The sequence below is a fragment of the Ammodytes marinus genome, assembly GCF_949987685.1.
Source record: "Ammodytes marinus genome assembly, chromosome: 19".
In the NCBI taxonomy this organism is placed as follows: domain Eukaryota; kingdom Metazoa; phylum Chordata; class Actinopteri; order Uranoscopiformes; family Ammodytidae; genus Ammodytes; species Ammodytes marinus.
In genome coordinates, this window is record NC_137223.1 from 17,154,892 (window position 1) to 17,226,980 (window position 72,089).

The 72,089-nt window shown below is 42.0% G+C and overlaps 3 protein-coding genes across 3 annotated transcripts in view; 1 reads left to right on the plus strand and 2 right to left on the minus strand.

Annotated features, from left to right (window-relative positions):
- Nucleotides 1-6,440: 6,440 nt before the first annotated feature.
- pak5 (p21 protein (Cdc42/Rac)-activated kinase 5) lies at nucleotides 6,441-40,278 on the plus strand (the record flags this gene model as incomplete). The annotated part of the gene is made up of 11 exons (XM_080048080.1): nucleotides 6,441-6,659; nucleotides 8,405-8,449; nucleotides 28,193-29,032; nucleotides 32,815-33,024; nucleotides 33,412-33,553; nucleotides 33,661-33,815; nucleotides 34,821-34,954; nucleotides 37,674-37,800; nucleotides 38,915-39,040; nucleotides 39,169-39,303; nucleotides 40,123-40,278. The coding sequence occupies exons 1-11, from the start codon at nucleotides 6,456-6,458 to the stop codon at nucleotides 40,276-40,278; spliced, it is 2,274 nt and encodes a 757-aa protein (XP_079904206.1). The 5' UTR covers nucleotides 6,441-6,455.
- Nucleotides 40,279-45,631: 5,353 nt separating this feature from the next.
- On the minus strand, nucleotides 45,632-49,602 carry lamp5 (lysosomal associated membrane protein family member 5; the record flags this gene model as incomplete). The annotated part of the gene is made up of 6 exons (XM_080048421.1): nucleotides 45,632-45,807; nucleotides 46,914-47,102; nucleotides 47,732-47,828; nucleotides 48,251-48,382; nucleotides 48,829-49,007; nucleotides 49,542-49,602. 6 exons carry the CDS (start codon nucleotides 49,600-49,602, stop codon nucleotides 45,632-45,634), a joined length of 834 nt encoding a protein of 277 aa, XP_079904547.1.
- A 3,914-nt stretch (nucleotides 49,603-53,516) lies between these two features.
- plcb4b (phospholipase C, beta 4b) overlaps nucleotides 53,517-72,089 on the minus strand; it is a 69,199-nt gene continuing 50,626 nt past the window's right edge. Inside the window, exons 13-40 of the mRNA XM_080048342.1 lie at nucleotides 71,392-71,500; nucleotides 70,502-70,712; nucleotides 70,186-70,279; nucleotides 69,890-69,969; nucleotides 69,681-69,765; nucleotides 69,499-69,589; nucleotides 69,311-69,406; nucleotides 68,785-68,939; nucleotides 68,503-68,595; nucleotides 68,189-68,354; nucleotides 67,900-67,984; nucleotides 67,327-67,451; nucleotides 66,513-66,564; nucleotides 65,934-66,036; nucleotides 65,631-65,795; nucleotides 63,187-63,391; nucleotides 62,336-62,424; nucleotides 62,008-62,164; nucleotides 61,872-61,921; nucleotides 60,881-60,946; nucleotides 60,215-60,330; nucleotides 59,988-60,063; nucleotides 59,720-59,895; nucleotides 59,463-59,564; nucleotides 59,269-59,326; nucleotides 58,651-58,737; nucleotides 58,119-58,155; nucleotides 53,517-57,502 (exon numbers count right to left, since the gene is read on the minus strand). Of these exons, the coding sequence (XP_079904468.1) occupies nucleotides 57,426-57,502; nucleotides 58,119-58,155; nucleotides 58,651-58,737; nucleotides 59,269-59,326; nucleotides 59,463-59,564; nucleotides 59,720-59,895; nucleotides 59,988-60,063; nucleotides 60,215-60,330; nucleotides 60,881-60,946; nucleotides 61,872-61,921; nucleotides 62,008-62,164; nucleotides 62,336-62,424; nucleotides 63,187-63,391; nucleotides 65,631-65,795; nucleotides 65,934-66,036; nucleotides 66,513-66,564; nucleotides 67,327-67,451; nucleotides 67,900-67,984; nucleotides 68,189-68,354; nucleotides 68,503-68,595; nucleotides 68,785-68,939; nucleotides 69,311-69,406; nucleotides 69,499-69,589; nucleotides 69,681-69,765; nucleotides 69,890-69,969; nucleotides 70,186-70,279; nucleotides 70,502-70,712; nucleotides 71,392-71,500 (3,006 nt within the window). The 3' untranslated portion in view covers nucleotides 53,517-57,425. The remainder of the gene's footprint in view (nucleotides 57,503-58,118; nucleotides 58,156-58,650; nucleotides 58,738-59,268; nucleotides 59,327-59,462; nucleotides 59,565-59,719; nucleotides 59,896-59,987; nucleotides 60,064-60,214; nucleotides 60,331-60,880; nucleotides 60,947-61,871; nucleotides 61,922-62,007; nucleotides 62,165-62,335; nucleotides 62,425-63,186; nucleotides 63,392-65,630; nucleotides 65,796-65,933; nucleotides 66,037-66,512; nucleotides 66,565-67,326; nucleotides 67,452-67,899; nucleotides 67,985-68,188; nucleotides 68,355-68,502; nucleotides 68,596-68,784; nucleotides 68,940-69,310; nucleotides 69,407-69,498; nucleotides 69,590-69,680; nucleotides 69,766-69,889; nucleotides 69,970-70,185; nucleotides 70,280-70,501; nucleotides 70,713-71,391; nucleotides 71,501-72,089) is intronic.

Here is a 72,089-nt window from a genome sequence, read left to right on the forward strand (position 1 = left end):
TGTGTGTGTGTGTCTGTCGTACGCGCACTTAAAAGTGTGTCTTTGGGTGACTTTCTGTGGCTGAGCATCTCAGTGTTTTGTGTGCGCATTATGTTAAGTCCATGGTTTATGTAATGCTTCTTTTAACAGCCACAAATGAATGTGACAGTAAGATTGGAATAAATTACTTACACATAATAAAAGTCTATATACGTATTCATGTGGCAGAAAATTATGCAGTTTTTAGGTATTCAAGCTTCACTCAGCTCTGAAGCGAACATACGTACACCAAACTTGCATATAGACCAAGCCCCAACCACAGCGAGTTCTACCAGCATCCAATGCGGAAGTGACAAAAAATTAAGTTCACCGAGTGGCCACTAAGAGGTGGTACCAAAACAGAGCAATTTCTCATTGACTCCCATGTTAAAGAGGCTGTTCCCACAGCATTATTAGACCTATTTACGGTCTGGTCCAACAAATCATTCTAGTCTGTATGTTTAGGTCATATCTCCATGACAACACTGAGGGGGGTGAATGTTTTACCCGCCCAATGGCCCTCACTATGCCTCGGAGGTATACGTCAGCTAGATGGGTGTATCTCTCTCCCCCCAACGTCATATCAATGCCCTTTTTTGGTAAAAGGAAATGAGGCGGAGTAAAAATCTGAGAAGATGGCGACGCGCATAGGCCAGGACGATTGGATGCAGTTGGAATAACTGAGGTCAGCCCGGATGCTTAATCCATTTTATATACTATCTATGATATAGACACACACAGACACATTACACACACAGTCACAGCTCACTCCGGTCTCACACACCTAGATTAATGGAGGTTCATAATCTCCGCCATATATTACCAGGTGCAATTTCTCATCAGTGACATTGTTACTCTTTGGCGGAATAACCTTCCAGGCATTAGTCTGGAACTTTACAAAGTGCTTTACAATCTGCCCATAAATTACAGCTCAAGAGGTGCTTATGTGGCAGCCCGGAGAAGTTGTGCAGTTAAGTAGTTCCTCTGTCCTATGCGTGGAGGCAATTCCCAGTGGCAAATACACTTCAAGTACATCTCAGTCCTAACCTGTTTAAAATGTTGTGAGAGGGCCGCCGCCAAAAGCTCTGCACAAGCAAGTGCAGAGCTTTTGGCTCTGCATTTATGAATGAAATTGCACCTCCATCTCCTGGCGTATAGGGTTGTGGGCTTTGGTCTGTGTGTTGTTGTTTCTTTAGCAGTTGAGCTTGGCCTAGACGACTTAAGCCCTACTAGCCTTTAATAATCTCATTCTCAAGTCGTACCATCTGGGTCAAAGGGGTTTCCAATCTTCGCTATGGCTTCTTACAAAGACCACATAGAGGATGAAACATGGTGTCCATTGGCTGTTCAGTACACCCTGCCTCCCTTTCACTGTTGCCATTTTTCATTTCAGGACGTCACAAAAGCAGTTTACGATGACACGATTTTGAAATAGTCGCCAGTTGGCTTCATTTTCACAAAAGGTAACCGAATCAGCAGAATCATTTCTACACAACATTTTTTGAGTTTGTCTGCTGACATGATTTCTGTCGTAGTTTTTGTAAGACTAAGGAAACACAGTGGTTAGATGTGCCTTTGAGTCTGTCACTTGAGGGAGGAAAGGAAGTGGGGAAGATTTTGGCTAACGTAAGTATATTCAACAAAGGTTTGCCAGAGCGTTAACGCACCCAAACAAAATAAAGAGTAGAAAAGAGCTGCTAACTGTACTCTAAACTCTGTCATAATTCCTACAGTGAAAAAATATTGTAGTTGTAGGCTCCCTCAGGTCACTCATATCTGTAAAACATGGCACATCCAATGTAACATCATGTAGCTGACATGTATAGGCCTACATCATACATCTGTAGTTATGGCAAAGATACAAACTGATGAGATTAGTTTTTTCTTCCATTATAAAATAAGATAGGCTACTACTAAATTCAGTATAGCCCTGGCTCAATAAGCAACTAGTTCTGAGTGATACTGTGCTGTTTGGACAGGAAACAAACACCAGCTGAGGCAACTTACAGTATTCTTGTATGTATACACATTACACTGGACATATATACTGCTGCTTGTACCACTACTGCTTACAGTCAGACAGCTAGCAGGTAGCAGCCTGAAGCTATTAAAAAAAAAATACTCTTTACAGTTTCTAACACACCATTCAGTTTCACCGTTTGTTTTTCACACAGGGACCTTCATTGCAGGTCTAATGTGAGTTCACAAAAATTATCGCAGGCGACAACAAACAGCCATTGCCAAAGACTCCACAGCTCAAACGTTAGCTGTTTTCTTAATTTGCTTGTGTTTTATCTTTGTGCATGTGTTTTCTTAAGTTGCAGTGCTGTGAGCTCTCAGTGCCACTGTACATTTGGATTTTCTTAAGGCTAGCCTGGTGGAACCCCAACTACAAACTTCACTTATATTTGTTTGTGTGTGTTTGTTTCACATCCTTGGATGAGGCCTTGTGGGATGTGTTTGTACATTGCCATGTAAAACAGGCTTCAGCTACTGCATGTGTCAGCTGATTATTCAGTGCAAGACTGCGATCAGGCCCTGTTGCTTAGTCACTGTGTTCCACTGCAATGACTGCACAGGGCAACTTTGTTTTCACTATTTACAAAATATTAGAGCATATTGTTCCTCATGTTTTCCAGCCTCCTCCTTGGTGTTGTCTTTATTGCCTTTATTTGGGGAATGCCATGTTTTTATTCTACATTAGGCCTAGATGTCAGAAGTTGTACATGCTCTGGAAATAGTAACAAGGTCAAAACACTTGAGTTGATTTGGGTGGTTTAAGTGGAAAGGGTTGCTGACATGTGTGCATTATGTAAGAGATGTGTAGCCCTGCACCAAGGGGAGCAAATTAAGGTAAAGGATAGTGTTAGGTATAGGTTTGTATTTGTTGGTTATCTAAGGGGACCCCTGTGTAGAGTTTAAGTTGTGTTTCATTTGATCAGACCATGTGAAGGATAAGGAGAAAGACAAAGAGCAATCGTGTGTTTCTTCAATATCCTACCTTTTGTGTTAGCCTGTGTTAGTTAAAGGTTCATTAGTGCCAGTTGTTTCCCAAAGCATGCAGCCATATTGTAGCTTTTGTAGTATTTTGTCCCAATTACTGCTAACACTGCCTTTGCAGAGTTGCTTGTTTGCCCTCAACCTTTTTACTAACTACCATCCTTAACTTCTAGTCGTGATCATCCAATTAAAGCGTACATCTGTGTTTGACATAAAGTAATGGTGCATTTATTTGCTGTTTTCCACTCTGAAGTCAGCAAATACATTTCCGTAGAGTAGACCATTCAACTGACTGTCTACTGTATCACAGGTTTCTTGTCTGATAATTATTGGCTGTTAAGTTTCCAAACGCCACTGCCGATGCGATGCTATGTGGCAGCTCAATGGTGACGCTCTGTTGTCTGATATTCACTTCAGCACATGAATGCACCTTGATGTTGTTTTCTTGTGACATCATAATGCATACAAAATGATTTGCTTGGAGTGTACGTATGCATTGCATATTTGTGCTGCTCACAATTGATGTGATACATCTTTACAGCGTAAACCAAGGCATAGTTGTGTAAACAAACATGCCTGCAGGGAAGAGGTTACTCTATATGACCTTAAACCTTTTTCATCCAGTATGGAGCTTTTTCTAAAGGCAGCAGTGTTCCGCAAAAAATAAGCTGTTTTGCTCTAACTGTGCTGCTATTGTATGCATCACAAAATCCTTAAGTCTACTAAGCTACATTTTTGTGTCCCTTACTCTCTCTATATCCTTTCATTTCTCAATCTCTCTTCAAGCCCCCTTCTATGCTTGGGCTTCTGTCCGTATCTTCTGCTCCACCCATATCACATTTTTCTCTCTCTCTCTCTTTCTCTCTCTCTCTCCCATCAATCTATCTCTCCATCTTTCCTGTCTGAGGCCACTTATTTGCCCTGTCTGGGTTTCCTGCAGGGCAGCAAGGGAAATGATTGAGACAGATTTCCATGATTACTTTTCTTCTGTTCAAAGTTGCATTTAGAAAAATACTCTTTGTGACGGCTGTCATTGCATCTGTTCAGGAGGTACGGCCAAGAGAAAAGAGGATCATTTTAACAACAGAAAATGATTCATCACACTGCTCAAGCCAATTTAATGAACCAGCATGTTTTAATGTAATTTTAAATCATCTTTAACTAATTCTCACATTCATGAAGACACATAACATATTTATGTGGTTTACACGGAGAAAGTTTACACTCCAGAAGCGCAATTCCAAACTTGCATTATAAAACAATATCAATAATTATTAACGTGTAACTTAAGCAAGCATCCAGACATTATAACATCAATTACATTTTTATTTATTACAAGTATTGTAATAATAGGGCATACTATCGCTCTACACTAAAATACAAAAGTACACAATCGAATCCTTCCTTGATTTTCAGCTGGTGAGGATGCTGATTTTTTGTATAGTTTTAGCCTCATTCCTTAAGCATTGATTTATGTATGAAGTCATCATGAGCATATTCAAGATCGTTTTTACAGGGCTCTCCTTTTAGCAGCTAGAAACATTACAAATTCAGGTAGAGGTTTCATATACCAGCTCACAGTGTAAGCGTTATATTAGCATTAGCTTACGCTAGCTATAGCAAATAAGATCTTCCAGCAACCGCTGTCATTTCAGGAAACAAAATCCACAGTTGTCAGCTAAATGAGACAATCGACACATTACATCCTCAAATGGGTTTTCAGAGACCTATTAGCTATGGTTTATGCTTATATAGTATACACACATTAGAGTCGGACTGGTATGTCTGGTATGGTGTGGCACAGCAAACATTATCTGTGCAAAAGCCATAACATAGGGGGAGAGAGAAAATACGAAGGGAGAGAGGAAGAAGGATGACATTCTTTTTGTCTGAGGACAATGCCCCCTAGAAGTGGAACAACACAATAGACTCATTCACAGCAACACCAACAACATCAGGACATTTAGTTACTATGACTGAATATCTTCAGCATCCAATGGCAGCAGCATCTGACTGCCACTATGGCTATGTATTGTATCTAAATTGCCATCAAACCTTACATAAGAAAACAATGTACATACTTTTTCATGTTATTCTCTTCGCTTCCCTCAGCGCATCATTTCTTTCTTTGTTATTAATGTTACATAACCAAAGTGGAAACTTTTTTTTTTCCAGCATTATTTTGACATGTTTGCCTTTTCTTCCCATGTTTGTATCCTGAAGCATTGTAAGGCTGAGAGGGATTGCATAGCTGTACAGCACATTATTAAACCTCACCAAACATTCAGCTTAAAACTGAGGTATAACTACCAATCTGTCTGATTTATCTGGGATACTTCAACTGTGCAGCTTGCGGGCATGCCTAGCAAAGCCCTTATTGATTGCACCAGAGGGGATAATGAGTTCAGTTTACCTCCTTACTATTGCCAAATTAAAAATGTGTTCACTTCATACAGATCGTAACATTTTTAAAAATTCCTTCACTCCTAAAGCGATTGGGGTACTGAACACCATGTCCCGCTGATGTGTATACTGCCACTGCTGCCCTGCTTCTTGCCCTGAAGATGTCTGTGTGTAAATGTTGTTGTTGTTGTTGCTTTTGTTGTTGTTGTTGTGTTGTCCTGCTTGTTGTTTTTTGTATGAGACCAAAGACGAATCTCCACACCGTGGACAATAAAGATTTAACTAACTAACTAACTAACATCCAAGTGTTGCTGCACACACACAAAACACACCAAATCTCTGCAAATGTTTGAGCTAAACTTTATCAGCTGCAAAACTGAAAACCACATGCAGTTTAACCTAAAATGTGATTGTTATGTCATTGGGTGCTGCTGATATTAACATACAACTGAACAACTACAACTTTTTTCAACTGGAAAATCACTGGAATAATGAGTGGTATTTTTTACGCACGGCAAACCTATAAACTATAAACCAATAAACTAATTAAATGTCAAAACATGCTCATGATCGGCTGTGTGCAACAAAACATTCAATGCATGCCATATGCTGTAATGCATTTTCTGAGGAAAACTGCACTTTTGATAATGTTATGCAGAAACTTGACTAATAATAACACTGACATCTGCATCCACTCAGTCTGAATTAGTGTCTCACCTCCCATGTACAGTTAGATAAACCATTGAATCATTTAAAAGTGACACTGAGCTTAACAGGCAGTGGAGTGGAGCAAAGATTGAATGAAAACCAAAATTTGCCGAAACCTCTGAAAAACAAAAACGTGCACCGCCCTTCAAAATAAGAGTATTCAGGCTTTAGTCCACAGCACAGACAGTGTGCAGTAATGCGTTTCATCTCTGTATATGTATCATTAAAATCAAACAAGTCAATCAATGCCACACAGTGCCGATACTAAACTGCGGCTATATCTTCTTCTTCTTTGGTTTGGCCCAGGTTTGCCAGGGTTTTCCAGCATGTTTGGCAAGAAGAAGAAACGGCTGGAGATCTCAGCCCCGTCTAACTTCGAGCACCGGGTCCACACGGGCTTTGACGCGCGGGAGCAGAAGTTCACCGGGCTGCCGCAGCAATGGCAGAGCCTGCTGGCGGACACTGCCAACCGGCCCAAGCCCATGGTGGACCCCTCCTACATCACCCCCATCCAGCTGGCACCAATGAAGGTTAGTGAGTGTGAATGGACAGAGCAAGGGCCTCACCTTTTCTAGCATCTTTGTTGACTCTCTTGCTCTCTTCATCCTTTTCCGTCCATGCCTTCACCTCCCTCCACCCCTGCTCTTTCTGTCTATATCAACCTATGCTATTGCCTCTACGTGTCTCTCATTGCCTTCTCACTCTTGTCTGTACAGCTATATCTTTCACTTCAGTGTCTGTCTGTATCTCACCACTCCAGCCTACACACTCTTTTCTTCTGAGGCAAACTCTCCAAGCGCCATCTGGCCACTTCACACTATTCAAAATTGCCCTAATTCATTCAATTATAATAATATCATTGTACATTGTATTTCTTTGAAACTGCACTAAGCAATTTTCTGAGTCAAACTGAGTCAGTTTGCTGACTTCTCTACTTGTGTTACTAATACACTATGTTATAATTTAGGGTTTCATATTTACTGTAAGCGATTTAGGAAACAGCCACTTTATCTCACCTGGAGACATGTTTGTTTTTTCCTGCTTGTGGTCTGTTGCTCCACCCTTTCTCTGCTAAATTCAGTGTGCCTTTATTATGATGTGGCCACATAAGCACATTTCTATACTTTTAACATCCAACTCAGCTCTGTTGGATCCAGCTTTCTTTAGCTCATAGCGTTGGTTCCACAGCTTGTTACAGTCAACTTGTAGTAATGTAGGTTATACTCTTACTCCCTTTACACCAGAACAATTATGCATTACATTCTCCAGTTGGCAAGACAAACCACGACTTCCAGATGATGCTAATGCTGTCTTGTGTCTGCTGCATAAGTATAGGCAAATGTTTGCTCCAATGTTAGCAATGAACACTTGATAGACCCATACACGTTATGCCCCCTGCTGGTTAAAAAAAATTGCTTAATGGAGCTTTAAAGACAGTACCTTAAAACATATATTAAAACATATTTCAATTAAAAGAATGTCAGAATCTCTGAAACCCTAATGCAAACTGATTTCTCATTCTTCCCTCCCCTGTGACTGTGATTGTGTGTCTCCTCTTGTCTCTGAACCTTCCGAGTGTCTCCTCTGATGTGTTGTTGTTCATCAGTTCTTCTTTAACACACCACATTGACACATTTGATCAACTGAAAAAAAAGGGCTGTAGCTAACTATAGTCATTGAACACACCTTACTGTTGAACACACCTTTCTCTGGGTTGTATCAGAACATATGAGGTCTATTTGAAGCCCTTTCTCATGCATACCGGAGGCTTCAGAGGTTGTATTAGGCCTCACAGGTCTTCACATGGGGGCACTTCTTTAAGAAAATGTGGTGTTTTTTCTCTTCCATTGTGCTGTCTGTGGTCCCATCATACTGCATGTGTGACCCACTGCCCTTCAGCTTTGAATTCCTGTGTGTGTTACAACACCTGCTTACACCATTTTTGTTGACCTTGATATTACCTGAAGAACACTTGCCCCCATAGATGTGTCAACCTTAAACTAATTTCTTATATTTTAAGTTGAAAGTTGATATATAAGGCATTGCAGCACTCGCTCGCATTTGAGTACATGTAAAGCGATAAGCACTATTGTGAGCATTAATCATTAAGCTAACCTTTATATTAGTCTCTAAGGAACCACTCACAGGTCCCACTGACAGGAAAATACATGGTCAGACATCCACTCAATTCCTGTAACAGAGAACAGCAATATGCCACAGGAGATATCTCTGAAGAGGGGGAAACAAGAAAATAATTCTCTTGCTCTCTTCACAGATATCTCCCAAGAAAGTCCGGTCATCCGAAACGCCGTTGCCCAAAGTATGACTCTACCTCTTCCCTTCTGTTTTTCAACCCCCAATTTTTTTTTTTTTTACTTTGTTGGTCACTCTCACACAGTGACAACTCCGCTGTTTTTTTCTTCTCTTATTTCTTTTTCTCCACATCTCTCCTCCACTGCCTGCTGCCATGCATTCAGGTGGAGGTGGTGTGTCAGCAGGCGTGGGGGGAGACACACTGAGAATGACTCCACACATGACATAACTACATTGCTAGTCTGCCAAGTCTGTTCTTAGGCCTCATCTCCGCTCTCTTTTTTTTTGTGTTTCATTTCGCATGAGTCTCCCTAGAAAATGACGAGATTAGCTGTAGCGGCATGTTCCCCTTGTTTCTCCCCCATTAATACTAATGATGATGATAATCATGATGATGATGATACGGATGGTGATGATGATGGGTGCTGAGATGTGAAGTGCATGTTGCCATGACAGCTGATTGTGCTCTGCTGTAGGCCGCCACTCTGTGGAAAGCAGGTCATCAAGGGGTTTGCACATGAGAATAAGCCTTTTTAGGATCCAGATCCTCTCCTCTCTCCAACATGACATAGTCTCTCATTTGTAAAAGCACTGATTGTTTTGCAGTTTTTCCTCTTATTTTATAGTTTTTTCAAAATTACAATCTCTACACTTGAAAACATGAATGGTAAAGTGTTTGACCAAGAGCCAAAAAATACAGTAAAATTAAGTTTTGAGAGTTACATTTTTTCCCCCTACCTGTTCATCTCGAACAATGTTCCTGTGGTTTTGGCAGTTTCTGAGTACTTGGGAAAGTTAGAGGGCACCTTCCAACAGCCATACCTTTTTATAGCTCAATGCTAAAATAACTTGTACTAAAGGAAGTGGATAGTAAAATATTTGTCATGCTCCTCTGTATTCTAAGTCATTGCTCCGGGCAACTTTTGAGCCAATGCCTAATTTCAGGGGGTGCTTTATAATAGAAGAGGCTATTCCAATGTTGGAAAAAACAAACAAGTAATCATTGGGATGAAAGCGAATCAGAAGAAACAGAATCCTCGTGTTTAAAACCTTAAACAGATCATCTTTAAAAACATGGATGAACAACATGCTTGCTGGAAAACAGTAGGAATCATTGATCAGCACATGCAAATTTAAAATCAGCCAGCTACCTCTACAGGAAAAACACTCCTTTCTGAAAGGGGTTTTAGTTTAAGTCTTTTAGACAAATTAGAAAGAAAAGATTGATGTTACTTACAGTAGCGTTTCTCGCACTTGGAGTATGCATGCAAAGAATACAAATGAACAAATGTGTGTTTATCTTGTGTGTAAGTGTGCTAGTTTAAAGAAGCAACAGAGGGAAACCATATGAAGCTCGCCCTGGTCCAAAGCTGTTCTGTGCTCACAAATCATCCTCTTGACAAATTTTGACTTTCACATTACTGTTTAGATATTTCAGCAAATTGTTAGTATCAACTTGCTTCTCTCTTCTTTCTAATTGTATTTTGTCAATGAAATGTAAATATGTGTGTATGTGCATGCTTTGTGTGTGTGCTAGTGTGTGTGTGTGTGTGACCCTGACTTCGAAGGTGGGCTGGGTTATTTATAGTGCCTCACATACTAATATACATCCCCCCTGTTTGCCCTGACACTTGATTGACATAAGGCTTCCTCTGCTTGGCAGACTCCTAGCTGTGTCTATTAAGTGTGTGTGTGTGTGTGTGTGTGTGTGTGTGTGTGTGTGTGTGTGTGTGTGTGTGTGTGTGGATTTGTGCGATTGTCAGGGAGCCACAACTATGGATACTTTTATAATATCGGAACAGTTAAGACACACACTCACACTATTGACTGTGTGATTTCAACAAAACAGCATCTGTTGGAAGAAGTGTGTCTATCTTGAGTGTACACGCACTTAAAAGTGTGTCTCTGTGTGACTTTCTGTGGCTGAGCATCTCAGTGTGAGCATGGAAGAAGCAGTCTCCAGTCTAGCAGACCTCCAGTGCTGTATGGAAGGACAGAGTACTGTTAAAAGTCAACATGGTGTGTTTGCCTGTCGGTGTATAATGCACACAAGACAGTTAGAGAGGTGGGCACGGTCGCCATTCTGGGATAACTACTACCTCTGCCCTTTGGCTTGTGCGCTCATTGTTTATTCAAAAGGCGTGTAGCCTTGTTGTCAGACCACTCATCTTAGCCGAGCATTAGTATACTTGCTTAAAGGCTTGACTCTCAGCCCTCAGCACACATGCTAATCCAGGAATACACATATTCATACACAAAGCCCGAACAGCATTTACTGTTTTAAACATTGTGCTGTTAAAGCTTCTACAGTCTTAAACCATAACTATGTCAGTTCATTTTTAAGTCACATTTCTTATTTAGATGCTGACACATATATATAGTGTGTGTGTGTGTGTGTGTGTGTGCGTGCGCAAGTGCGGGTGCAGGAGTGTTGTTTTGTGTTGCAAGGTTATGTGTGTATTAATGTGTTGCGTTCATTAGTCCAAGCAGGAGCAGTGCAGTTGCTATTATTAATAGCAGTCTCATGTTGCACCTTGACTTTGACGCCCTCAAATTGTCGACTGTTATGGAGCTGAGGAGGTAATTGACCATGATGGTTTGTGTGTGTGTGTGTGTGTGTGTGTGTGTGTGTGTGTGTGTGTGTGTGTGTGTGTGTTGAGATTGGGTATGTGTGAGTATCTGCTGGCTTGCACTTCAGTGTTGCACCTTCAAATGCTATCTCCTAAGTCCTATTTTCTCAAGTTCCCTCCACCGTTACCCAATTTAGGGATGTCTGGGTCCTTATATTTCTGTAGGAAAGGTGCTACATGTAAAGAAAGAAGTTTGGTGGAAGCAGATTGTTCTGCTGGTGGATGTGTATATTTCCTGCCTACCTTTAACACTTTGCTACCTCAGTTTACAGGACACCACTTTCCTCTGCTTGTGTCATTTGCATTTTTAGCCACTTTTTTAGCCACAATCCGTTCAACAAAAGATGTATTTGCGACATTACCAATATGGTCAGAGCCTTAATAACCTGACAATAAAACTGTGACAGAATAAAGAGCTCACAGAAGAAGGGGGAAAATGTACCTGTGAATGAACAACAGAATTGTCTAAAAGGGTTTCTGTTAAACAACAGCAGAAAAGTGTACATCCTTTTACACAAGGTCAGAACAGTGGCAGTCTTTGTTAAGTCAGACAGAAATAAAGTATTCTACTTAGTAAACATATGGTAAGTAGTTGTAGCCAATGATCCACCTGGAACATGTCCTTTGTGTGGGTCGGTGTCCCATGACCAAATTTAATTCCTCTCTATTCTAAAACTTACTGTAGAAGAGAGGTGTTCACGGTTGATAAGTCAACCTCTTTCTATAATAAAGACTTAAGGTAAAAATCCACCCCTGGATAAACACATTGTCTGATACATCAATCCACAAAGAGCTGCATATTCCAGGGGTTATCATGCAGTTAAAATGCACTTTTTTTTAACATTTCTCTCTCATCTTCCTCCTCTTTTTGAGTCATCTTGCATTTCCCAAAGTGACTGTCGACAGCCTCCTGAGTAAATGCCTAAACTCCTTGCATTCAGCTGTGGGTTACATGTACTTTAGGGAGGTAGTGTAGGTGGATAGAGCGCTGTGGTATTTTAGGTAGCTGAACATCTCAAACCTGTTATAGCTGCACTAAAAAGATCTCATCCTTACATCACATCTGAAGAAGAAATATTGCGAGCACATGTGCCCAGAATTGAAAGGTACATTTCCAGTCACTGGCGTTTAAAGATGTTACATGTTTTTGGTTGATCTGTTCATTTCCGTTTTGTTTGATGGGTTGTTAGGTTATGTGTCTTTGGAGGCAATACATTTGTGACAGTTTCAGTGATATGAAATAGTCAAAACAATTTTAACAGAAGAAAAGTATTCTTTTAGTGACTTCATTGACGCTAAATCTTCATATTTCGACATTAAGCATTTAGTCTGGATCGGACAGGACCAAGCATGTCCCAATGTGTTTTACAGTTAGACAAAGGAATGGACTGGCACAGTGAGGGTAAAAAACACGTGGTACAATGAACATGATTCACAGGGTGATAACTGGTACAGCAGCGCTACTGTAAATGTCAGTGATGGCAGCCCACCACCTTCCCCCACCTTCTAACCATAGCGGCGCTTTGGTAGGTGACTGAGGAGGAAACTCGATCTCTTTTGGTCTCTCGCAGGAGGGTAGTCTAGTCACTGCAGGGTGCAAAAAGTGGGCCATACTTCACAGTGGACCTTAGGATGCAGCTGCAGTAGGGGAAGAAGAAGAGGCTCTTATTATGGCGGGGGGCCTAGGAGGAGCGGTGGCAGTGAACGGGGCCGGTGCTGAGGGGCAGAGAGACGCTGTTAGGAGGGCCAGGCAGCGCGGCCAGCTGCTTGGAGCCGTGCAGACTGAGGAGACGGCTGCCTTGGCTGCTAAACCCCCGGCTCGGACGCTTCATAAACAGTTACAGGTGCGGTGGTTTTTCTGTTGAGCCAAGGGCTGCACGCTGGTATGCTGGCAATGCAGATCTCTCTCTCCCTCTCTCTCTCTCCGTGCAACAGGTCTCAGTGCTCACTCTGCTTCCAGCCGTTCCCAGCACTTTTTAGTGAAAACATTTTTAGACCAATAAAGTGAAGGTGCTGATGAGATAGTGGCCGGTACATTCAGCATGCATTCTGTGTCGTTTTGTGCTGACACTAAGAGGTCACATATTTGACTGCGTTTAAAACCTGATTCTATTTCGGTTGCTTTTTTTTTTTATAACACTAAACCCTGCTGTGACACGCCATGAGTTATAGCCATTACAGAGTGCAGTGCAGGTTGTTTTCTCATGTTTCCGGAGAGAGAGAGAGAGAGAGGGGCAGGTTTGTGCTCTGAGTGCGGGCATGGCCAGAGTTATTTTTGTAGCTTTGCTGGGTTTGCTGAATGTATATACATATGGAAACCGAGCTTAGAGAGATAGTGTTTCTGATTGAACAGGGTCACCCGCTCCTCGCTTCAGGGGCAGAAATGCAAACCTGTGTCTTAAGCGAAAAAGAGAAGGCGGGCTATTATGGTTCTGACATGTGCACGCAGAGTGTTGCTAATTTGAGGAAGCATTTCATTGCAGTGAGAATAAATGATGTTGGGCGAGCTCCGAGGAAATGGACTGTCCAGACTGAATGAGGTCCAGACAAGTGCTTAGATATCGAGCTGTGGTCTAGAATCTCTCTCATGTCCCCTTAGTCACAAGTTGTAGTGAAACCTTGCAGATTTTTTTCACTTTTGTGCAGACTTTTGAAAGAACATGGAATGAGACAACTGTATTTTATGATGAGGAGTGCCTCCTCCACAACTGTATACGTATATACCCACGCAAATATTATCGTATTTCTTTAATAATTTCTTGGCAAGTTGTAGTGAAGCATTTGTGCTCCAGTCCGTCAAGCCTATTGACTGTGGCACACAATTCACATTCATAATGGACACAAACAAAAATGGATGCTGTGATTTATTCCCGTTTGATTCCGACTTTAATTTGAATTTGACTCAGTACATATTACATTCCATCTCACATTGATCCGGCATTATAATTGGTCAAAGCAGAAATACACTTGAATGAAAATAACTACTGATTGATGTGTGACCCTCACACACACACACACACGCACGCACGCACACAAGCATACAAGCGGACAGAGCATCTGTCTTTCTTGGCACTGGGCTGAAGTGGATGGCATTGATTTAGACCTCTGTCATTCCTCCCTCCTTTGCTTTCATACTTTGTCTTCTCCCGCCGCTGCCAGTCACTGTCACATTCTGCAAACCACCTCTCGCCGAGGCGTCGGAGCCGCGGGTGGCGCGGGTATTTTGGCTTTCATCAAACGTGCTTTGCCAGGGCAGCTCAAAATGTCCTGGCTACCAACCATCCTTCGTGTCTCAATGTGGGCTATTTTTTTGGAAGGACATTTTGACTGTGAATTTTTAATAGGGAAAGATTGTTTGCTGTAAATCTGATTTGAGATGACTGGTGTGTCATACTTGACTTTTCAAAATCCTTCTTGAACACATTGATACTTTGTCACAGAGGGCTGAGTGTAAATGTGTGTGCTTCTATGTGTCCCTTTATAACTCTAATGTAGTCATTTGCATCACATTGAAGTGAATCACTAGCCTGGCTCCGCCCGCCTACCTACTTCCACCCAAATTTAATTTTCCCTTCAGTAGTCAGTCTGGGTCTGTGGTGTGTTCATGGAATTCTGCTCGTCCAGATTTTTGGTTATCCAATCAGCGAACAGAGCGAGTGGCTGAGAACGATGACGTCGAAGTCGCGCTCCAGTTTCAGTTGAATGCTGCGACCAAACGTTATGCGATTGGTTGGCTGATCCAGAGTGGCACTGGGCAGATCCAATAGTTTTAAACTTCAACAGACACCCGCCTCCAAGTGAGTGAACGTTTGCCAAACAGAGCAGTTCCAGACCTTCTGTACAAATGAAATGTAGTACGATCATGGACGTCGATTTGGCTAAACAAGTGGGGGGGACAAACAGGCATTCTGGAGTGCATTTTCAAAAGTGGGGGGGACAATGAGGAAACATCTTTTTTTCTCTTTAGTGCAGGTAATGAACGGTTCTGAAAGACGGCATACCCGCTCACTAATGAATACAATGTATACAAAACACTGATGTCTGACACATTTGATGAAAAAAGCATTTTCAAAAAGCAGCGGACATATGAGCCACTAGCTGCTCCCCGTAGCCCAACCAAACATGACGTAAACAAAGGGAGCTTGGAAAGGTAGTTCCGACTGAGCAATCTGATTGGTCGAAGGCATTTTGACCGTGCTCAAATCGAGCCGAAGCACGGCTGGACTGTCGCACAACAATATTACTCCGCCTCGGTCTCCATGGCAACCTAGCTAGTAGCATAGCCATGATCAGCTTCAATTACTTCTTGATAAACAACCAGTGACGTGCGGTGAGGTCAGTGAGTGGGTAGGCACTGAGTTCTGAAAGCCAGATTTCTCTAAACCTATATATTGTTAAATCAAAAACAATAAACAACAAACAGCCGGCCGATTTCAAATAAGTTCCTCCCTTTCTTTCTTTCTTTCTTTCTCTCCCTCTCTCTCTCTCTCTCTCTCTCTCTCTCTCTCTCTCTCTCTCTCTCTCACTCACTCACTCACTCACTCACTCACTCACTCACTCACTCACTCACTCACTCACTCACACACACACACAGACGGGACGTATATGAAATGTCACGACGGTGACTTCAGGTTTGCCCGTAGCCTACTGTAGTTTGGTCTAAATGATTAAACATCGCATCCATCGACTTAACGGACCCGTCCCTCACACCGAGGGCCGAAAAAACGTAAGGCAACAAGTCAAACCTTCGCCGATTCAAACTACCGGTACTACTTCTATTCAACTTAAAAATAAAAGACAGCATTCATCATTATGTAGGACTACAGCATAACTGATGGCAACTCCACTCCATAAACTTTATCTTAATAGATAAAGTACCAGTAGCATATGTCCCATGGACCTGTCCAGCATCAGAATGTAACCATTTATCCACATTGCAGAGCTTAGGTTTGTCCGTCAGTAACAATGAAAACACAACTGCTCAATTGAATATAAAATGCAGAATGGATTGCACTCGGTATCAATTCATCCAACTTTATTATTAAATAAACCCCAAAAAAGTTTCTGACTCACCAATCTGACTCCCTGGCTGTAGAAATAAGCAAGACGATAGTAATCCAGTGACAGTCTGACTGACAGCACAGCTAGCTAGCATCCTTCCGGTCATGTAGGCTACCTGTCCGTTTGAAATGCTCGAACATTGTTTGTCCCTGTTGCTGCTGTACACCGTCCAAGGCTGGCGCAGGCCTTTCTCTTGCTATTCATTCTGTTCCTTTTTAAATTATAATCCAATTTGTTAAAATTCCTCCAGTCTGAAATATCTGCGGGCACGGCAGCTGCAATGTTGACTTAAAAATCCGCGGGGGTAATGCGACGTGAATGAGCATAGCCAACGTAATGACGTTGGCCTAAGCTGCGTAAATGTCTAGTAATATCTCGATTTTAATTGGTCCATGAATGATATGTAATGTAAAGGCTTATGTGGCATACCATTTACGTAAAAAAGGCACAAAGAATTATGCTTATTTGCGTACATGTTAAATAATACAGAATCAAGTGCGCATGCACGAAAACTTTTTTTTTTCTTGCCGTCCACAATGAATAGGCGCAAAGGCACTGATTCTTTGCCGTACACAATGAATGGGAAACAGCAAAGGCACAATATTTTTCCACGTTTCGCGGATTACATGTAAAGATCGAAATAATTAACAGTAACAGTAATAATACAAATATAAGTTTATTAAATAAAAAAAATATTTTATTTTATTTATTTATTTTGCACACGGCGCCAGTGTAGGCAGTACCCTGACCGCACATCACTGTAAACAACATCGTCATGTATCCATGTGCCGCGACACAAGCTGCTGTTAGTGTCCGCTACATTAACAGTCATTAGTGGGCATAGATAGAGGATGGTAATCCCTACAGTTTACACTTCACAACGGGACACTTATAAAGTCACTCGCCGTTGTCTCTCTGCTGCTGATTGAAATGCATCAGTCTTCTCTGGTGTGCAAACTAGCGGAGACTTCGGAGCATGTTTTCTCTGGTGTGGAAACTAGTGTGTGTGTGTGTGTGAGAGAGAGAGAGAGAGAGAGAGAGAGAGAGAGAGAGAGAGAGAGAGAGAGAGAGAGAGAGAGAGAGAGAGAGAGAGAGAGAGAGAGAGAGAGAGAGAGAGAGACCTTGACGCTGTGTTTTAATACGGCTGGACGCACTCCATGTCCGGCTTAAAAAGTGGGGGGGACAAAATGAGTCTTGACGAAAAGTGGGGGGTACATGTACCCCCCATCCCCCCCGTAATCGACGTCTATGAGTACGATGGTCTGGTAGCACCAGGCTAGTGAATCACTGCATTTGAATATCTCATCATCATCACTGTGGAAAAGCTAGTGTCTTGAAAAAATGAAATGTCATGTCTTTCTTTATACTTGCACTTGGTTTGATATAATTCAATTACTAGACCTGCAGTATCCTCGTGTGGCCACCTAGTAAACTGCAATTCACTGTTCAGCATTTCCTTCAAGTTATACGCTTTATCGTCCATTCATTTATAAATGCTGAAATGCTATGTTATGAGTCTCGAGGCTATTATTAGATCTGTTTAAATGTGATGAGAAAAGTGATGAACAAATCACTTTTCTCAGGAATATATTGTTCTTACAAAGAACAATTCTGTTAATTTTCTTTTGATATATGTAAATGTATTCCTAATTCTTACTCATCATTCTGTTTCAGCTATACATGACTTTGACTACATTATTTCTGTTAAATTAGAATGGCCATGGAACATACATATTACCCCTAGATTGAATGCTGTATTGTGTTTTAGATTAACATTTTGTTAAATACAAGATAAGAAGGATATTTAAGCAGCTGGACTTTGAAGCCTCAGTATCAATCTCTGATCATACTCAATCTGTGACAGAGTCTACAGCCATGCTAGCAGCTCTGTGTACCTGTAGTGCTTTGTGCTTAAAGCTTATGGTGGCTTGCTAACATCTGCTAACATGCTGATGTTGGCCATTTTGTCACAAAGTAAAAAAAACATTACAATTTACAGTAGTACACTCATTCTTATTCATAGTATTGTATGCTCTCAAACCTCTTTTGATAGTGACATGGTTAAGATAAAGGACTGAATGTGTAGGTGTGTGTGTGTTTGTGTGAGTATGTGTGTAGAGAGGACAACAGGATAGCTGTCAAGTGAGTAGGACAAATGTGTAGAAGCTGAGCATTAGGGGCAGTGATGTGATGTAGGGGGCTGTAACTGGCTGACTGGGCTCAGATTAATGAGCATTGCCGAGTAATTTATCTATGCCGGACAGCTGTCTGTTTATCTGGCTCACAGTTGACAAGAAGATAACTGAGGGACATCTAATTGATCCCGTCTCCTCTCCTCTCACCGCCTTTAGATCAGAAAGTTTCCTTGACAGTGACATACTCACTTGGAAACTCCTTAAAGAGGAAGCCTCCACCATAAAACAAAAGAAGCACACACAAAAAGCATTTATTTTCTAAAAAAGTGAGCCAACCATGTTTCAGCCTGAATCTGACAGTGCTTAGAGGGATGGGGGAAAAAAAGAAGGGTGTCTAGGCTGCAGTAATGTGCTTAAGGTTCAGGATTTGGTCTCCATGGACTGTATGTTTGTATTTCATTATGCTTCCGGGCACTAATCCATTTAGCTGGAAATCATCCTCTTGTTCCATGCGTTGCGCACTCATTGGATCCTGGAGCTGGTAGAAAAAGGCCTCTACCCAGCTGAGGTCAAAGGGGACTGGGTCACACGGGTCTGCCAGCTGGGGTGCTGTGGGGGTCGCTGCCATAAATAGTCACCAGCTTGTGTAGGAGCCTCCACAGTCTGCCTTCAATAGAATGAGACACATGAACACACATACAGTACATATACGTTAACTAATGCTATTCAAACTGTTATGCACACACTGATTAGTCCAATTAAAACACCACCATCATCACTGCCTTCCTCTATGTCCGTTCTATGTCTGTATCCAATGTATTGTATCTAAGGGTACAATCAACTGGCAGCAGGTTGCATAGCAGGTACACAAAGAAGTGTAAACATTTCCTGTAAAATGTAACATGATTGATCCTCCAATAAAAAGATTTATAAAAAAGAAAAAAGAAGAAGTGTAAACATGATGAAGCAGGATCTGACAATGAGCAAAGTAATGAGTCTGGTATAATTGGTGTGTTGTTGTTAGGAGGGAAAGTGCGAGGGCCTCTGGTGGGCAGATGAAATATGGCAGTGCAAGGGGGCAGGAGACAGGGAAAGTGGTTGGAGAGGAGAAAGAGTGACAATTATTTTAATTTCCTACCCTTATAATTACCTCAGGACCCCTTAGGTTCATCTTGTGACCAGGGTTGGTATAAGTAAAGCTGCTCAGAGCAAGAGTAAGATAAGTGGCATGCATAGAGGACACAAAGCATTCACTTCTAAATAGTTGGTCACAATTAATAATAGTAAAAATTAGTTCAACTGTGGAATACAAGAATTCTGATGAATTAAAAAATATAAAATATGAATACTATATATATATATATATATATATATACAGTATATACACTCACCGGCCACTTTATTAGGTACACCTGTTCAATGGCTTATAAAAACAAAAAGATAATCAGCCAATCACATGGCAGCAATGTAATGCATTTAGGCATTTAGACGTGGTCAAGACAATGTACTGAAGTCAAACCGAGCATCAGAATGGGGAAGAAAGGGGTTTAGGTGACTTTGAACAAGGCATGGTTGATGGTGCACGGCAGGATGGATCCATACTTTCATGTTGTTTACACCAAATTTTGAACCTGCCATCTGAATGTAGCATCTGAAATCGAGACTCATCAGACCAGGCATGATTTTTCAATCTTCTATTGTCCAATATTGGTGATCCTGTGATTATTGTAGCCTCATTGTCCTGTTTTTAGCTGACAGGAGTGGCACCCGGTGGGGTCTTCTGTTGCTGTAGCCCATCTGCTTCAAGGTTGGTCGTGTTTTGCGTTCAGAGATGGTACTCTGCATACCCTGGTTGTAACGAGTGGTTATTTGAATTACTGTTGGCTTTCTATCATCTCGAACCAGTATGCCCATCATCCACTGACCTCTGACTTCAACAAGGCATTTTACATCCACACAAATGCCGCTCACTGGATATTTTTTCTTTTTCGGACCATTCTCTGTAAACCCTAGAGATGGTTTAGAGTGAAAATCCCAGTAGATCAGCAGATTCTGAAATACTCATACCAGCCCTCCTGGCACCCTCAACATTGCCATGTTCAAAGTAACTTAAACATCCTTTCTTCCCCATTCTGTTGCTCGGTTTCAACCTCAATAAGTTGTCCCATCTAGGTCTACATGCCTAAATGCATTGAGTTGCTGACATGTGATTGGCTGATTAGTTATATGTGTTAACAAGAAAATTAACCGCTGTACCCAATAAAGTGGCCGATCAGTGTATATATATATACATATATTGAGTGGTGTGTAAATAAAGATAATGAATACAATTGTTCTGTTCTCATTCAAATGAGTTTGATCCAATATCATGTATTGATTGTGTTAACATAAGTGTTGGGAATATCTCATCTGGCATGTTACTTTATTTTGAAAAATATTTGGACACAATGAATGCTGGGTATTCTCAGTCATGACAAGGTGTGCATGAAGCTGATGTAACGATTCAGCCCTGACATGTCACCTCAGCATGAAGGCCTGCTATTGGCAATGTTTCATGGCAGTCACTTCATGCAAACTGACATTTTTAACTCATAGGTTGAGGTTTGGGATCATTGTCAGGACCATTTTTTAGAGGTTGAAAACCACTGTATGTATATTGTTTTAAATAAAGTGAAGCAAATCTCCTATTATATTCCTTGTTTAAAATGTTCCGCTAAAAGCAATGGGGTCAATACTTCCCTGTTCTATTCTATTATGCTAACATGCTTGTATATCTATCTATACATATACAAATACACATTTTGCTTTAATCAGCTTTAGCAGAATCATTCTCAAGTCGAGTTTCATTATTATGGATGGTGTGATGGCCTTTACCTTTTCAATGAAAGCCTCGTTGCACAGCCTTTCCTGAGCATGTTGAGGTGATGGTTATTAACTACTGTAACTAACAGGCAGCAGGATGGCCTGAGGAAACAGGTCAGCTCACAGCTTATTAATCATGGAAATGCTCTAAAATCTGCTCCTTGAAAAATCCTGTTCATGTTGAAGAGCCTCGTCTTTAGTTCCACTAATAACATGTCAAGACATCAGCGGAACTGATCCGTGAAATCGTCCGTTAAGTTAAACAGGTGGGTCGACCTGTCAGCGTGTGTACTGATCCGAGGTTCGCATTCGACCGGGGTTTTGAGGTCATTATTCGTTCTAATTAATAACAAAGATCCGAGATGTGTGCCTCAGGCAATCTTATTACCAAAAGCCTGACTATACTCTGTCCCTTAATCAGTGAAATTAACATCCACATCATCATAATTCTGGTTACTCAATTGACAATGCATGTGCATGTCGAGATATGACGTCAGACCAGCAGAGGGTAGCAGACTACAAGCTACTTTACGCTTCTCCCACATCACTACCTTTCTTTATATGTCCATGATCACTACACACTAAACATGATACCTACCTATACCTATACCTGACTGGTAAATCTTGACACTAAAACTGTTTTCATTACTTTAGGTAGACCTCACTTTCTTGAGATGAATTCAAGAATACTGATATCACCTCGGGAATATATATATATATTTTTTAATTAAAATGAATCTCTATTTAAATGAGCACCAGACCCGGGTTCGATTCCCGCCTGCGGTCGTTCTCTGCATGTCACTCCCCTCTCTGCCCCATTTCACCTCTGTCTCTCTGCACTATCAATAAAGCATAAAAATGCCCAAAAAATATCTTTAAAAAAAAACATTTGAAAACACATAATTTAGCTACAATGTCGCACTGAGTGACATATTCTTTCATTATCACTAACAACTGAAATTTATTTTGAGTCCACCTCCTACTTCTTAAAAAAAACACAATTGCTGGAGAGCTGAAAATAGTCCCCAACAAATGCAACATTTGTTTGTGTTTGAGTAATATGTCTCAGTACCATATTTAAACAATATCATTTTGATTATATCCTGCTGTGAGGCTTTCTCTTTGTAGTATCATAGTCTTATTTTTTTTTGTAAAGTTATTTAGTGGGTAGTGGAACATGAATCACATTGGTATAGTTTAACATTGTAGCATCAGCAGTTTGTTGCTTTTACCACTTCCGTCCAGCAGAGGGAGCTACAGGATAAGAACGCCTGAATCTCTCTGCTTACCTGAAACGTGGGAGATTATCTATTGAAATCGGTGTTACGTTTGCTGTGAATTCATGCATTGTCGTTAAAGATACCAGACCCTTGTCTTGTACAGTATCTCCTCCATCACATCACAGGAGGCTGATACAGAACGGTGGCGATGCAGCTAGCCTTTTTTTTTTATCCCTTTGCAAATGATTGATGTTTTGGCTTTGCACAAACAGTATCTTCCCTCTTTGTTTATGCATCACAGCAGCAGTAGTGGCAGTCACTTGATTTGATCCTTCATTAATCAGTACTGTAGGTCATGTTCGGTCCAAAGTGAGACACTCAAAGGAGGAGTGGCGAGGAGTCTCTTTGTCTTACGTCTCAAGGGCTCACTGATGTTATCTTTCTCAGACGACCATGAATAAGGTTCTGTTCACAAGTTGGTCACTGATGCAGAAGGATATTGCACTTCAGGAGCAGCAGTGGCAACAGCATTAGTAGAAGTAGATGTGTTTGCTGACTGTGTGTGTGTGTGTGTGTGTGTGTGTGTGTGTGTGTGTGTGTGTGTGTGTGTGTGTGTGTGTGTGTGTGTGTGTGTGTGTGTGTGTGTGTGTGTGTGTGTGTGTGTGTGTGTGTGTGTGTGTGTGTGTGTGTGTGTGGTTGAGTGTGCATACGTATACCCACGCGTGCTTGTTCTCTGCAGTGTGAGTCGTGACAGAGAGATTCAGAGAGTAGACATAGTGCCTGGGATTTATTTCAAAACCAAGGGAGAGAGAGAGGGAGAATAGTGCAATGGGGATGGATGAAGGGGAATGTTTCTGTCGCACCAAGACTTGTACAATAGTATTGTACAACATGTCAGCAAGCATGTCCAAGTCATACAAAAAAACACCATAATGGTTGTGTTTTGGCAGGATTGAGAGTTGAGAGTGGGTGTGTCGTTGAATAGGCGATGATCTGTAGTGTGTGTGTGTGTGTGTGTGTGTGTGTGTGTGTGTGTGTGTGTGTGTGGTGTGTGTGTGTGTGATGCAGAGAAAGAGACAGTGGAGGTGTTGTAGGTGATGAGCTTTCATGTGTGACTAAAGACTCACAAATGGGAGGAGTTACACATCTGCCCCTGTTGTTATGCATGGGTGTATCTTTCAGGCTATGAACTATATGTATCTCTTTGGTGTGTATGTGTGGGGGTGGGTGGGTGGGAGTGTATATGTGTGTACTTGTAGATACATCTTTGTGAGGATTATTGGACTTTTAGACTTAGTGGAGGAGTGGGGAAATTTTTGGAAAGCGAGGACATTTTGGCCAGTCCTCACTTTAGTAAGTTTAAGGGGCAACGTAATGCTTTTTGTCAATGACGTGTGTGTGTGTGTGTGTGTGTGTGTGTGTGTGTGTGTGTGTGTGTGTGTGTGTGTGTGTGTGTGTGTGTGTGTGTGTGTGTGTGTGTGTGTGTGTGTGTGTGTGTGTGTGTGTGTGTGTGTGTGTGTGTGTGTGTGTGTGTGTCTGTGTGTCTGTGTGGGTGTCTGTATTTATATGACAGTGGTTCTACAGTATGTTTAGACCTTGCACATGCAAGTTGGCATATTCAGTGAAGGACAAACTTTAAAAAGTAGGGACTTTTCACAAACCGAATATTACTTAACCCTTAACCGAACGAGGAAACAGATCAGCATTTATTAATCAATCAACAATTTTGATATTTTCAAGGTGTAGTGTCCAAACACAAACCTTGTATTTCTCATAGTGTGCTGAATATCCTCTTTCTAACGCTTTCAGAGTGGCCCTGACCAACTACCGGTTTGGACCTGACTGACTGCCAGTTAAGACTCAACAAACGTTCTCCAAAATGGAGGGGTTTCAATTAAAACATGTAAACTGGCTTAATTCACCTGGCCAATGCTGAGACGCTGTGCTTTAGAGTGTACAGGAGGGGTCGTTTAGCACGTGGCAGCTTCCCTGAATAAAGGATAGTCCCGGGACCCTGCTAGGCCAGTGAAGCACAGCCTCCAAACCTGGGTTCTAGCAAGGAGTCACAGGAAGGGCAAGCTCATTAATTATCTCTCCCTCTCTTCCTCCCTCCATCCTCCCATCACACCCTCCCTTCATTACCAGCAAGGTTAATCCCCCCTTATCTCCCCAATGAGCCTCGTTTTTCATTTCTACGACACTTCCTCCCACCCTCCCCTCGTCACCCCTTCTCCATCCTTTTTCTATATGTGATTCCTTTTATTCTTCTGTTCAGAGCTTCTGTTTCAGAGTTTCTTTTTCCTGCTTTTTCTTTTGCATCATCCAGCCTAGTGTTGTCCTTCTTCTCTGGTCCCACCACACATGCTCTTTATTTCCTCTTTTCGTCTTTCCCGTGTGTGCCTTCTTCCTCTCCCCCCTTCCCCTCCTCTTTCCCCTCTGTGCTTACCTTGAACAGGCCGTGTTGAGTGGAGAGAGTAGATCTATTACCGCTTATCACTAAAGGACAGGCCAACGCCGCGCGCCTGTGAAATATGGCTGCTGTCACCGCCGCCCAGCCGAACACGAGCCGTGCACAGAGCTGGCGGAGCTGTAAGGACGTGGGGGGGAAAGAGGGGAGGGGGAGAATAGGGGGAGGGGTGGGGGATACGGAAGCCAGTATCAGTGCCCTAATTCAAATTAATGGAAAGATTTTCAGGCTTGATGCCGAACCGTTTGACAGTGATTTGGCACACAATTAACCTTGTCTCGCTCTCCCCTCTGCACTCTCATCACCTCCTCGGTTTTCATCCGCCGCCTCGGTTTTCCCCGGCTCTCTCTCTCTCCATCCCCCGTGCACCTGTCATGCTCCCCCTGACACAGTCCTATTGATTATAAACCAAATGGGGATGATGATGATGTTTTATTAGATAACTGACACCCCCTACTGTTGCACGCCAATTGAATTAACTCCGAATCACCGGCATTCACGTAGCGTAACGCGATGTGATTTGGCCTCATTTTTAGGTCTCACACAAAGCACACCATTCACTTATTCGTTGCACAGTTTAGCGTGAGAATATTTCTCATGACCAATTACCAGCAAAGATTAGTTGTCTCAGTTTTTATTGGTGTCGGTCACCAACGTTTTATTTTCGACATGAGCCGTTATTTCAAATTAAATTTGTAGCTGAACAACATGAAGAGCAGACCCTGTGACTTTTGCGTGACTTACTTGTGATTCTTTACGTCAGCTCGATGCCTGCTCTGTGTACTGCGACATCTGTCCAAAACATGATAGATTTCCACTCACATAGCTGTTTAAAAGGCCATCAGTCCTGCAGCCCCCCCCCCTCTCAGCTAGACTTTACTCAATGCTTTTTATAGGCCATTTCACCTTGGGTTCCAGGTCACGGTACCAAACAGCCTATAGCTCTCAAACAGAGGAGAGCAACTGGAGTGTTAAAGGGGGAGAGAGGAGATGTGCACACACACACACACACACACACACACACACACACACACACACACACACACACACACACAGTAACAAAATAGAGGGGAAAGATGAGGTGTGAAAGAACCGGCCTTATTGATAGTGAAAGGTATGTGCAGAGGCTTTTCTTTGGCCTGAAACAACAGCGTCCAGCTCTTTAGAAACTAGAAAGAAAGTAATTAAGTTGACATAGAGAGAATAAGGTTAGTTACCATAGCAACCCATGATTCATTTCCATTGCTAGCATTTCTGCTCTGTATGACGTGTTATATGGACTTGTTCCCAATCAATCTAATACTTCTGACACTGCCATATCTAGAGCCACGCAGCTAGCCTGAAAAAAATGTTTTGAGTAAAGCTCAGACCTTCCTGGATGGGTGAAAGGGAAAAGAGAGTGTTCCAAATACTAAGTGATAAAACTACGTTTGATGACTGCGGTAGCCTGGCTGAGCAGTCAAATTGATAAATGTCACGAGAGGAAGGGAGTGTGTTTGCAGGTAGCAATTGTGTAGGCGTCTAGATGTATCCCTGTGTCAGCAGCGGAGAGTTGATGATTATCCCAGCTTTTTCTGAGACTCTGCCTCAGCACATGTGACATGGACAAACCACAGCGCAAACAAGTTTGACAGTTATGTGACGGACAGCGCGTCACCAGCCCTGTCAAAGGCTTTCAAAGAACTTGCTGATGTGACATGGTCGGGTGGTGTAAGAGTAAGGTTCAGCAAACGCCTTCAGAGGATGGAAAAACGAACAGCTTAACATGCAAATTATACCATGGGTTTACTATTTTTAGCCATCTAAAGATTAAAACACAAGGGTTACTCAAAAGTAAAAAAAGAGAAGAACATAAAATAAATGTTATTTTTGTTTCATTGATCAGATCTTATTCAGCCTGTCTTTGAAACATAGCAAACATAGACCTCTTAATGAATCATTATTGGTTTGTTGTTGACAGTGAAATGTAAGTCAGCATGACATATCACGTACCACTGTATCCCATGTGCCTCACATTGTGATCAGCGCCGGGTGCATTACATTTCTAGCAATGGCTGCCACAGTGGGAATTGAAAAGCTGTGGATCCCTGGGGAACAGGCATAATGGGTTACACTTGGCTAATTTTGCTGCTTAAATTCTGTTCAGCTTATTCTACTCCATGATTGCTACAGCTCTAACAAACTCATTCATTTTATGATTTTGGAGGGATTTTTGTGCAGGCCTGCAAGAGCCACATAGCATTGACAGGTGGGTGGTACATTTGTTGTGGATAGGGAGCTGAAAACTGACTGAGACCATAAAAACATCAAGGTGCAAATACACTAAACTCCTGAAGTATGACGGGCACTTTCATGATGTACACTAAGCATGTTAATCCATGTGAAAGCAAGGAGAGGAATGGAAAGTAGTGTTGTCAATGCACACAAGTATTTTCTTAAAACAACTGGGATTGTGCAACATATAGGAAAGGATGTAAACTGGATGGATCAAGCGTCCCTGAGTGTCTGGAAAAGTTATAGGCCTTTATAAATGCTATCAATTAATATTAAATATTTTTTGTAGTTGATGTACGGAAAACACCACTGCCTTTGGCCATTACTCACTATTTTCACTGTATGGAGGTGGGGATCATCACAGTCTACACCACACAAAAAAATCACACACACATCATGCATGCGCACAGACTGCAGTTCAGCGAGTAATGTTGTAGCACCAGTTCCCCATGACTCACGACACATCCGTGTAAAGGGCTTAACAAAAGGTAGGAGGGGATAAGCAGCACTCCTGATGTTTAAGCTTCCTTCGCTTTGAAGCAGATGTGAGCATGTGTGTTCGGTCTCTCTCTCTCTCTGTTTATGTACCTCACAAGCGCTAAACCAAATGTCACGACTATTAATGTACCATGATCAGCCCACTGAAAATGAAGCTAATCTGTTGCAAAGGGAAATGGGGCAGAAATGAGCTCCTTCAATCCACCACTGCTGTCCTTTGGTATCACACCATTTATCTCCATGCATTTTTCTCACTGCATCCCAACTCACCACAACTAGTGGTTGTGTAGACTGATGCCTGCTTTTCTTTCAGATGACCAATGCCGGCGTTCATTTATTGCAAGTGATGATTCATTTCATACTTGTCACAAAGCCCTGATATTCATGAATTGAAATTCCAGCCTGAAAATTGTAGAGGTTTTAGTTAACTGAAGTTGATTGAACAGGAATTTCAATTCATCTTATTCATTCAGTTTTCAGCCAGGAATGATTCAACTGAAATTGAATGTACTGCAACCCAAAGTATCAGGGCTGTCTCCATCAAACTCTCTGCAGCAGACTCTGTTGTATATAAAAAGTAAATTTTGTTTGTCCTTCTCATAGACCATTGTTCGAGGGAACAGGCCACCCAAAGATGCGTCCATCAACGGTTTGCTGGAGGAGTTTGACAACATCTCGGTAACGCGCTCTAACTCGCTGCGTAAAGAGAGCCCAACAGGCCCACACCAGGCTGGTAGCAGCTCCAAACCCTCCAGCATTGCTCATCCAAACGCCCCAGAGGAGAATGGATTCAACCATTACTACTCCCGCTACTCGTGTGACCTAGACAGCTCCAGCAGGGACTTCCCTCTTGATCCCAACAGACCAGGCTTCTCCACAGACGGGGACTGGGCAGTTGGGAGGCACTATCGATTCTCCAAGCAGAATGGTCACTCACACCCAATACGCAGCCACTTCTACCCTGACGCTATGCCCCAAAAATCTGACTATGGCAAGCTTCCCCCGGACTACCACGCCTACCTGGAGAGCAAAGGGCGCTCAGCTGATGAGGTTGCCTCCACGGTTGGCAGTGGGGTTGGCTCCAGCGGTTACTATCGGGCATCAGTGGGCGGCTCATCCAGTCAGGACTACCGGGACACTTCGGTGGGCACGCCGTCTCGTGCCTCGCTACACAGCGAGCAGATTAACTACCCAGACAGTGAGTGGAGCTATGGCGGCCTGCGGGACGAATACGAAAAGCGACCCAAGAGTTCCTATGTGACGCAGACCAGCCCCACGCCGGCTATAAGGCAGCGATCTCGGTCAGGCTCCGGGCTGCAGGAGCCAAATGTCCCCTATGCAGCAAGCGGCGCTTTCAAGAACCCTGCACAGGCCCACCCATACAGCTCCTACACATACCCTCGCCTCTCAGAGAGTTTCACTAACTCCCAGACCCTAGCCAAGGTAACTGCACCAAACACAAAATGTGTGAATGCATGGTATAATTTCTAGTACAGAATATATTCATCTATGAAAATAATTGTGACAGGGATGTTGACAGTGTTTACTTTAAACCGAAGAGCATGTTGTGTAAGCATGTTGTGTAAGCATCCCCACATTTAGTCTCACCTACCATCCACCTGCAATTACTTTCAAATATTAAATCCTTTCCCTTTATTTCTTTATCTCGCTCTGTGTTTTCTCATTTTCACTCATTACATTTCTTCACTGGCCTTCGATTGATGGTGTCGCTGTTAATCCACTCTTCCAGTGAGCTACCCCTTTACAGTAGCTGCTTTCTCTGCACACAGATCAATTAAGGCTCATGCATACCATCGACCAGAGGGCTCTGAATTACAGAAAGAATGAAAGAGAATAGACAAAGAGAGACATAAAGGAATGCAGAGAATAAAGAAAGTGGTGAGAGGCAGTTGGTGACATGGCAGGAAGAATTAGAAAAAGAAAATATCAGAACCAGATAAAATCGAAAAATCATAAAAGAAGATTATCTCATTGCGGATGGCCCGTCAAGCTTGCACTGGATTTTTCTCAAAATGAGAGATGATTTGTATTTTGTCGAGTGACGATGGTTGTCCAGGATGAGGATCCCACTTTTGAAAGAAAGTAGAACAAACACTTGAGAGACAGCGAGCTAAGAAGCTGACCGCAACAGTAGCTTAGCTGTTTGTTGTGCAGGATAGGGTGCCGCTTCCCTGATGACGCTCTGACCAATCTGTGGTCTGTCACTGTTTAGTCCCTGGTCCCTGGACGGAGTGGGGACAAAAAAGTAGGTACCAGGGACTTTTTTCACAGTTGAAAACCAAAAAAAGGTGTATCGAGTAGAGTAGACCCGGTACAATGTAGTGGAAAAAATGTGGGCACCATATAAGTATGATACTTGAGGTGCTTACCACGGCAACGCCCATTGGTTTACCCCAAACGTTTTCTGTTTCTGCACTTTCAGCTATCAAGTAAACAAAGATTTGTTGATATTACTCAATAGCCATTATGTAAGGTCGAAGTGTCAAAATGATTACTGTTGCTGACTTTGGCACATTAAATTTAAAATGACACAGTTGATTGTAGGTACTGATGTCTTGTTTTATAGCTTTGTGTTGTGTGGGAAACATCAGCATCCTACATTTGTTGGCACTTGAATAGGGTGATGCAGCCTGTGATGTGCTCCAGTGGAGCAATGGGAGAGACTTAAATACCCCAGAAATTCCTGCAAAGAGAGACTCACACTGACAAGAGCAAACAGACCTTTCATGCATTATTGTCTGTGTAATGTAACCATATGTTTTCAGTATTAGAGTTGATTCTTTTGTACCAATGTTATTACAAAGAACTGTGTTTGCCACAGTAGAAGATAGTAGAATAGGTTGTATAATAGTAGGAGGCAAATATGCAACAGCAGGGGTAACATAATGAGTGGTCATTCTATGTGGTGTTCTTCACATCATTTCCTAATATATTCTTTATATCATTCTCCAAATCTTTCAGTGCCCCATTAGGCCCATTATACAGGTGTGTGTACCGTTATCACACCTCTCCACCATCCCTCCTTCTCACACAGTGAGTCCACAAGCTGAGAGGAAAAACTGGCTTTGCTGATGTAGATCCCAGGGTGCCTTGATGAAAAACCATTTAACCTGCATGCTCCAGTAAATAGCCACTCATAGAGAAAAAAAAACTGCCACAGAGGGTGCAAGTGTAGCAGGATTGGAAGTAATGCAGGAGGTCATTTTTCCTACATATTGTTTATCATTACCACTTTCGGAGTAGTTGTGCTTGAGGAGGCACATTTGCTTTCCTGAAAATGTGCAGTATGTGCTCGGAATATAAAGATTTCAGACATTACAGATCCAGATTTACTCATCCAGAGCTTGTACATTGATCCACAAATCAAAAAAATGCGAAGATATATAGACTATACCGGCTGTTATGTGTAATATTTGATTCAATGTTTTATGTATTGTTAAGTGAAATCATAAATCAAATGAAATATAGGCCATAGTAAGGAGCTGGCTGAGAAATCAATGCACCGGGTAATTTGCCTTGTGATGTTTGGAGATTTTGCAGCAGTGGTAAGAAGAAAAAACAAGGAGTCATCTGGCAGCTTAAGAATCACTATTCTTCTCAGCTCATGGGCCTTGAAACAAACCCACCCCTCTCTCTCCTCTCTCATTCTTTGCCTTTTCTTCTCTTTCTCTCATTCAGCCCACTCACGCCACTGAAGTAAATCCTTCTCTTTCCCCTGCTGTTGTTGGGAGCCGGTGGGGATGTAACAGTAGACAGACTTGGCCACACACACACACATACACACACACACACACACACACACACACACACACACACACACACACACACACACACACACACACACACACACACACACACACAGTTACAAGCACACACACACACACACACACACACTCCTTCTCTCTCCATTCTTCTCTTCCCCCCTCTCTCTCTTTTGTGGCGTGCGCGAGCTCGGTGCCGCAGCTCTCGTTGACAAATTGATGTTGCGGCACTTTCCCTTTCTGCAGCCTTAGCATAAAACTGGCCGAACGATGTTCCACCGCGGAATTCAATTTCACAGTTGAGTTAGGTTGTTGATTACCCTGCCAAACTCAGATTAATGCGCGTTTAACCAACATGGATCAGGAGACCCTTGGCTGACAGCCAGCCAGCAGTGCCGGGCCAACGATAGGGGGCCGCGAAACTGGGCCGTCCCAGCAGCACGTAACCCCCCCTCTTCTTACACCTGCCTGGGAGTGATTGATTAAAAGAGTTAACACCATGTAATTATACACCATCCCTACACATCAGGGCTCCTCCTCCTTCCCTGTGTCTATGTGTGTGTGTGTGTGTCTTTGTGTGTGTGTGTAAAGAGAGAGTGATAGGCACAGAGGGAGAAACTAATAAAAGGAAAGAGAAAGAAAGGGAGTTCTTTTATTATCTTCTCAGTACCCTCAGAATATATGAGGAAAAGAGTCATACTGTTTGAAGAGCATTTTTTTGGAAGGTGAGGCAAAGGTAATTTAATCTGTGGAGGGTGGAAGCAGTTCGATCCAGCTCTGTCTGTCTGTATAGTTTTTTTTATATATATTATGTTGACAGTAATTCAACTTTTTTGACATTGGTATAGGCATTCAAATAAATTAACATTTTGTGCAGGCCCTTTTTCAATTCTGCTAGTGATAATGTGACTGACTGCTGGTAAAATGTATTTCATCACTTCAACCAAATCTCTGCTCTTTACATTACTTTGGTACATTACGTTGTTTTGTGTTTTATGGAGACACCAATGTTCAAGTTCCCAGAATGTTTTAAAGGGAGACTCAGCTGTTTCCAGGATCTTAAGGAAGAGGTGTGCCCCAGATCTGGTTGCTCCCTGGGTTCCTTGCTGATGAATGGCGCAGTTGAGGAGCTTTGTGGGGTGGTTATAATAACGTAGGGTCCCTGTCCCGCACACTAAATGTCCTCTGTTAGAGGTCTGTCAAAGGCTAATGTCCCTGCAGACCTACCTGGAAAGTAAAGCTGACATTTTACTGTGGACGGAGTGTGTGTGGTCATGCATTTATACTGAAGCAGCCAACACAGTTACAACCTTCAGTAACATAAGAAGACTGTGCCAATGCACACACAGTATACACAAGTCTCTCAACCTGCATAACCAGAACAGTGTTGTTCCTTTAAATTGTGGTCAACCAATCAAATATTCCTTGCGCTGTCTTCTCCAGGGTGAGTACGAGCGACCGTTACGTGAAGGCAGTCCACAGGTTATGGGAGGTGAGACCTACCCCCGAGGGCCTCTGAAACAACCCCAGAGTCACAGCAAGCCGCCAGGCTACCCTCCTGCACACCTGCCCTACCCTCCTGTCTTTCACCACTACAAACCTTCGCCCTACCACCATCCCCCCTCCCAGCCTAGCCCGCCGTACACCCCTCAGGTACAGTATGTTCACTGTATTCACTCAAGCAACTAAAGACAGCGATTTGAATTCTCATTGGAACAGGATAATATTACCAGAAAGGTCCCACATAAAACAATATTATATTGGCATTGTCCCATGAAAACCAAACTCCAAAATATTAGGTATTCATTTAAGATAAACCATATAAAACCCATTCAACTGTCTGTTGTGTATTGTAGCAAAGCTGACAAACAGGCCTGAAATGCGTTGGAGATTTTGGAGATGCATAGTTTTCACAGGACGTTTACCTGAGATAAGGATTGTAAAAATGCATTTGATGTCGTTTGGAAATTCACTGTAGTTTACATGCTCTCTTTTTTTTACTGTGTCTCTTTGTACATGGGTGTGTTTTTTTAAACACAGGGAGCCTACTCACAGCCTTCGTCACCCTACATCCCCCCGGGGGCCTACCCGCCTCCTTCTTGGGGGTCCAGCTCTGACACACAACCTTCCAGAGTTTCTCACGAGCAGTTCCGTGCAGCACTTCAACTGGTGGTCAACCCAGGTGAGAAAAGGAACAATAAAAAGTGACGCTGACGCTGACAGTGCCTTACATAAAGGTTTTTATTTGCCTATATTCACAATTTGAACTATGTCTGCGTTTGCCTACAGGTGACCCTCGGGAATACCTGGACAACTTTATTAAGATCGGTGAAGGCTCCACGGGCATTGTGTGCATCGCCAGCGAGAAACATAGCGGCAAGCAGGTGGCTGTGAAGAAGATGGACCTCAGGAAACAGCAGAGGAGAGAGCTGCTCTTCAATGAGGTGTGCATGCTCAAACCTAAAGCAGTACATTTGAACTTTGACTATGGCTGTAGTACTGGTTTTGTATGTCCTCAATTTGAGGATTACTATTTTATCATTCGGGACTTGATATTGAATGTTTCCCTGCCACTGTAGGAACATTGTTATCCCCCCAAAAACAGTATGAAGCATGATACCCAGACACAACACGTGAGATCAGACCAAACATTTGTCACTAATTGTTGATAGCTCAAACAAGCAGCAGCTGAAACGAAAATGAACATGACTCAACTTAGTAACCAAGTATATGAATATTGCACAGCAATACAGTAGCTTGCTTATTAATGCAAAAATGGTTCAGTTTGCCTCCACTTCTTCTGACACACTGTATATCCATGGCAGTGAAACCACTAGCACATCCATAATTGATTTTTTTTTTACTTAAAACAAGGTCATGTTCACACGCAAAATTGCCCAGATTCTATTTCATTTGTGCATATTTGTGTACGTGTGTGTGTGTTTGTAGAGAGAAAGACAGACAGAAATAGAGAGAGAGACAGAGGGAGGGAGGGAGAAGGAGAGAGAATGCATGCATGTACCTTATCAGGCGTGTGTGGTTAACACAGATGTGAAGCAGTGGGTGTTTGGTTGGCGACTAATTTGCTTTGTGTAATCCTATTAATTTCTAAATGTAACCCTTTCATAGCTAAGCTTCCAGAACATGTTCACATTAGACAAAGGAAAGTTAAATTAATTAATAATTGAATGACATGAATACATGTTGTAAAATTCTTGAAATGGTAAAACATTTAATTTGAACATAAATGCATCAATTAGATTCAGTGTACTGATACAAAATCCATATGGAATCTAGATAATGATAAGAAATAGTTGTGTTGCATATTCATTTTATTGCAATGTCTTTCATATTAGATTTTTGACAGCTCTGTATTATGTGACATTATGATAAAAGAAATGAAATGATACATAATCAAAGTCATTTTTCTCTCTCTCTCTGTGCTTTAGGTGGTGATCATGAGGGACTACCATCACGAGAACGTGGTGGACATGTACAACAGCTACCTGGTGGGAGACGAGCTGTGGGTTGTCATGGAGTTTCTGGAAGGCGGGGCTCTCACTGACATTGTGACTCATACTAGGTAACTAACCTCTCTTACATCCAGAAATACAATATGAGATACTAAAGTGTACATAAAATGTGGAGAGAAGAGAGACAAAAAGAGACACGCAGACAGGCTGTAATCCAGTCCAGCGTTTAGATAGTTGGAGGATTATTGTTCTCCAACTTTTGGTAATTGCTTCTCTTGTTGTTGAGCTGTGTTCCTAAACTGCCCCCTTATTGTTTTAAGCTTACTTTGTGCTTGGTGTTTAATTACAGTCATTTGCATGGAGTGTCAGCATTAGCGCTGTGCTGTGTCGGATGCTAATAACAGGCTTTGGTAAGGCTGAGCACCGCTGCTACCGTGAAGTATTTGAAGAGTCTCCCACACTGATGTTTGGATGCTTGTGTGTGTGTGGGAGGGGGGGAGATAGAGGGAAGAGAGAGAGAGGGAGAAAGAGGGAGAGAGAGAGGGAGAAAGAGGGAGAGATATTCAGGATGCATGTGAATGCTGTCAGAAGTACCACTCTGTAAAGAGGATATTATTGGACCGGATGTTCTCTCTTTAACTCTCCCTTCCATCTTTTTCATCTGTTTTTCATGATTTCATTAAAGTTTAGATGAAAGTGAACATGTTTGTGTTTTGTGTGTGTGTATGTGTGTGTATTTTTTTCAATATTTTAATTAACATTCTTGCGATTAGCAAAGAAAAAACATGTCTGTGAAATGGAACTAGATTTAATTAAAATCTTGATATAAAATTCTAGTTTGGTTTGTAACCACACAAGCTGACCACTTGTATTAGTATTGTTAATTATAAGGCATAATATACTGTATATCCAGGGCGGTGATATACGGAATAAGGCAGCAAGTATGTTGTGTGTGGTAATTTCAGCCCGATTTGTCCAGGTGAAAGCGTTGTGCTATTTATGTTAAGCCTATTGTTGTGGAAATAATTGCTGCTTGCCTTACATTGTGCAAGCCTCATCAGGTTGCTTGGTTGTTGGAAACACACACACACACACACACACACACACACACACACACACACACCACACGACACACACATACACACAAACACAGATCTAACACATGCAGGCGAGTCAGCAGTAGCAGAAAGAGGAGCGTGTTCCTTGACTATTTCAGGCAGGTTCAAATTTCTACTTTAAAGTTAAATGAGCTACACTTCACAGGGATTTTAACTGAAATAAGTGAAAAAGCTTATGTATTTGTGCTCGCTGTTGTGTGTATGTGTTTGGATGGATACCTGCATGATGTTTGTGTGTGTGTGTGTGTGTGTGTGTGTGTGTGTGTGTGTGTGTGTGTGTGTGTGTGTGTGTGTGCGTGTGCGTGTTTCATTTTCCTCCTCTTGGTAACCTTCACAGGCTCATTAAAATTGTTTTTTACTTTTTGTTCGAAACAATTTTCTATTTCAGTGATCCTGTTTTCCGTTCAATTGTGTGTGTGTGTGTGTGTGTGCGTGTGTGTGTGTGTGTGTGTGGGGGGGGGGGGGGGTAGGAGGTGAATTGCTTTTGTGTACACGTCTCCATCCCATTCACTTTGAGTTAGCCAGTTGTTTTCCCATTAACAGAAGGCTCATTTATCTCTTGTGATTGTAAATGCATACCTGTGTGACCATAAAATCTGCTGCGATCTTCATCAAAAAGCGTGTGTATATGTCTGTGCGTATATTTATTTATTTATTTATTTATTTATTATTCTTTCGGACAATTCCACACAATACACAATTTTCTCTTGCAAATATTCATACATCATACTTTGTGTTGTCCGAAGGGAGACGGAAGAAGCCATATATGTGTATGCATGTGTGTGTGCTTGGCTTGGGGGCTGTCTCTCATAATGTGTAGTGAATAACTTCTTCAACAGTGGGATTTTTTGGACCAAGCGTTGAGATACATAAAGAGAGCATTTCTGTCCTTTACATGAAAGTTCACGTTCTACCTACGTGTTTCCTTGGTCAGTGCTGGCAAATTATAGTGTCTGTATTTCTGCACTTGCTACTGTAAGTGATGGCAGCTCAGACCGCACGCACTCTGGTAAACACACAGCATGGGCCGGCCAGCTGGGTCTAGATGTGAATGTTCAGTGGAGCTCAGTCAGACGCACTGCATCGCCCCGTCTCTCCATATGGGACCCTCCTGCCCGCTCTGCACATCACGGCTACAGCCGCTGCAGGCTACAGGGGGATGTTTCTGCTCAATCGTAGTTTAGTTCAACTGTAATCTCTTTAGAAGCGGTCTGCTCTGTAACCCAAAGCACGCTAGTCATTTCTACTACACTTTTTTTCCACCAAGAAAGTGTGTCGTTAGCCAACATATTAAAATATACCTCACTTACGTTTCTTTGTAGCTGTTGTTGTAGTGTGTTTACAAATGAATGCAAATGTAGGAACACAAATTGATTTACACAGCCTGTCTTACCTTTCACTGAAAGTGCAGAAAAAAACCCCCAACAAAAATATGGATTAAAAAGATGAACTACAAACTGTGTGAAAAGTTAATGAATGAAAATACAAAAGAAAGTAAAAAATAAGGAATTAGAACAATAGTTCGGAATGTGTTTTATGAATTGCATTGAATATTACTGTAACTTGGGCCGCAATTTTATTAATAGCTTATTTTTGTATTTGTTTTGTCCTTTCAACATGGCAAATATGCTCCTATAGGCGTTTTCACTTTGAAAGTCATTGCTGACACTTATTTGTTTGTGTGTTTGTGTGTGTGTGTGTCTAATCTCAGGATGAATGAGGAGCAGATTGCTACAGTGTGTTTATCGGTGTTGAGGGCTCTGTCCTACCTGCACACACAGGGCGTCATCCACCGCGACATCAAGAGTGACTCCATTCTCCTGACCAGCGATGGCAGGGTAAGTGCACTTGACACGCGTGTGTGTGTTTCCCTGTGCATGTGTGCTTTCATATACTGTATTGTTCATTCACCCTCCCTCCTTTGGGATGCTATTAAACCAGAAGGATATTAAAAAGATCACGGTTAGAACAGGGATCCTACTATTACCACTAGTATTACTGTAATAATGCTCGAGACTTGTTCCTTTCACTGATAAGAAATGTGTGACACTTGGCTCAAAATGAACGGCAAGAGCAACTAGGTCAACAATTAGGGAAGAGTGGAAAATTCCAAAATGCAAAACCACGTTCGGAAAGTTGTCCTTCTCTTTTGACAGAGCTAATAACCAATGAGGATGCTCAAACTTTTTCCCGTCTAACAAAATCAGTTAAAGTAACTTAAACTGAAAACCTGCACACACCTGTAGAATTTTTGAGTGCGAGTGGGATAGGCTTATATCTATTTTATAAAATATGCAATGTGGGCTTCTGGTAATATTTTTCAATGGTTTTTTCTTATGTCTTTTTATCATTTTATCTTGTAATTTTTTAAGTGTTTAATCCTATGTTTATATATCATTGTATAGTGTATAATATATACTGTATATTGGTGCTATTTTATTATTCTACTTACCTGCCGAGGGACTACAGGTAGAAAATAGAACTTTGTCTGGTACTTGACATACCTACCTTGCCTTAAACAAGATGTGTTGTTTTGTGTACATTGTTCCTGTGAAATACTAATAAATAAAGTTACATTACACTACTGATGATTTCAGTATAACACACCCTCACACTGACCTTCTCTGTGGGTGCTTCTTCTACCACTTGTCAACAGCCAGTGCCAGAAACTCATCATCATCAATTACCACTCGTGGCTCGGTAATTTAATCCTGCCTAATGTCTCCTAATGAGCTGATAAGACGTGATTAATTGAATGATAATTAGCCACTAATACGAGAGATTAGTGTGCTCTCTGAAAGCTCTTCATCACAACGGGTCAGTGCACTTCTTGACATCAAACACGCAGGTTCTGTACTAACACAGTCTTTACTGTACGTCCGCACACCTACATGATAGAGGCAGGAACCTGACAGCAGTATGGTGTCCGTGTGTGTGTGTTTGTGTTTGCAGATCAAGCTATCAGATTTCGGCTTTTGTGCCCAAGTTTCCAAAGAGGTGCCCAAGAGGAAGTCCCTTGTGGGCACACCCTACTGGATGGCACCAGAGGTCATCTCTAGACTACCCTATGGGACGGAGGTGAGGACAGCACACACACTAACTTTGCTCTACACAAAGAGACTGTGTTCCTATACTTCATGTATTACTGCACAAACTTCATTTCCATTAAACACAATTAGGCCTAATGTTTTTCGGTGTGTTTTCAGGTGGATATCTGGTCTTTAGGCATCATGGTGATCGAGATGGTGGACGGCGAGCCCCCGTACTTCAACGAACCCCCTCTACAGGCCATGAGGAGGATACGAGACAACATGCCGCCGCGGCTAAAAGAGTCACACAAGGTAAGAAAGACTGTACATGCAGGGATTGTTGTGTTGACGATGAGTACATTTTTGAGGTGAAAGATGAATGACTTGATTAATGGATCATTCTGTAAACATGTCAGAACAGCGTGTAAAGACTTTGAAGTTAAAAAATATTAAGTAATTTGTGGCATGACCTATATAGAAGAGCGAAAAGAATGGCCATTAGAAAGGCACTAAACAAAACTCAAATCTTACTGATTGTTTTTACTGGAGTGCTACCGAGAACTTGTTGTTTGCTTTAGTTTTTAAGTTCTTATGTACACAACTTTGCATCCTGTGACTTATTGTCAGTGAACCAAAATTCATATTGAATGTCATTGAGGCTTTGGCTCTCTGATTAGTACATGGGCTAGCATGTTTTCTTTATACCACACAAAGAGTTTACAGCCATGCAAGCTCTGCTAGGCTGCACACGGCTACATGCTTGGATAAGTATTTGCTCATTAAATTTCAAAATTTGAACTGATGATGGTGCTACATGTAAAGTAACGGGATCACCAAAGTTATTTCAATTCAACCTGAGGGGGATCTGGACATGTGAACAACATTTCATAGCATTTCATGTTGAGACATTTTATGGTTAAAATATCAACCTCACCAAGGTTGTCATTAAGTCTAAACCGTTAGATTATAACAGTTTTACTCAGACCATTCTGAGCTCATTAATGTAACTTTCACATAGGCTCTTCATCTGGAATATTTCTTGCATATATATTACGGTAAGAGTAAACTTCCCTTTAAAATCTATCATCTTTGAAAAAATCAAGGAATTAAAGCATGTCTTTACATCCGCAGGTGTCCTCTGTGCTGCGATCCTTCCTGGACCTGATGCTGGTGAGGGAGCCCTCTCAGAGAGCCACTGCCCTGGAGCTCCTCCAGCACCCCTTCCTCAAGCTGTCTGGGCCCCCTTCCTGCATTGTGCCCCTCATGAGACACTACCGCCACCGCTGACAGGCTGGCCTAAAACCTGCCCTCCTCTCCCACTACAAAGACACACCCATACACACTACTAGGGTGGCACTGCCCTCACCCAGCCAAAACACTCCACCGCTTGGTGGCGCGCCACTAACACTCGCACCTGTAACTGTGAAGTAGATTAGCTAGAGGAATATCTAACAAACACATTTTTCAAACACGGCAGAGAAAAGAAGAAAAAAAAAATCGTCTACCATTTTGAAACTATGAACTGGAGTAGAAGAGTGTACTGTGCCACAGGAACTCAGTAGACGTCCAGTAGAACCCGTGTGGGCCGGCTCGCCCCGCTGCAGTCTTCCCTGTTCCTAGACTCTTAAGTCTTCAGCTCCATGTAGACTTGTACTAGCCATCAGCAAAAGCTTATGAGGGTGTGTTGAGAGCTGCTGACAGGGTGAACGGACCCTGGGGCCCCAGACCAGAGCAACAGAGGGCAGAACAATCAGCTGCGTGCAGAGAGGAGTCTGACTGTGTACTGACTGTGTGGTCAGTCCATCTGAAGGACAGGCTTCTGGTCGAAACTGAGACGAGCTCTCTTGTATCTCTCTTCTCACACTAACAGTGAAAATGTATTTTAAGAGAAACTTGTACGTTTTTCTGTACAGTTTTGATAATTTGCAGTATTTTATCGTGTCGTAACCATTGTGATATGAGCAGTATTAAATAGAGTTTCTGCAGAGATCTTTCCTACTGTTTATAATCCAGTTTTTGCTTAAAGATATGAGAGATATCCCAAATAAACCCACCTAAACCTAACTGTTACTAAAAAATACTAAATATATTTATTATCTTACATTTGTAGACAGAACTTCCATTAAATGTTGGAAAAAAGGGTAATGTCAGAATTTTGTATGACCTTTTAAAGTATTTATTTATTTATTGGAATTGAGGGTTTATTTTTTTTGGTAGTGTGGCCTTTTTTTATTTTGTTTTTGTTTGTAATTTCTTTTGTTTTTAATTTATATTTCTATAAGCGCGTCGGCAGACAGTGATATCGTTTGTTATATCATCCAAGCAATACCCCAACCCTATTTATGAAACCCTGAAGCCCTGTATTTATGATACTGTAATTACACCATGCGTTTAAAATGTAGCACAGAGTGATTGAATTTGACGAAAGAAAGAAGATTTATTCTGCGTGGACCTGTTTTCTTTTATATTAGGAGTCTGATCCTGTTAAGAGGTGCCCAGCCAAGACGCCCGCCTACCGCGCAGATTTCAGGATGCTGATAAAAGGGGTCTCATTTTCTACTCACATCCTCACTGTCATCATCTCACTCCTTATCCCACCTCAGTTAGACACAAACACACACACACACACACACACACACACACACACACACACACACACACACACACACACACACACACACACACACACACACACACACACACACACACTCGCTATCACTGAAACTGTGCTGCCATTCTCATCCCTGGTTGGGCCAGGAGAACCATATTATCCTCCCTGTCGCATCCTTTTTACTCATCATTCACTGTGATATGTAAATATGACGTTGGTACGCGATTGTGAGCGTGCATCTTTTTGTGCGTGTTTCTGTGTGTACGTCCAAAGTGCAAAAGAGGTGTTGAGCGTGTTTATCTCTGTACAACATCTGAACGTGCGCGTGTGTGTGTGCGTGTGTGTGTATGTATGTGTGCTGCTGGCTAATCCTTGGCAATGTGTCAAGGCTTGAATGAGTAACACTTATCTGTGGTGTTGGCTTGTACAGTGATATTGCATGTTTGTTATCAGTGAATCTGGTTTCAATTAAAAAAAAGCGCCCATGAAAACATTGAGATGTGTTGCATGGGTTTTTCCTTTATCACTCTCTACAGTGTCCTCTTCCTCTTCTCTATGTCTCATTTCAAACAGAGATATTTTTTTAAACAGCACCGTGTCAGATTATTCAAGGGAGTTCCTTTCAGTCATCAACAGTTTTTATTTTTTCTTGTTGTTTGGTTTCTCCATATTCTCTAAATTCAACAGTTCTCATTCCAACTATTTCACCCTAACTTCACCTCGAAACAGAGAAACGGAAAGACACATCCATGGATCGGTGTTGTCGTAATATATGAGGTTATTTCTCTTTCTTTCCTCCAAGCCATTTCCCTCTGGAACTCTATAATGGGATATTGATTCCGCTCAGACAGAGAATGGAGCTTCTTTCTCAGAGAGAGAGATACCTCTGCCAAAGGCCCAGTAAATAAAAGCACAAGTACTGGGGCCGGTGGGATTGCAGGTCATCAATGAGGATCACACTCCAAACTCAGTCACTGGTGAATGACATCATAGATCCACCTGTTCTCAAAAAGAGAACCACGCTCAACTGCTCCATACACTCAGCATCACATTAAAGGTAAAAGTAGCCAGGCCTTACTCCAAACAGTTAAGTGTTGGTGGTCTTGTATTAGCACAAAATGGCATCAAATAGCCTACTAGTAACTTTAGCTAAGTAGGATTTTATTTAATTATTATTGGCCTATTTGACTGACATTTCTTGTCACAGGTGATGATTAATATAAGAATCATTTAGGGCCATGGATCGGCTAGCCCAGTGAGGACAATGTCATGTCCTTTGATTCAAACATATTGAGGAGGTGTTTATGAGAGTCTGTAGCTTTAAATGTGTAAGTTAAATTATAATGCGGCTACTGAAAAATAAGAAGAGATTTTGTATTTATTCCACTGAATTATATTTCTAGCAAACTCAAACGATTGAAAATGTGAGCTTGCGCACTGAGTTTGTCTTCTTGAACGAGCTCGTAGATGTAAACAACGCCAGTGTTTCTCAAAACCTTGGATTTTCCTAGAGGTCCATGGGTTTTTCAGTCCCCACAAATACAGAGTTTAAAAAAATCTCCACTTGTAGTGTCCGGTTGTGATGTTTGTGTACGTGTCAGTGGGACACAGCCAATCAGCCATCATTAGTTACACCTGTGTGTTTCCTGCTCATTCTGAATGTTAGCTGTGCCTGTGACGCTTAATTTTAAACACCATCGATGACACAATGTGTATGATTGTTATGCCAATTTAGCTAGCTAGAAGGCTATTATTGCAAATTGCCTATTTCGAGGGAAATGGAGAAAAACTGTTGATGGGGATGCATTGGTCACCATGAGAAGCCCAACTAACTTCGGGGTATAGGAATAATTGTATCAAGAGCTCAGCTATCAGGTGAGTGTTTCCGAAATTATTTGTTTATTGAAGCTCTGGGTGGGTGGGTGGGTGGGGTACATGGAGGATAAGTGGTTTTCTGATTGTTTACAGTGAAGTGAATCTATGGCTGAAATTTGCCTACTGGCTTAAAGCTAGCTCGGAGCTAGTAGCTTCGTGTGCGCCTGCACCGTTGTCAGCGTGAATCATGCGTGGATAGCCTGGTTTGAGTAGGAGCCGTCTTGCTCAGACATGCGCAATTATGACGCGCGTCTTGCTGAGAGCACAGCATTTTTGCAGTATTTTTGCTGTGCGCTCAGCAAGACGCGCGTCATAATTGCGAGGGTCTGAGCAAGACGGCTCCTAATCAAACGAGGCTATTGTGTTGTGGTGGCTTGTTGTGGGTATAGTCTACTTCAGTTCAGCTGCAATGCTAATGTCTTTACTCTAATTATTTTACTGATGTGCTTTTTTGTGTAGCACAAAAATGCTAATGCTTCACAAAAAAATGAAAAAATGCCACACATAGGCTAATAGGCGATCCACTGTAGTTGAATCGAATGTTGATTGCGTCATCGTTTTGTTGCAGAAGCTTATAGTATTATTCTAAATAAATACAAACTACAGAAAAATCACATTGGTTTGAATGGTAATGCTAGATGGGCAGATTGGGCACAGATGGCGTTTGTAAAAATCTGACCCATACTGACATGTAGGCCTATAGTATCCACTTTTGAGTCATTATTCTTGAATGAACTCTGCGAGATGAGTGTGTGGAAAGCACAGCAGTGGCTTGTGTTTTGGTATAAAAAAGTTTAAAGACCTATTCTAAATGACATGCTGAGTGAGTGAGAAACCAGATTATGGGCTTTGACTTTGATAACTGAGGATGAGACACAAATGGTCTATTTATTTTCAATTAGACTTGTTCATATTGCTTTTCCTTCCAAGGCCTAGAGTGGGAGGACAAAATCAATATCCCTGCAGCGTCTCTCCTGACAGGAGCATCAGTTACCTTTTTGCCCGTGTTTTTTTTCTATTTCATTTGCTCAGTGTAGACACTTGTTTGATTTGATGAGAAATTGTGGTTTTCATAGGTTTGACATATTGAAGAGTGTACTGTAATATACTAGAATTAAAGAAATAACTTGACAGTTGTGTAGAGATGATACCAGCAATTTATTTCAATGAACAGAAGAATACTGCACAAAATTGCATCAGCAGAGATTTATGCATAGACTTTGATTCTGAAAATATTATACACATATCTTTTTTTATTAATATTATTTAATAGCCTCTCTGTATTTTCACAAACACTCTCATATGGCATTCTGATGAATTCTTTTAGTACAGCATTTTGTCAGATGTTTATGTATTTCTTTCTTTCTTTTTTACCGATATGTCCCATATGTTGGCATGGAGAATAGATTTGTCGGGGTCAAAGCAAAAACATTGCAACTCTGAATGCCACGGCACTGCACACACTACAAGACTTGTCCACTGTGAAACACTATGGCTGCATTCAAAAATGAAATCAAAGGGATTCTTGAACAACAGAAAGAAAAGATATCAAGAAGACAGAATCAACAATACGTGGTATTGAAATTATTTAGCAGCAGTTTCAATGAGAGTAAGAGAGGAGAAGACAGATTGAGGACATATGACAGCAGAAGCTCTGGCAATTTCTGACATTCCTTAAAAAGAGATGTTGGACAAAAATGCCTAAAGTTATAAACTAGGCCCCCAAGTGATGTTACGGGGAAAAATACGTAAACCATAGCCTCAAGTTGGTGATTTTCAGACGACAAACAACCACCAAATGTGAGCAATGAATTATATTTTCATAAAAGCATTACTTTTTGATTTTCATTAAAATTGTAATTACGATAACGCAGACTATGAATTTATGGCATTAAGATTCAATTCAGCAGTCGGGTTCATTAGGGGTTTTTTTATTGGGGGGGGGGGAGTTACGCTCCAACTACATCCATAGTCTCCTGAGCTGTCCCATTAACTTGCAAGTGGGCCTAAAGTACAGGCTAAACACTTTTCCTCTGTCAGGGAAGCGGTCCGTGGCATGGCCCGTTCCTCTGTGCTGTTGGGTCTGGGACTTCAAGGAGACAAGTCTTTGATCATCAGGTTAGGCTTTGGAGAGAGCTGAGGTACTGCTGCCGACTACATGTTCTTGTACATGGAGCGGTCTCTAGGGAGCTGGGGCTGGGTGGCAGTCAGCTTCAGGTGGAAGTGGTAGACAGTGAGCGTGATGACGATTACCAGGGCCAGAATGAAGCCCAGGATGATTGGGAGGGTCTCCTCCAGACGCTCCCGCTGGTCAGTGATACACTTGTGCGCTACAAAGAAAGTTGAATAATGAACACAGTCAGCAGTATGCTATAGTGACTGAACGTGACGGACAAGACTCCCAAGAGGTCTCAGATTGTGTGTAGTCGAATATTTATTCACAATTGATGTGTACAGATTTTCTTTTTCCCAGTGCGGTTAGATAAATCAATCAAAATGTATTATAGCCCAAATTCACAAATGCCTAAACGGGCTCAACACTAACATAAGGTGTGTGTGTGTGTGTGTGTGTGTGTGTGTGTGTGTGTGTGTGTGTGTGTGTGTGTGTGTGTGTGTGTGTGTGTGTGTGTGTGTGTGTGTGTGTGTGTGTGTGTGTGTGTGTGTGTGTGTGTGTGTGTGTGTGTGTGTGTGTGTGTGTGTGTGTGTGTGTGTGTGTGTGTGTGTGTGTGTGTGTGTGTGTGTGTGTGTGCGTGCGTGCGTGCGTGCGTGCGTGCGTGCGTGCGTGCGTGCGTGCGTGCGTGCTGGCCAGGCTAAACGATATGTGTATGTGGTTTAAAGTTGAAGGTGTCTCTACCTGTGAACAGCAGTAATAAGCACCACGAGGAGGCGGTGAAGCATAGTGCAGCCTAGTTTACTGCAGCTCAGAGCAAATGATTCTTCCAATGTGATTGGCTTCAGAGGATGGCTAGCTACATTCGGTGTCCATAAAAGCTGCATTGAGGGCAAGGATATAACTGCACTCATAAAGTCCTAATGACCCCCACCCCTTCTCTCTGGGTATCTTTTGTCTCTTCTTGCATCCCCGGCCAACCCCTCTTTTTCTCCTGTAACCCTTAGCCCTCTCTGCAGATGTACTCCTCATACTGCAGCAGAAACCTCCCAGGTGTGTGTGTGTGTGTGTGTGTGTGTGTGTGTGTGTGTGTGTGTGTGTGTGTGTGTGTGTGTGTGTGTGTGTGTGTGTGTGTGTGTGTGTGTGTGTGTGTGTGTGTGTGTGTGTGTGTGTGTGTGTGTGTGTGTGTGTGTGTGTGTGTGTGCTAAAGTGGTAACACCCTCACCCCCAAAATGTCTCCTCATGTCATGATCATCATCTCTTGTTTTTGTGTAACTAGGAAACAGTGGCACAGGCTGGCTTGTTTTTGGTGTAAGTTGTTCTTACGTTCGCTGAACATAAAGTCGGAGGCGATGTCGAAGGGCTGGATCTGGATGTCATACAGGGAGATTTTGACGCCCTTCTGGTGGTCACTGGTGATGAGGGTGAGAGTCTGCTGTGCTTGGCACACAAAGGACTGGCCGGCCGGGGTCACCAGGGCTGACAGGTGGTGGGTGCTGGCCGTGTGCTTCCCGGCTGGATAGAGTGGATGAGTCATGATTGAAATATGAAGTCATCAGGAAGACACTATAATGTAACTTCAGGTGTGTATGTGTGCGCGTGAGTGATTTGCTTCCATATTTCTATGTGAAAACTTGATTCTTGCATATGCAATAATTAATTACTTCATTTATTGTGACAAAATCAACAATAACTAATCCTTTAAAAAATACTGTATTTCAAGTTTAATCGTATATTGAAGCTTTCATGTTTTATTTCTGAAAAAAGTTCATTCTGATGTGAGTTTATTGGAAGCAGTCTGACAAAATAGATTCATGCACCCGTTTTGTTTCCACTCATATTATTAATAATTATAAAAGTAATAATAATAATGGTATAACAAATTATGATTATGTTTTTTTTACACCTGTATTCCAGCTAGGGCTTCCCGTAATTTATCCTAGGCTAATTTATCTAAACTCTGTTATAGGCATAATTCCAATAAAACCCTTTACATAAACGTGGGCGAAAACCATTATACCGTGCATGATTCAACCCTCTGAATTCAAATGTGAAATGAAGGGGAGCAAGTTGCAATCTAAGCGGGTGGGATGGGAATGTGCTGAGTCGCTACTGTACACACGCGTGCTCGGCGAGAGACTCACGGTTGTATGCGTTGATGAAATGCGACGTCTCCGAGGTGTCATACACGAACTGGACCTTGCTAACCTTCCACACCTCGATGTCCTTCTCACGGAATTCCTGTAACCCGCAGAGAGAAATGCACACACGAGTGTCAAACTGGGCTTTCCCACAGCATGGACAGGGCAGGCTGGCCTACAAAAAATGTGCCCTCTAGGCTCCTACTCGACGACGAATGAATGTAGACTATTTGTCTTATACTTAAAACATTTCACTTAATGCAGGACATCAGTGCCACAATCCTACTTGAAGATTTCAAAAGCGTTTGGACCAAGGGGAAACAGTCAACACTTGACATACATTTGAAACGCAAACATTATTTTATAATGTGAACTTGCTAAACGAACAAAAGTAATTTGGATGATATGGCCAAGTGTTGATATTCCCGGGAGAGGATCCAGACTTTTATTTATTTATTGCATGTGACAATTTAGGCCTACAGTATACCCCATCGCCACTCTTCCTGGCGCGTTCTGGCCTACCTTGGAGAAGTAAATGCGGAGGGTGTAAGCGTTGCTCTTCCAGGATATGTGGATCTCAGATTCCTTGCTCCCACATTTCCCCTCTATCTCTGCACTCCGGGGTAGAGTGAAGGACGACTGCTCGGTGATCAGCTGTAAAATGATTGAACAAGCACGTGAAAAAAAACAAGTGGACAGATGTTACATGCAGATGCAAAGAAAATTCCATTGTATCTATTATAAAAAGTTTGATGTCGAAAAATGTGTTCCTTTTCTGATGGATCTAATGCGGCGTCAGCATTTTACGCACAACTACACACAAAAGCCAGATACAATTTTAATTGTATGGACCTAGAGTGTACAGTGAGAAGAAGAAAAATAAGTCAGTTTTAACTAATGGCATTGGCAAAATATTTTCAATAAAAAAAAAAAATTAAAACAAATTTCCTGAGTGTTCAAACGACCTTTACGCAAAATGGCGAACGTCTTCAACACAAGTAAACATTTTATGCAGCTAAAGTATTGCGCGTTTCTTTTTATTTTCTTTAAAAAAATGTTTTAAGCATCCACATGTATTAAAATGCACGGGGAATCCTTACGTCTATGCCGTTGAGCGCCAGCACGTCATATGGCACGAGGAATCTCACGGCGAACTCAACCATCAGGCATGTTGTACCGTTCTCCCGGACTGCAAAGATTGCTTTGTCTGGGTTGTTGGAGAGACCGGAGAGGTTCTCCCCTTCCTGCTCCGCCAGCACCACGGACAGCGCCAGCACACCTGACCACACAGTTTAATAGAAAAGAATAGAATAGAATATTGGTGGGTTATTTCAACGGGGTGACAGATGGTTCACGCACACGCACCAATGCAGACATGCAGAAACAGCAGCATAATGGGCTTTTTTGAGTTGAGCGGAAGGTGCCCCACATCTTAGGATCGCTTTCACATCACCTCTGTTTCCTCCCGGCAAAGTCAAACTCAGGTAGCCTAGTAACACTGGGGACTAAAATCTGCAGTATCAGGGGAGCAACAGCTCACCACTGACTGCAGTCCAAACAACGTCAGAAAGCCACATAATGCAACTCTGATCATGTTTGAACGAGTTTTACATTCATGAGGAGGAAATAACAGGAGAAATGTAACCACAGCCATACATATGTCATGCACACACACACATGCACACACACACACACACACACGCAGAAGGTGCGCACGCACGTATTCACGCACACACACATTCGCTGCAGTGAGGAATCACGACAACTGCGTGTGTGTGTACACACACACACACACACACATACACACACTTACCAAACACACCGAGCAGCAGAAGTCCGGCGCTCTCCGAGGTGCTGAAACCGAGTCGTCCCATCGCTAACGGCTTCCCCAGCACCGAAATGTGGCAAAGTGACTGGGCAGCCTGTGCTGAACCCGCGAAAAGAAAAGAGAGAAAGGAAGACAGCGGGGAGGCGGGAGATAAATGAAGGGGGGAAGAGAGAGAGAAGAGGAATGCCTCAACTCAGCGCCCAGAAGTCACGCTCAGATCATCGTGAATGCAGCAAAAAAAAAAAAAAATCTCCAGGTTGGACGTGAGACCCGGTTTTCGCCGCAGAAGAAGCCGGCTGCGAGGAGTTCTGGCTGTCCCAACCGACCCCCCTTCTCCAAGGTTGACAGATTTTAACCCAGTGACAGCTGCAATACCGCACTCCCTCTACGCATTATTAACACATGCTGATAAAGAAAAAATAAAGTCCGTCATTGAATTAGTCTCTTGTAGGAAAGGGCTCGGCATGCAGATTCAGTTATTCCCGCAATGCTGTAGTCTCTAGCCCTGTGGTAGCAGCTGTAGGTTGGGCTGAAATGATGTATGTCTGGAGGGGAACGCCGACAACACCCCTCCCTCCCCTAACTCTAACTCCACTCTGCAAGGTTGCAGCGGAGAGTTTGAGAACGATTGCTGCAAAAATTACATTATCGTACACAAAGATTCAAACCCCAATTGTGAATGGGCTATTATTCGATGGATCGTGAGTTGTTAGCACTACTACAAATTTATATTCCTGTGTCGTAACATCGTAAACGTTTCTCGATATCTTGACACGAGTGATACTTGAAAGTAGGGCATAATCTTTATTTAACTTTACAAATCGTAATGTTGGGAATAACCCTTACCCTAGCCACACATAAATGACAATTATTATCTGACAAACGTAGGGCTTATTGAATTCCACAAGACTACTTGTTATCTTATTGAGTGTGATGTACCGCATATGCTCACCTATAAACCAAAAACACATTCAGAATTGAAACGACATGCATAATGACAACTGAGCCTTTAAAACAATGTAAGAACAAATCACTTATTAGTTGAAGATGCAGACCCCCAATAAAAGATTGTAGAGCAACACAAGTACATGCTTTGAGTATTAAATGATTTATAATTTATCCCACACGCCTTCGAGGCAACCCCCACCCACTCCAAAGGAGTGGCAAATGCTGCGTAACCCCGAAACTATAAGTTAGACATTGCTTTCACTCTGTAGCTGCAGTATCTATCTGGTAGGTGCTTGTATTTACGCACATGTTTACGCACAGCATACTGAATTGCTGTTGACTTTAAAGTTAATTCAGTCGTATTTAAAAAGCCTTTAAGGTTCGTTTTCATTTCCTCTATGCTTCGGTTGATAACATCCTGATGAAAAATAGTTGAAACGTTTGATGGGCGGATGTATTTTTTTGTTATATAGACTACTAAAAAATAATTTTAGACATCGACGTTATTGTTGACTTATGGGTTTAAAAGGTATAGTACTTAGATATAAGCCTACACCTTTTACGCATGACGCACTGTGGTTTTAAGAGTTTGGCATTCTGTATTGAAAGTCAAACTCGCACTTTACGGAACTGATGCTGTCGATGCTGGGTTTACTGTCAACCTGAGGATGTTTTCTGCTCTGAGGAAAAGTTTCTGATCGCTGCATCCGCCCTGAAGTCAACACCGGATCCTCTTCTAGCTCCTCCTCGTCCTTTTTAAACTCCAGAGATGTAAATCGACGCAAAAGTTTGTTGCTCAACACCGAGAAGTTCGTGGTTGAAGTCGGGGCAACCGGTGAGATTAACGGAAGCGCTTCAGCCCTGCAGGGAGACGCGGAACACCTCCTCACGGTTCTGGATTTACGCAAAGGCTCCAGTGTGCGCTCCGGCTGCGTGGGGCTGAGGATACTGGCTGGGAGACTCCATCTTTTCTTGTATTAGCTGTCGTGAAATTTCCGCACATTGAAGTCTGACATTTTTAGTTTGTCTGTTATTGGTTCATTATCGCTTTTTCTGGCTTGAATCATGGGTGTCAATAACATGCCCATGACAGAGAGCGCGCCGGGTTTGGGGCTGTGTTTTCTGGGTCTGAGTGAGAAAAAAATAGATTTTTGAGCCTCACAGCTCTGTGTAAGGGAGGGACGGTGATTAACAGAGGCGTGCAGCCTCTTATCGGCTTTAGTATGTGAAGAACTGGGAGAAAGGCCGTAGGTCTGCATGGGGGGTTTAGGGGTTAGGACTTTGGAGAAGACTAACTTGCGTGGCAGCGAGGGGTAGCCTCCTTCATTCTCGCTTCAAACTCCTTTTATAGAGTCCATAGATGGCAACCGACTCTGCTTTATATTAGGCCGCAGTTTCCAAGTGCAATTTTAAATTAATTGGCAATCTACGTAATTACACGTGTCAGGGGCCTCAATTGTATTCACTAAACGTCCAACTTTCGTATCAAACTTGTCATTTACAACCACACGTCCCAAATCTAATATTCACTGCGCATTTCCTTCAGCCTCGCGTCCATTCTTGGAATTGTTAGTAAGCGCAAATATGCATTCTGTGTGTCCGATAAACTTTGCCATTTCAACAGCAGAGTTTCCAACTTTATTATGCCTGTCTATCCCAGCAGTGTCCCCCCAGGTAATTTCTGGTTCTGCATTGTTTTGGACCAGGATCTTACCGCATCCAGAAAGCTTTTCTCACAGGCGTAACTGAGCGCGGTACGCGTTGCTGTCCTGGCAGTTGACATCTCTGCAGCAAAAGCCTTGTGAACTTACACCGAGTCTTACGGGCAGCAGGCTAGCAGCGATGAGCGGGGTCTGTGCGTCCTCTGTTTGGGAATCCACTATATCCCCGTCCAGTGCGTCCAGTACAAACTTAGCCAGATGGACTTTATCCTTGGACATCGCCTCCAGCAGGATATTTTCCCCCGTTTGCTCAATGCACTTTACCTGAGCCTTGAGCATGATTCATATCCCTCATCCGAACACTGCAAAATTTCATCGGTCTATTTTATGGAGCGGTGCTGACAAAACAAACCACCGGGACTTTTATATAGGCCTAGTGAAGGAGGAAGCCACGGAGTTGCCGGGCAACGCTATCATAATAATTACCTCGCTTTGTTGGCCTTTCTAATGGAAATACTTTACATTTAATATCAATTAAGAGCCTCAGCGCTAGGGCCACCTGTATTCAAGAGTGGATCTGGGATATGAATTATCCTGCTGAATGTGATTAGACAACAGTGATCATTGTTCGGGAAATGAGTGCAGGGGTTGTGTGCACACGTGCACTCCCACCGCTATCAATAAATCAGGCCTAGAGTCACGGTGTGACCCCACTCGAGACATTTTCAACATGATGATGAACTTTTATCAGGACTAGACTGAGGGGAGGAAGAGTCTCTATTGTTGACATCTGAGTTAGGTTTTAATGAGCCAAAGAAAAGAGAGAAATGTTATGGAACGGTTGCTGTTATACAACGCCCATTTTAAGCACTTAATTTAAGTTATCTTTATTTGTCAGTTGTACACGAGGCACATTGAAATTTGTCTTTTCGCATATCCCCTCTCAAGTTACCACACTTCGGAGGGGGTCAGAGCGCAGGGTCAGCCGCAGTACAGCGCCCCTGGAGCAGTTTTGGGGTTAAGTGTCTTGCTCATGGACACAATGGTAGAGACGGTGGGCACCATAGACACAATACCAGCCTCTGCTAGTTTTACGACTCAAACCCTCCTGGATCGCCGGGGATCGAACCAGCGACCTCATGGCTACTGGTCGGCCACCTTACCTCTAGGCCATCCTACCACCCTATTACTACTATTTAAGTAGTCCTGGTTCCCCTAAACATGACATGTCAAATGCAAAAAGCAAACAAATCGCGCTTTAAAGAAACACAAATGAGCCACTTGGTTATGTCCCATTTTACACCAGGATTTATTGGTACACATACTATAAAACAGTATTAAAGGAGCTGGATAACAACCGTATTTTCATTGCTTTAAGTTCAACAATACAATATAAATACAAAAACACGCACAGAATGGTTTCTTGACAAGCTACAGTTCAAATAGAAAACAAGAAGAGATACTGTAGAAACCGAGGAAATCAAATTGGTGACTGTTGCTCTGCAAAAATAATCTGCTTTTGACAAACTAGAGAGCCAAAGGTTACATGTAATCACACAACAGAAACATTCAACTAGTGCAAAAAAGCCTCTAACAAACATAATAATCTTAAACTACACATTATATCTAATATATATAATATATATATATTATTTATATATATCTTCATATAAATAACCCCTTAATTTGGCATTTTATCTTTCATAAAATAATTTTAACCTAACAGACACTGAGTGGCACATTTGAAAGCGATGGAATAACATTTTAAAAGCACTTTTACTCGTTTATCTCTGCACTTGATATGTGGTGAGAGCTTTATACTGTGTTGTGTGTTGCAGTAAGGGCAGACTGGAAAACAAAACAAAAAGAACAAACAAGAAAACCCATTGGTTGATAAATATCTTTCCCCAACATCCAGCAGACCCACTTTATCCCCTGAGCCCTTGTACGACAGAACACAATTGGTCAAAAAGTCAAATAAACTACATACATTCCAGTATATACAAGAACATCCCGCCTACCCTTTACTTGTGTAACAGAAGAAAACAGAAAAAAGTATTTAAAAAAAGGCCAAAATACCTACAGGTAATTTTATCCCAGTGTGTTTGTGTTTTCATATCATCATTCTTGTTATGACTTTTGTCATTTTGGTCTATCTTTGTCAGTGGTATTTCATGCAATGAACGCCTGGCATGATCATATGTGGACAAATACTACAGTGCCCACAGGATTGCTTTAGAACAGGGGCCTGTTTCAGGTAGCGGGTTTTACATACTCTGAGTTTAATCCTGCACTCTGAGTTGGTCAACTCAGAGCGCAGGGTTGATGAGCAACTCTGGGTATTCGGTTGCAGAACAGTGGATCAGTTGGGTTAATCAACTCTGAGCGTGTTCACTCTGGGTTGAGCGTGTGCGTAAAAGCCATAACATGATTCACCATGGAAACAGGAGAAACAAATGCTTGATCCTCCCACTTCTCCACTTCTCAAAAAAGAAAAGAAAGCTTCTCTGCTCCTCCCACTAGAGTTAGTAATATTAACGAATGAGCTTATGGTATGGAGAAGAATTAACGGGGATATTGTCTGATAACTCTGATCTAATCACCTCGGCAAATAAGAAAAAAACGGGGCAAACAAAAGAACATCATTGCTTTCGTATGAGAAGCAATAGTCTATTTTAAGAATTAAGTTACGCATATCAGCAGCAGCAAAAGTATTAAGCTGGCGCTGCACAGTGTTGCTGACAGTGTTTTATATTCGCTGTATTATGTAGGCAAGCTATAATAGGCTACTGTGCAGTAAACAGACTGTCGCTTATTTTAAATGGGGAGTGAAAGACATTAACGTCAGACACATTAGGTGACAAGTTTCTATTGTAGAGCCTGATTGATTTATTAGCAGATCCCTTGTCCTCTAGTGATCAGTTTGAATTATTATATAATTTCTATATTCATATTAGGCTATTTAACGAGGCTCGTCTGTGACTTTGTGATCACGCAAGTGAACAGTAACGATCGCGTGCAGCCGCAGAATTACATTTCAACCTGACAGAAATATTTTTAGTGGAACAGACGTTAAAAAACTCCTGTTAATAAAAAAAATAAATAATGAGATATATACAATACAATAGGTTTATTAATCTGAATGTAGAGCATGTTTGTGATGTGTAAGGTGGCCACATATGAACGGCACGAGGGCTGAGAACTATGCTACTGATCAGATAAATGATCGATCAAACGTAAAATCATCAGGAAATGATAAACATCCCAATGGAGATTTCTATGGAGTGATTTTGCTTCAAACTGTACAGGGTCGCGTTGTGACAGTGACACTCTTTCTTCAGTCGGTGCTGCAGCGTAAAGTGAAAACAAACTCAGAGTAGGTCAAAGTTGCCGCAGTAACTGACTCTCGGTTGCGCTGAACCTGCTACCTGAAACGGAAAACCGAGAGTTTCCACTAACTCAGAGCGAACAAACTCTGGGTTGCCTCCAAAGCAGCTACCTGAAACAGGCCCCAGTATGTCACGTAGCATTTGTTTACCAGGGCTGCGTACTATAATGCTTCCTCAAGCCGTCTACATTTAGAGGGAACCTGTTTGGAACACAGAGGTTGATGGTGTGTGGCGACCATGTCACAGGCTTTGTTATAAATCGGTTGTAATTATTGAGTCTGATCTCCCCTGACCAAAGGCCAGCAGGGAAATGATGAGGATTACCAGCTGAGTTTGCTAATGTACAGTAAATAATATTAACTTCCACTTCAACATGCCTTAATGAGTAGGACATGGGCAGGGGGAGGTGGCCTTTACTTCTGTCTGCCAAAGTTCTTGCCTGATGCTAATGGGCCCGTCAATTAAAACTATGTTTTACGGCTAAATTAATATGCTGCCATGAATGGATTCATTTTAATACCAATGTATTACAGATGTGGCAAAGACCCATTTTAATCATACTTATCCTTACAATTACTGGTACATGCCCCTTTTATTACTATCAATTAGGTGTTGTAACTACTGATATCATTGCCTTGGTTTGTGGGAATGCAACAAATGTATCACTACTTTAAAGGCTACAAGAGTTACAACATGGTTACTCTTACTGTACTATTATCCAGGCAGCTTTTGGTTACAGTTATTGTCCTAATTGATTTTCTGTATTTTGAAAACTTCGAGGGAATCATTTATCTTTTCATGTTTTGCATAGTAAACTTGTGGTGGTTGAGCACAAGCAATTATTTAAGTTTTTAAGTTTAGCACAGCGCTTACACAATCTATTGGGAGTTTCTTAGTATTTAACATTAAATTTGTCAAATAACTCATCCATGAACGTCAATGTGAACATCAATCCTTCATGATCCCTTTATAGTCTTCTGAATCAGCAAGGTAACCCAACTTTTTATAGTGTGCTGTAGCATTGTTGATAAATAAAAGTCAGTAACACATCTTTGTGAAGTCAAACATCTTGCCTTGTAGGAATAGGTGACGGGGTTTTTTGCTACTCCTTCAAACAGTTTTTCTTTTTGAAAATACATTCTTACTGAAATACAGAACCTACAGTAGTGCACTGCTACATTTTCCACATTGTTATGTTGGCCTATCACATACAAAGTGCTCAGGACAGGACTGCTGTGTAGCATACAGTGTTTTTCACAACATTTATTCATTTGTGCTGAATTTACATTAAAACCTATACATACTCTTCTCCCCTCTTCCAAACTGTCCTTGGAACGATTAATCTGGTACCGATTAAAAAAACAAACAAGTTAAACAGGGAACAAGTATACACTTCCCGTGAGTGAGCGTGTTTGTGTGTGTGTTTCCACCATAAGCATCAGCTTGTGTTGCCTGTAAAATGAAGAGGACAGTGAAGGAGATAGGACATGTGGATCTACATACAGTGGAGGAGGGGATGCGTCTGACTCAGTTGCTTCGTCATGTCAAAGAGGTAACATTTCATCTTTTAAGTGGTTAGACCCCCTGTCGAACAGTGTTAAGCGCCAATGGCTCAGTGGTATACAGTTAGTGGGTTGGGTGGTGAGGAGAGCTACTGTGTGTGTGTGTGTGTGTGTGTGTGTGTGTGTGTGTGTGTGTGTGTGTGTGTGTGTGTGTGTGTGTGTGTGTGTGTGTGTGTGTGAGAACGTGACAGAGAAAGTGATGTAGGCAGGGTTAATGTCTCTGTAGAGGGCTATCCGATGTGGAGTGTTTCTGCACCTGTGTGTATTGGAGTGTACGTGTGTGTGTGTGTGTGTGCTTGTGTCTGGGTCTCAGTCGCTCACACCACCGTGGCAGGTCTGCGGTCCATCTCCTCCTCCAACTTCACCATCTGCTGCATGTCCTTGGCCTTTGAGGAGACGGAACACAATGTGAGACAAACACAGATACGGGATATAAACTTCACACTAAATTCACACATGTACACTGGAAAAGGATCCAACAGTCCTGTCTTTTGTTACCAATTGTGTCATTAATGCAGTTACGCAGAGTTATGTTGCTCATCAGTTTATCAGTAAGATACTCGTGTGCTTCTTCCTCAGTCCCTGCTGAACAACAGGATTAGTAGGAGTGATGTGTACTGGCTACCACAAAATGTCTGCAGTGGGACATTGTCAAACATGCCTTGAAGGCAAATGTCTGTGAGCTGGAGTGAAAGCACAGAGGGGCAGGTTGGGAGCTGGCCGTTTTTGCTTAGTAATAGCTGGTGAGTCATGGTGATAAACGACTCAAGCTGCTAGTTGGCATCGCTGGCAGCCAACAAGCTGCAGAGTCCAGACTACAAATGTGGGAATGGGATTTAACTTAATCTGTATTTTTAAATACAGATTGTAACAGACTCAGCAGAAAACTGAGGTGAGGAAAAATGAGAAACATGATAGAGGAGAGGCATAGGGGACGACTAAGAAATGCACTAACAGAAGGGTGGAATCAGAGGCAGAGTTGAGTGAGATGGAGGGGCCTACCTTGAACCTGTTTGTTTGCATGGTGTGATTTCAAAAGCTGTGCCGGAAGAAGCAAATTATATTAAAAACAGATGAAAATGTACAGACATGAAAGAGATGTACAGGTAACGAAGTGTGTCAGATGGCAAAACAAAATGGACGGATGGATATATGAGACCACATTTCTACTATTTGCAGTGAACACTTATTGCACATAATACAGAGAGTCCAATCGGATGTTAGAGTGAGGAACCACTCAGTACAGAACAACTGTGACTGTGATAAGAAACCCTGTGCAATAGTGAGTGGTCACTACAGTGTTCAGACATTGAGTTTAATCATTAGGACATTGTCTGTCTTTATAGACTTCATGCACTTTACTGGTTCATCAGTCTAATAAAAGTGATGGTTTGTGTTGCAGATGAGGTGGACAATAGTTCACAGAAGAACCGCAGTCAGCTGACGTCAGACATGAAATCTTTCGTCATTAAATCTAAGTTCTCCAGTTTATTAGCAGTCACACCCAGACATTTTCTTTGATTTGATGCTGTACCTGCTCATTGAACTTCTCCAGTTTGTCCAACTGTTCTCTCTGATTTTTCTGTAGCTGCTCCATCTCCTTTTGATGCTTCATGGCCAGCTACACACACACACACACACACACACACACACACACACACACACACACACACACACACACACACACACACACACACACACACACACACACACACACACACACACACACACACACACACACACACACACACACACACACACACACACACACACACACACACACACACACACACACACACACACACGCGTTACTGAGTTACAGTGTACCACTAAAAGTAATTAGGAACTTTATCAATTTAACACTTAGTCTCAATTACTGAAAGCAGAGGGCATTTTGGGTAAAACAAGATCCTAAAAACATCAACCAAATAAAATGTTGTGCTCACTACCAAAGATTGTTTTTGAAGATTTTATCAGTTGTATTGAAAATAATCCCATACGAACATTCTTGTGTTTATGCTGTTAAATTAAATAAATACTACTGTAATGGCAATAGACAGTCAAACATTTGTACTGTATTACAATTATACACAAAGTCCTTATATTACATATAAATATTTACATATGTAAATTGTAAACAACAAAAACGTACCCTCTTCCTCTCATCCAGAAATTTCTTGGTGTTGCTGCTGTTCAACTCTCGCACCCTCCTAAAGAGCAAAAGCAGAGGAGGACCACAGAGTTTCAAGTGGCAAGAATCACAGCATATCGATTAAACAGCCAATTCAACTTGCTACAGAATGACTGACATGATAATACACAGGTTCAAATACATGTGTGACTCACCTCTCTCTCTCCGCCTTGTTCTTTATGGACTTGTCCTGGCTGATGGCTTTACTGTTTTCCATGGACATCTTGGCCTGGTTGGCACGCATCTCTTTGCTCTGTCTAAAATTGTGGAGCAAGACGCCACATGTACTGTAAGGAAACTTTTTTACAACCAAACCAACTACTACAACAGCAGTACTACTATTAATAGTAAGGAAATTGAGAGGGGTTGCTGCTCCTCCAAGTCAGAATCGTGTGTGTGTGAGAGAGATCACCGTTCATGGATGAGTTTGAGATGCGCGGCCTGCTGCTCCTGGACAGTGGCCAGGAGTTTCTTGAGGTGTTCACACTGCTGTGTGACGTGGCTGTCCTTCATCTCCTGCTCCTCACTGCTGTGGCTACTGATCAGCTCGGACCATTCTTTAGTGTGCTGTGCTGTGATGTCCTTTACCTGCATACACACGTCACACAGGTTCACAGCTGAGGCACTTTGTCATTCGAACAATTTAGAACTCTGTGGACAGGATGCTGATTTTGTCTTACCTTGACTTTGTGATCGGCGAGCAGTGTTTGGATCTTATCCTCGGTCTCCTTCTTCAGCTCTTGGCAGTTGTTTTCCCTGTAAAGAAAGCACATATAATTGACAATCGAATTTAGTGCTTTCATATAAAAAGGAAGGAATCCAGTGGGATCTTCCAATGATGTAAATAAGAATGTACTCTTTGAATCCTGTCCTCCTAATTATTTTTCACAGAAAATCCCCCAATCACCCTCGTTTCTTGATGGCTTTCTCTAGCAGTTTCTCCAGGCTGGTCTTCTCCTTGTCATGCTGAGACACCATCTTGTCTACCTGGCTGCAGTGGGCTTTCTGCATTGTATTTTGATCCTGTTGAAAAAGGAAAGTACTCAAATATTTATTTACACTGTGGAAGTGCCAACTCAACCTCCATGAGCAGATATGACAATTAAGCGTATAGATTTTGAAATAGTAGACATCTGCAACCATGCTTTAATACGGTTATTAAATAAAAACATACACATACATCATGTTGTTGTTGACTGCATTGAGTAATGAGCCAGCAGTCTTCTTTATTCACTCAACAGAGGTGTATGATGGTAATATTATAAACATTATATGCAACAGGACGAAATACTGTGATAATTAATCAGCCACTATGAATGAGACAGCAACCACCCCGGTCTCTATGGTAAGCTCTGGTGAAAGGAAAACAACTTCAAGTCTAATTTCTACAAAACATTGATTATGTGGCTGCATCTGTGTGTGTTTTGTAATGGAAGGATTATGTGTGTTAATATAGTGAAGAAGGATTGGTCAGTGGAAGATCAAAGCTGTGGCATGAATGACCGTCCAACATTAAGCAACATCCACTTTGCATTAACAACACACACAGGTCGACACCAAAACAATGACCCACCTTTGAGTGTTTCTTCTTTAAAGAGTTGAGCTCCTTCTGCTGCTTTTTAATCAATTTAAGGTACGTCTGTAGCAGGAGAGAAGTACATTTATTACTTATATTGTGCATGTTATGAGTAGCCGTTTGAACATAGCCGACAGAGACAGCATAATAGGCGAATAAGCATGATGTAACAATCATGGTATCCGATACTATGTGTATTCAGAAGTCTATGAAGTATTTGACAAGGTAATTATAAAACCGTTCTAGGTCCAAAAAGGTGATTACAGTCAAACAGTGTTTATAAAACAAGTACATGGTAAATAGTTCTACAATGAGAAGGTTCTAGGAAATGCTGTATTAGGTGCTTGTATTAATATTACTAAACTTAGGTAACTATGTTTTAACTCATAATTCAGTAATAATCATAACACTATCATAGTTTCAAGGTATGGTCACATTACTCTTCCATCCTATGAATATTCACCCTGTTTAATGCAGCCTGTATGGCAGTCAAATGTAAGCATGTGTTGTCTGCTTTGGTGCAAAACAGAGTTCACTTTTGTTCAACTTTGACCAAGCTGTGTGCTTTCACTCATTCCCTATGTTAAGGAATGGGGCACTGTTATTGTCAGCCCACTACCAGACTACACTATTTATTTATACATTACCTGCATCACAAATGAGACTCTAAAGGAAAGTGCAAGGAATTTAGTTACACGCAAAAATACTGTGACCTTATCGTTCGTTGTGAAATTTCTCAAGGTCATCATTAAGCACAAACTATAATAAATACTAAATCACCTCTTGTGCTTTCTAAATAATCATAGTTTCCTTGGTAACCTTGTATGCACATGCCTTATAATGGCATACTTTCTTGGTACACTTTCTTGGTACTACCTTTTACTTTTCATTTACTACACGATGAATTATTACATAATCATTAACGCATTACAGTCCGAGCTGCAGGAGCCCTGTTAATGTGTTAAGTGTAAGAAGTTAAGTTACCAACCTTCATTTGTTTTAAGTCGTCAATGCTGATATTAGGCACAAGTGTATTATCTGAAACAGCAGAGAAAAGTTGAAGTGTGTGTCTTTATACAGTAATTTAAAGATGTGTTTAAAACGTGTATGTTTAAAGTACATACCCTTCTTGGTTTCTGCCGTGTTATTTTGGGTGGAGTTTGAAGTCTGTGCCATGTCTGAACTGGCCTGCGGTGTCACATTGGCCTTCATGGTGTCCCCCTTACCCTTTCCCTTTTTGTCATTCTTTGAGCTTCCACTGGGAACATCTGCTATGTCATTCTATGTATAAAAAGAGAAATGATTCAATTAGGTGCTCGGTTACGTGTCTGTGTACATAGTGATTTAATGACGGTTGCACCTAGTCTATCAGTTACAACTCTTCAAACTAGTATGGTGCTTTTCTAATAACTCAAACTGAAGGAGTGTGTGTGTTTATTGTTGTGTACATACCGTGTCAATCCCCAAAGCCTTCATCTGGTCAGCTCTCTTTTCTGCAATGGTCAAGAACTTCTTTGGGTCTGATAGGGCATCCACAATTGCTGAACAACACAAAGTGCTTTGTTAGTATAGTATAGGAACAGATAAATTGATAGATAAAACATTTTGGGTTGAGAGATTGTGCTATGCCCAGTGTATAATGAGAAAATGTCAAAACATCCTTTATGGCAGACTCTAAACTACTCAAGCTTACTATTTCAAGCTTTTTAACCAGTAATTACCAAAATACTGGTTAATAAAAAAAACTAAGGAAACACAGGGACCATTTCCTCTTGCACGATAATCTACTTCCACATTAAGCTGATCAAGTATTCAAGTGAAGTTGGTAGGATCTTGTTTCCATAAAGCTGTATCTTAAGGAAAGGATTTATCTTGAGCTCCAAGGACAGTGCTCTGTGTCTGACAGGGAAGTGATTTTGGCAGCAGATCTTACAGAAGAAAGCTAATGGTTACAGTAATGGTTTCTCAGCGCAAGCCCCTTGGCTTTATTTAATGACAACTCCAGTTGTCCTGCTCATGTGCATGCCTTTGCCTATTTTAAACTGTCTATTACTGCAGATCCAGTGTCATTATCATTTGCGCTGTGCCATTACTCTGAATGTTCAAACCAATCCAAGGCAGAGAGCAAGTGAACCCTTCTTCCTAAAGGCTACAAAAGCAATTTCACTATCAGTTATAATGAAACTAAGATGTAAAACAAGAAAGTCAGTCTGAAAAATATGTGTAATTCTGAATTTACACATTGAAGAAAATCGCTTGTGTAATCATTGTATATACATGTGTTTTTCCTTTGTCCAGCTCACCTCCAAAGCCATCAGGCACGTAGGTTTTAAGGATAATCTGACAGAAGATGGTGGGCAGCGACAGAGGCTTGTTTCCCTCGTTCCTCAGTGAGATGTGGCGGTAGCCGGCCTGCAGGCCGTCCAGAGGAAGGATGCGCTGGCCTATCAGCTTGTTGTTGTCGTCGTACACAGCGATGCGCAGTACTGCCAGGTCTGGTAAGATCACCTGGGAGGGAGGGGTGAAGGGAAATGGATGGTGGGAGGGAGGGGTGAAGAGCCCGAATAAAAGAAAAACAATGAGTTGAGTAACATGGAAGGCAAAGGGGTGTGAGGGCAAAAAGTGAGTCAGAAAATCAAATTCACATTTAGGAGTTGGTTATCAGCCCTGTGGAACTCTGGAAAGTCTACATAAGTCATTCTGTAAAAAATGGGCAAACGATAACTATTTTGCAGCCACTGCAGTGATTTTTGTTTTTAAAGCTAAAGCAAATATGGCATCATTAACGGGGAAGGTCAAGAATGAAACTGCAGGGGACTCTATAAGGGGACGGTCAGTGTGATGGAGGGAAAGGAGGGCCATCTCCACAGCTAGTACGCAGTTGAGGATGTCTTGTATGTACAGTCCCCTCCATAAGTATCGGAACAGTGAGGCCAATTCCTTTATTTTTGCTGTAGACTGGAAACATTTGGGTTTGACACCAAAAGATGAATATGAGTCAATAGATCAACATTTCAGCCTTCATTTCCAGGTATTCACATCTGGATCTGATACACAACTGAGAAGATAGCATTTTTTGAAAAGGAACACCACATTTTTAGGCAAGCAAAAGTATTGGAACAGATAGACTTTAAATAAATTAAAGTGAATAAACCGTAATATTTTGTCGCAAATACTTTGCTTGCAATAACCGCATCAAGCCTGTGACCCATTGACATCACAAAACGTTTGCATTCTTCTTTTGTGATGCTTTTCCAGGCTTTCACCGCAGCCTCATTCAGTTGCTGTTTGTTTTGGGGGGTTACTCCCTTCGGTCTCCTCTTTAGCAGGTAAAATGCATGCTCTATAGGGTTTAAGTCTGGAGATTGACTTGGCCAGTCTAAAACCTTCCACTTCTTGCCCCTGGAAATGAAAGCTGAAATATTGAGCTATTGTCTCATATTCATCTTTTGGTGTCAAACCCAAATGTTTCCAGTCTACAGCAAAAATCAAGGAATTGGCCTCACTGTTCCAATACTTATGGAGGGGACTGTAGGGTATTTGTGTGTATAGATCAGTCTTACCAGCAGCTCTGCCTGTGATGCCCCTCTGATAACACTGAGTGTGTGTGTGTGTAACGTGGGTCTGAAGATGAGCTTACGTGTTCAGACCCTTGAAAAAAAAGAGGACAAGTCTTAACAGGAAATGTGTATGGAGATAAGTGAACGGCAAGAGGAGGATGATTAATACCTAGGCGAAGGGGAAAGGTAAGAGATGAGCCTGAAGAATACTTACTAGAGATGAATGGGTATTACCAAAATGTAGCCTTGCTGATAACTGTTTGCAAACTGCTGCTGGTGAGTATTGTTAGCTTGGAGTCATCTTGACAGCACTGTGTTTGCATTTATGCTAAAGTGAGGCAGTATTTTAGAGTATTTGTGCATAGATGTGAGAAACGAGTCTTGCCAGCAGCTCTGCCTGTGATGCCACTCTGATAGCAGTGTGTGTGTGTGTGTGTGTGTGTGTGTGTGTGTGTGTGTGTGTGTGTGTGTGTGTGTGTGTGTGTGTGTGTGTGTGTGTGTGTGTGTGTGTGTGTGTGTGTGTGTGTGTGTGTGTGCGCAGAGCAGCACTGCGGCAGGCCGTGATTTATGGTGTGTGTTAGGAAGCTGGAGTCACAGTCATGGCTGAGAGACTCCTCATTCTGCTGAGAGCAGCACTCTGCCACACGCACACGCACACGCACACACACACACACTTCTCTCTATCTCTAATCTCTTCCCTTCAATCCCCCTTTTTTCTCTTGCTCCATCCCTAATTGTTTGTTTCTCTGTCTGTTCATGTTGTTCCTTTCTTCTTGCTGTCCTTTGTTTCCCCCTGTTCTTCCCTTTCTTTGAACCAAAGCACAGGCAAACCAGATACATTCTTCTTCTTTCTTCTGTCTCACTCTGCTTTGGTTTGTAATACTTCCCTCTCAATGTTTTAATATCTGAAATGTTTTGCTCCCTTTTCACCATTTTATTTTTCATTAATTGTGCAATAATTTCTCAGTCACCCATTCCTTTCGCTTTTCTTTCTTTTTTTTTTAAAACTTTTGCCTGATACTGACTCCTTATATTTGTCCCCCCCAGCAATCCCTGCTGTGTGAATAGCCTCCATCATAATAGAGCATTTTCTTCTGACCCCATAAGCTTTCATCTCAATGAAGGTAGCATTCAAATCTGTGCCACGCATTTGTTTTACCTCACTGTGTCACCACCCTCCTCCCTACCTTTCTGAAGACGAAGGGCTCCTCGTTGTAGGCTGGGTTCAGTCCATTGTTCATCACCATACGTGTGCGGAACTCCTTCCGGATGGTGTCCGTCGGCAGACCGTACATGTCGACCTCAACATATGTGCCAATCTTTTTGTCTGAAAGGAACTGTCCAGAGAACACCTGAGGTAAAAAAGAGGAGAACATTAGGAATTATTTAAAAAGGTGTACCTTTCAAAGGAATGATGTTTAAAAAGTAATGATTGATTGGATCTTTAAACATAAAGGTATAGATACAACATGATTGAAGGGTGACCTGACCTGTACGCTGCATGTTGCAGCAATGACCCCGTCCACCGGCGTTTCTGAGAAAGGGTCAAACATCCTGTCTGACCGCCGCATGAAATCAGGCTTCAGCAAAAATCTGAAACAAATGCCAAAAATAAATACACAGCAAAGTCTATAAAACAAAATTATGTAATTCAATAAATACCATAATCATCAAATGCTTCCAAGACAGTTCAATTAAGCTCTCTAACAAACTATTGGGAATAAGAAGGAACAAAGTTAACCGGAGGCTCAGCAGAGTGGCATTAGTAATGATGGGTGTCTGCGAAAGCCCTGATCTTTCCACATATGAGATTTCCAGCATTAGCAGTAAAATGTCTGCCCTCAGGGACACTATTAGAGCCAAGGGACGCAGACAGGAAGGGATGGGTGACTCTAGAGAGCTTCGGAAGCGGGCGAAGAAGAACTCCATTCCCCAAAGCGCTCATTGGCTCCCAGGGCAGTAGCTTCGGTCACCGCTAGCAACCACTAATGAGATGCGACATGCTTTAATTGATGAGCTGGGGAGAAGGGAAGGGCTGGAAACAAGCTAAGGACAAGATCTGTTCTCACCCACACGCGCCGTTGTACTCATACTTTCCCTGGTTCAACTGCATGGCCAGATCTGAGAGAGAGAGAGAATGATAGACACACAGGTATCAGGATATCATATTATCCCACATACTTAACATCTTAAACAAAGCAATTCAGTTCAGTAGTTATTGTTTCTGTTGAACTTCTGTGAGAAGAGAGGCTTTTTACATTTTTCGAGCCTCTTGTTCTCCCATAAGCATCCCTCTCTCCCTCCCTCCCACAGCCCCGCACATGCTTTGCTCCCAGCAGGCCATATGGTCTGACCCATTTCGCCTCTGGCCATGGGGCAGCAGCTGTACTCCAACAGGCATCACTCACTTTATTGGTGTGTGGGTCTGTTTGTGTGTGATGAACAGAGAGTCTGATTGAAACAGTGGGTGAGTGGAGTAAGATAACCTGATGCTGTAAAATGAAATGCAAACCACAGAAGTTTATGTAGGACAATGATTGGCTCAGTGAGGGCTTGTCTGATCTAGTATGTGGTGGACATTGTTTTTATAAAAGCATGTGAACAGAAACATCAGCATGGTTTCTCAAAACAACATTTTGCATTCTCATTTGCTGAAGCACAGATAAACACTTTTCTTGAAAGAGTTGCTGAGACATGTTGATATTGGGTGTTTAAACTAATGTGAAAGATAGTTCTTGATTGGAGGGTCCATGTTCAGCCAGAAAAACCAATTGCTTGTATTACTATGTCAATTTGTGCCTGTAATATGTATATAGTGTATATGGAGTGGTTGATATGGGTATGTGTGGGAGGTCAGAGGTCCCATGTTGTGTGCTGTGGTACCTGGGGTCTGGAAGTTGAGTGAGACCATCTGGCAGCCTGCATTCCAGAAGATCTGAGGCATGTAATTACTGGACTCCACCCGGCCCCCTTTGGGGTAGATACGGCTCATCTGACGTTTGTTGTAGCTGCACTGACGCTCAGGAAATCATTTTAAAAAGAGAGGGAGAGCATGTGTGTTCCATCACATGTGTGGTATGTGCATTTGTGCATCCAACAGACGGCAGGACTATTTTTAGTATGAACAGCTTGGGTCAAGCAGTCCCGTTGGAAAAAGAGAGAGACCAAGTGTATGTGAGTGTGTCGGGCCAAGTCACACAGTCCAAAGGCACACAAAAGGCCTCTAGGGGCCTCCAGTTCTTTCCGACAGCCAACTGGAAACAAATATTGCAGAAAAACATCAGCTCTGACCCACTATTTAGCTCTCATTTAGATGACCTCAGTCTATTAAGTTAAAGAGAAAGGCAAGTAGCCTAACATATGTATATGTGTGTGTGTTTGCTTCAATGTCTCCTTTAGGCAATTGTATTTTTCAGATTAATTCAGCACGACTTTGATTCGATTCCCAAAGGATACTTGACAAACTCTATAGCATTGGTCTTCAGATATCCCAGACCAACCGACTCATTAAAGGATGACATGTTATGGTGGATGTTCCTTTCTGAAAGGCAGAGAAAGGGGAAAGAAAAGTGTGTATGGCATTTTGCTTGTATCCAGAGCAATATTTCAGGGACAGAGTCAGACCTGTTCATTTAACATATTTGTAGTTATATTTGATCTATTCATAAACAGTAATCTTGCAGGAGCACAGCAACAACCAAATAAAAAGCTGCAGAGCACTAAGGAGGAGGAAGTTTATGCTCACCCTCTGCCTGATCAAAACTGGCGAACTTGACGGGCTGTGCGTAGTTGACCATGGCTGAGAGATATGGGTGGATGTTGGTTGTAGCTCCTACATATGTGTACTGAGCTATCAGAGCAGCCTCTTCAGAGTTCTCTTCTTCTGTCGGCACTTCCTCGGCCGGCACAACCTGCACAGGACAGACACAAACACACATACCTAATAAATACCCATGTTTCTCACACATCCACAACTGGAATGGTCTGATGCATTTACCCAGACATGAGATTAAGTGTGTGAGAGAGAGAGAGAACGTGTAGTGGCAGTCGTCTGCGTGCCTTCTTGTTATTTTCTTGGTCAGATGCTTCGGAGATATCTGTGGCATCGGTTGCTTCTGTGGCTTCTGACTCTGTCACTTCATCGTCAGGCACCTGGAAACAAATATGGCAAAATAAGCAATGGTCCGTTAAAACTTATCTATTGACATCCTATGTCAGCTCTTAATTTCCTAAATGATAAGTGAAATGAAGTAAAAATTATCCAATTCATTTAACCATCAAAAAAACCTTGTAAGTTTTAAGTATTTCAGAAGCGAAACAATCCTTCAAGTGACAACGCACCTTCTTGATACTGTTGCTGCGTTCTTCCGCTTTCCCCAAGCTAATATCGTTACTGTGGGAAACACCGTTGGCCTCTTTCTCACTGGTTGCCTCAGACTTAATGCTGGGGGTTTGAACCTCTGAATTCAGATCCTTCTCCTCAGCCACCTTTTCTCCTACACACACACACACACACACACACACACACACACACACACACACACACACACACACACACACACACACACACACTGATTTCATTTGGAGCAATATTCCTACAAATGTGACTTTTTCACAACTTGATTTTCTTTATTCGACCAAGCTGTGACACTTAGCAGTATTCTTTTACAGTGTGCACTTGATGCAGCTCTTTGAAAATGTATGATTATTAAACGTTGTAGTCTTTATGAAATCAAACCAAAACTGATTAAAATAAGAGTTCACCAATCTTTTTGTCCTCGAACAAGATTGTTTAAAAGACGTTTCATGAAGGTGTCAGGTTAGCATAAAACTCCTTCTCTATATCTTTTCATTTCATTTAGCTGACCATTCTCTGTTTCCTCTTCGATCTCCTCTCCCATAATAATGGCAGGGGTGTTGGTCTCTCCGGCCTCCATGTGTTTCTTAAAGGCCTCAAGCTGTTCTGTATGGCAGACACACATACAGAAACGTTAAACACATTATTATCTAAGGTAAAGAGATTAAACCAATCAACAGGCTCAGCAGTGTACATACTTTGTTCAACTTCCGGTTTCAAGCGTTTGTTTTTGATGAGGATTTTACGTTTGAGGTCAATTGGAGATGGTAAGGGCCGCCCGGCTTCAATCTGCCAAAGAGAACACAATCAAATATGGAAACAGAGTTGAATATGATCCAAATACAATAAACTTGGAGAGTGAATCAGAAACATCACTCACTGGGTAGTTGTCCAGAGGCTGTTTGAGGAGGAATTCACCAAAGATCTCCTCACAATACCTGGCCATTTTGTACTGCTGTGGTTTACTGGTGATACGAACACACACAATATGTAATGCTTTGGGTCCATGTACTGTATTAATAAAATTATATATTAATGAACAAAATTATTATCATTAACACCCTTGTTTATTATGAGTTGTACATGTACCAGCAATGGTTTTCAAAGGACAAAATAACAGGGTAATCCGAAGTGACAAATGCTGTCTCCTTGATGGCTTGGATAACATCCTGTTGAAACAAAGGACAAAGACAAAAAGTTGAGTAATAATTAAGCATGAAAAACAGAAGGAGGAAGAAGATGTGATATTTGATATCATACTCTCAACACCAGGGGGCAGGCATACCTTATCCAGTAATACTTAGGTACAGAAAAAAGGCTCAACAACTGTTGCAGTGAACAACAGTGCTGTACTGCTGTGCTTGTGTAAGAGGGTGTGTGTTTACCTTGAACAGGATGTCTGTGCACATGGCCTTGCCATGAGTGATAATGGGCTCCTGATCCTCTCCTTTACCATCCCAGCAGTCAAGCTCCACACATCTGACAGGATAACAAATACACAAACCTCACTTGATGGCCCATGCAGGTTTTCACCAATGACACGCACATAATATAATGGTCATGTAGAATTGAGAACACTTTTACCGTAACAAAGTAAACACACAAGTCTAGGTTGCTTTTGCATAAATGCAATTGGGTCTTTGTGCGTCTAAATCTTCACGTGTTTCCACTATCTTAACAGACCATGACACACTCACGTACCTACATCCAGACAGCAGCACCTGGCGGTACATCTCTACTGAAGACTTCCCTCCAAACTGTCGCCCTGTCAGGTAAGTGTTGTGGGAGGAGCTGATGAAGTAGTGGCCCATCGGCTGTTCCATATCCTGGTACAGCTCTAGCCGGTCCAAAAAAACTGGAGCATTTTCGTCTGACATCAAGTACCTGCAGAACCCATCACTGGACATGCATCCTTATGGGAGAAGACACAATGTGGCAGAATTGTGGTTACACTTACCCTCCTAAATCATGTATTGCTTATGACCAGGGGTGTCCAAACTTTTTTCACTTAGGGCGAAATACTGAAATATACCAAGGGCCGGGCCACTCACTAAAGGTGAAATATATTGCATGACTTTTTGTGTATTAAAGTTAGCGAATCAATTCAATGTTAATAAATTATGCTTGATAATAGAATCAAAGAAAAAAAGCTGTCTACATTACAGCTTTCCATTTTAATGGGCTTTCAATAATTTTGCTACAAAAAGGGTTGGCAGTTAATTCTCAAAACAGCAGCATCAGATTGCTTCTAAGAGAGCCGCGGGTCGTAGTTTGGACACCCCTGCTCTAGACTGAATGTTGTATTATAACCCTAATAGGACCTGATGAAAACAAATTGGATTTATGAAATAAAATCAAGTTTAAAAAAAATTTGTGCAAATATTTTTTACTTTTCCTAATAAATGCTGGGTTTGTAAGTTTCTTTACCAGTGAACAGTTCATTTGTCAGGATGGTATGAACAGGGTAAATGAGACGCGCTGGACACAGAAATGTTTTAACACAATACCCTGATGTAACATACTGCACTTTCACAGACGCACAGGCAGATGGCAGTACACCCTAACATATCTCTGCCTTGCCTCTATCTTACTTTTCTTCTTCAGGTCTTCATCTCTCTCATATTTCTCGATGATCTGCATGGCTCTCTTAGGGTCGTAGAATGGGAAGAGGATCTCATTCAACCTAGGGTCACGCTGGTTCTGAGGGACAACACGCACACACAAAGATTGACCCACACACAAATTGTCTGGGCATATTTCCAAACAAAATGGATATAGTACAAGAAGAGCTTGACACACATGACAGGGCCTTTAATAGCTCAATTATTTAACAGAGAGCACTCTGGGATAACACATGTAACAAAATAAATGTAACACTAAAAGATGTTCACAAGACGTGTGAGCCACAAGTACAGGTGCAGTGTTTAAATTTAAAAAGCAGGGATTTCGTACATGTTGGGTGGGGGGGGGGGGGGGGGGTTCAAGGCAGCTCTACTCTAGCAAAACAGCAGCATCAAAACATCATTATAATGCCACTGCCCACTCACAAAGCCATGTGGGAATACTTGAAACCAAAGCATGGGCTCCATCAGCAGGTCTAGAGCTTGAGGAAGCGGCACACATGCGACCGCAGTGTGGAGGGACTAAGCAGGTATTCAGCCACACACAAGACAGACGCAGACAGCAAGAAACAAGACTGGCCAAGCAGGAAGCAACAGGATAGAAACCTCTACCCTCCCATTGCCATGGCAACACCAATCAGAGACAGGGAGGCAAGGCGCGGTAGGGA